General features: G+C 39.2%; 1 long non-coding RNA gene and 9 other non-coding genes across 10 annotated transcripts; all 10 read right to left on the bottom strand.

Moving 5' to 3' along the window:
* Positions 1 to 29,090: 29,090 nt before the first annotated feature.
* LOC124266975 lies at positions 29,091 to 29,196 on the bottom strand. The gene has a single exon (XR_006895912.1). It is a non-coding gene; the product is annotated as a U6 spliceosomal RNA (small nuclear RNA).
* Positions 29,197 to 31,338: 2,142 nt separating this feature from the next.
* On the bottom strand, positions 31,339 to 36,269 carry LOC124266945. Its single transcript, XR_006895903.1, has 2 exons — positions 36,234 to 36,269; positions 31,339 to 31,446 (listed from the first exon to the last, which is right to left on the bottom strand). It is a non-coding gene; the product is annotated as an uncharacterized LOC124266945 (long non-coding RNA).
* On the bottom strand, positions 31,342 to 31,483 carry LOC124266980. Its single transcript, XR_006895917.1, has one exon. It is a non-coding gene; the product is annotated as a U4 spliceosomal RNA (small nuclear RNA).
* Positions 36,270 to 36,914: 645 nt separating the features above from the next.
* Positions 36,915 to 37,020, bottom strand: LOC124266974. The gene has a single exon (XR_006895911.1). It is a non-coding gene; the product is annotated as a U6 spliceosomal RNA (small nuclear RNA).
* A 614-nt stretch (positions 37,021 to 37,634) lies between these two features.
* On the bottom strand, positions 37,635 to 37,774 carry LOC124266979. Its single transcript, XR_006895916.1, has one exon. It is a non-coding gene; the product is annotated as a U4 spliceosomal RNA (small nuclear RNA).
* Positions 37,775 to 38,426: 652 nt separating this feature from the next.
* LOC124266973 lies at positions 38,427 to 38,532 on the bottom strand. The gene has a single exon (XR_006895910.1). It is a non-coding gene; the product is annotated as a U6 spliceosomal RNA (small nuclear RNA).
* A 613-nt stretch (positions 38,533 to 39,145) lies between these two features.
* Positions 39,146 to 39,284, bottom strand: LOC124266978. Its single transcript, XR_006895915.1, has one exon. It is a non-coding gene; the product is annotated as a U4 spliceosomal RNA (small nuclear RNA).
* A 653-nt stretch (positions 39,285 to 39,937) lies between these two features.
* Positions 39,938 to 40,043, bottom strand: LOC124266972. The gene has a single exon (XR_006895909.1). It is a non-coding gene; the product is annotated as a U6 spliceosomal RNA (small nuclear RNA).
* Positions 40,044 to 40,656: 613 nt separating this feature from the next.
* On the bottom strand, positions 40,657 to 40,795 carry LOC124266977. The gene has a single exon (XR_006895914.1). It is a non-coding gene; the product is annotated as a U4 spliceosomal RNA (small nuclear RNA).
* Positions 40,796 to 41,448: 653 nt separating this feature from the next.
* On the bottom strand, positions 41,449 to 41,554 carry LOC124266971. Its single transcript, XR_006895908.1, has one exon. It is a non-coding gene; the product is annotated as a U6 spliceosomal RNA (small nuclear RNA).
* Positions 41,555 to 63,428: the final 21,874 nt, after the last annotated feature.

The raw sequence follows: 63,428 nt of genomic DNA, 5'->3' as shown, positions 1-63,428 counted from the left end.
TAGAATATCTCGTCCAAAATAATCGCAAATCTCATCTTTTGATTTGGGTATTGCGTTGATCACAATTGATCCGAATCTGGGAATCAAACGCAGACAGGCAGGTCTAAAGGTTTGGCTGTTTAACGCCGCACTAATCCAGCTTTATGGCGGCGGCGGTCTGGAGATAATCGAGTCTGGACCAGACAATCCAGTGATCAACAGCATGAGCATAGATAGACCTACACAACTGGGATATGATGACGTGTGTCAACAAGGTTGGCGAGTCTGACCACCCGATCCCGTTAACCGCCTCTTACGACAAGCATGGGTTGCTGAAGACCAACTCGGATTTTAAAGGGTACACATCTAAAGGATGTTCGGCAGAATCAGTTAGGTGATGTGAGGTGAAATTGGGTTTTACGTCGTGCCTGAGAATATTTCGCTCATATGACGACGTGCATGCGTGTGTATGTGTATGTGCGGCTGCTTGTACTAGCCCAGACTGAAGCTGTTTTTATAGTGCTAGCCCACTGAGATACCATGCCGCAGTTAAGCATGAATACCCCACTCAGACACATTAGACTGACTCCGAGCCGACCAGTCCTTGTTGTACCCATTAATGCCGAGCGCCAGGCAGGGACCAACTAGTACCATATTTTAACGTCTTTTGGTATGACGCGGTCGGAGATCGAACCCGCGACCTTCCGCTCTCCGGGCGGACGCTCTAACCACTACACCACGGAGGCGGTCAGAATCAGTTGGGGTACACTGGAGTGAAAACACACAAATGTTTTAAGGCTAGCCGCATTCGGTTCACTGTCAAATCAAAATACGCCGATTCACTCTGGAAGAACGTGAACTTGCAAATAAAGTAATGACACCAGGTGTTACGGTTATCGTGCCCTGTTCTATCAGTAGCTATTTCGCGTGTAATGAGTATGGTTTTACACTACTTTCAACACGACTTGTGACCTCAGAAATGAAAAGGTCAGCGGTAACAAAATTATGACTTAAGGCTATTCAGCGTGTCGATTGACCTTATCTAAATCCAGTGCTGAATCAAATGAAAAATGCTTTAGGCTTTGAAATCACATAGAATCCAGAACAATCGACTTGAGTTAGTCATGGTAACGATGGCGTTTTTGTCCAACTCGATGTGACACATGGGCATAGCATTCAGACAGGAACAAACCAAATATATGAGTACATGTGTATGCTTGTTCTTTAAATCCCATAATTAAGATATATCAGGGATTGATATAATGAACAGAGATTCATGTTCGATGGCACGCCTTCAACCATGTCACGGAGTCTGAGCACAGAACCATTGAATTACCCCGTGCGAACTGCACCGACCCGAACTACAGGTACTTATATAGAGGTTTGTGATTATGTTTATATGTATATATTATTTGCATATGGAGCACACCCGAATTTCAGCTTCTACTTGAAATGGCAAGTCTCATATAGTTCTCACGCCGTATGGACTTTAACTTGTTGTGAATACAACAGCACAATCTCCATTGTGCCTTGTATGTCTTATATGTGTATGCCCAAGTGCCTAATTTCTGTTTTGCACTTTCGTTGTAGTCGCCATTGTATACAGATCTGTTTTTCTTCGCTTAATATGTTTTAGTTTATCACAGATCAGTGCTTGTGTGAGTGGTACATTTATGTGTTTCTGGTGCAGTTGTGTATAAGTGTTTACTCAGGTTCGTATGTGTTATATCATTGCCTCATTTGGTAATTAATTGAATCAATACAAACTCAACCAGCTATTACGGTTAATGTTGTACCTGTATCGCCAGGTTTGCTTTAATCGTTTACATATGTAAACAAATGTATTATAGCTAATTTGTATTGGCTAATTAAATTATAGAACTTTATGTGCAGAAGTGGCTTATCTTGTCATGTAAGTTAATATCGGTGCCATACAAATTGTGTGTTATGAGAATTATGCACTCAAATTGTGTGCCATGGATGGATGTGATTATAATCGCTACATATAATCTGTGAATGTCAGAAAGAATTACAGCAATTCTCTGTTGTGGCATGCTATTAGTTTGTCATGTGAATAGACATCTTTATCACAGCAACTGTGTTATATGGGATTCTGATATTTGTTGATAAGTAATATAAAGTTATATTTCACTTTTATGTTTGTAGCCGTAAGTACTTTTATATTACAGCTGTTATTTCCAAAGGAACATCTGAAGCGTTTCAGAAAATACAAACTGTCATCTTTATGACTTCACCCAGGGTTTGTGATTCTTCAACAAACCACACAGGATACACTTCAAAGCTGGAATCGATATGAAGATCATAAGTGAATTCGACGAAACGTCGAAAAAGAATTTGTCACACTACGGCTGGTTATTGGTTGGAAGCAGTTTATAGTTGCACTCCGTCATGTCACTCAATATAAAGATGGACTGTATACAATCGAGTCTGACACAACCATATCTGTACTGGATGTGTACTATTTGCATAGAGCCATGCCACTTGCAACGATATGAGGCACCCCGTAGTGCTTCTCCATTGGTTGTGTTGTAAAGCGAACTTTCTCAAGACAAGCGTAACATTTTACGTCCGCTTCGATGGATTTCGAGGACGCGCAGGCGTTTGGTGGAACTGTTGATGTGAACGACAGCATACGTGATAGAGATGTATTTTATACAGCATTGAACAGTATTTCAGTTCTCAGCTCACAATGGGAACTCCAAATGATGCATGTCAAAGTAGTGGGCCTCTTTTATAGAACTAGAGTCATTTTGCATTACTAGTGAGTTAGAATTTTATGTGACATCGGCAATATTTCAGCAATATCGTGACAACAGAAAGTCACATATAAATAATAAAAATAAATTATTTCTTCATTAAAGAAAACTGCCATGGGAGGGCTGTATAGCAACTAGAATATCACAGATAAAATCTAAAACAAGTTCGAGACCATATTGAAATAATGGCTCTTTATTCCACAACACCGTATAAAATTAGGCTTTAGATCGCCAGCAACTTAAGTATGCCTACCATAATTTGGGACCTTGGGGACCTAAAATACTTCTGCTTCCTGCATGGTTCCGAAGCCGGATTTACACCCTCATTTCATTAGGGAACTGATGGATCAAATGGTAAGGGTCGGCGACTTATTTGATTTTGGGTCATCATATTCCGAAAACGCTGTTTCCTCCGTTAGCGGTTGGCTAACAGTATACAGCTGCAAACTTGGAATGTGTAAGAAATTCTCCAATATTTCTTTCCTCGCTTAAGTGAGTGAGTTTAGTTTTACGCTGCAATATTCCAGCTACATGGCGGTCCTGGCTTCAAGGTCCTTCACACTTATTTCGAATTGACAGGAATCAAGGAGAATCAGCCAGAAAAAAAATATTTCCAAAATTCGAACCGCATTCGTGAGAGAATGTCAAAATATACATTTTCTTCAAGCTTTGTAAGAATGCTGTTGGAATACATAGAATTCACTTCGAACCCGCTTCGAATGATTCTTGCTCAATCCGAGTGTAATTGATCTCGAATGCAGCTCGAATGAATTGGAATACAGTAGGAATATGCAGAATACCGCAAGAATACACTGAGAATACTTAGAATGCATTTCGACTGCCGTCTGGTTTGATTGCTGCGAGAACAGCACGCGAATTTCAGTTGGAAAGTACTTCGAATGCTGTACGAATTTACATAGAATGTATTCCGAACCCTCTTGGAATGACCCCGAGTATGGATCGAATGTTAAACAATTCAAACAGAATGCTGCTCAAATATTTCAAATGCATTTCAAATGCACTTAGAATGTAACACGAATGTCAGGAATGCATGACGAGTGTTGCAGGAATGTTCTACGATGGGGTATAAAAACATGTTCAATCGAGACTATTCATCAGTCTCTTCCCAACTCCCATAGAGTATGGACCCCCTGACAATGTTGCATTGCTCCAGATTGCTATCCCCCAGCAAGACCTGATTGAAATACATGGTGAGGAGGCCAGGACAAGACATAGGAGAAGACCCTGGAGATTCCAGACCAGACCATGGCTGACACAGGAGAGGAAGAGCCTGTATGGACATTACGCTAGTCTGATGGAGGAGCTCAGAGTTGAGGATCCGCAATCTTTCTTCAACTACCTTAGGATGGACCCTGCCATGTTTGATGGCAATAATTCAATAGCAATATTCCAGCAATATCACGGCGGGGGGACACCAGAAATGGGCTTCACACATTGTACCCATGTGGGGAATCGAACCCAGATCTTCGGCGTGACGAGCGAACGCTTTGACCTACTAGGCTACCCCACCGCCCCGCCATGTTTGATGAGTTGGTGCAGAGTGGGGCAAATAGTACAGAAGCAGGATACATATATGAGAAAGGTGCTACCCCTATAGTTTGGCATGAAATGCATGTGGACCCGTTTTTTTGTAAATATCTCTTCATCCAATGACCCAATCGATCTCAAACTGTGCAAGTGGATGTTTTGTCAGACAACCTAATCACATTGTAAATCACCGATTTTATGCATTTGTATTAAAGAATCTGTCTATGTAACTGTCAACAAAATAAACAGCAGACCGCAGACTGCTTGCAGAGGGAGGGAGCCAATGACCTGTAACAGCGGCAGTGTTTGGTCATAAAGGTAAATGCACGTGCAGTTCATGATAGTTACCTGTGCACTGTACAGTGATAGACTGTTTGGATCATTCACATTGACTACTTCTAGCTGTCATCATGAAAGCTTATTCAGATGATGCTAAACGTTTAATTAGAAATGTGTTGAATTTTTTTTAAAAAGAGAGCAAACGTAGCAAACCGATATATAAGGTGTCGGATTACATGAAACGTACAACTTTTGCTCTTGGCATGAAAAAGAACATCGTGCTATAAATTGTGAAAAATAAACCAACAACCAATAAACAAAACCTTGTACAAAAAGGTAGGCATCCAAAGTTAGATTCTTTTGACATCAGGGTCATCAGAGATGTCATTCGCCGGCTATTTGCTAGAAATGAACACCTCTTCATACCTGTCACGTGCATAGCTGACCTACATTGACGAACGTTGACCTTTATGACCCAACACTGCCGCTGTTACAGGTCATTGGCTCCCTCCCTCTGCAAGCAGTTTGCTTTCTGCTGTTTATTTCGTTGACAGTTACATAGACAGATTATTTAATACAAATGCATAAAATCGGTGATTTACAATGTGTTTAGGTTGTCTGACAAAACATCCACTTGCACAGTTTGAGATCGATTGGGTCATTGGATGAAGAGATATTTAAAAAACCCGGGTCCACTTTCATTTCATGCCAAACTATAGGCTAGAATCTATAGCTAGCCATCACATTGAGGTTCCTGGCTTCAGATGATGGGTACTCCAGCACCATGCACAGCTTCCGCGTGGCAAGGAACTCAATCAGCCTAATCAGCCTAATCTCAGACGTATGTAAGGCCACTGTGGAGGAATACAAGGATGGGGTTATCACTTGCCCTACTACTCAAGGAGAATGAGCACCCATTGAAGCGGTCTTCAGAAACGGGTGGAATATTCCTCATGCCGTTGGAGCTTTAGTTGGCAAACATGTGGTCATAAGGAAACCTGCCAAGAGCGGCTCATTGTACCACACAACTACAATGGCCTCTGTGGTCATCGTGACCCTTGTGGATGGACATTAAAAGTTCCTGTGCGTATACCTCGGTGCTAACGGAAGTATGTTTCATGCTCAAATATTCAACCAGTGCGAGTTCAAGGACTCTCTTGAAGACGGGAGCATAAGATTTCCTGATCCGTCCCCCTTACCCCAACATGACGAAGATATGCCATGCTTTATTCTGGGAGATGATGCCTTTGGCATAAGCACCTTCTTGATGAAACCTTATAGTCATAGGACTCTCCAGAGAGACGAAAGAAACCTACAACTACAGGATCTCCAGGGGCCGATTGATAGTGGAGAATGCATTTGGAATGATGGCTCAGAGATGGCAAATTTTCCTCACCATCATACTGCCAAGGCCTTCCGTAGTGAAGGACATCGTTGAATGCTGTGTCTGTCTGCACAAACTGATGAGGATCCGTTATCCTAATCTCCACAATGGTATGGTGCATGAGGAAGATGAGCAGCACAGCATGGGACCAGGAGCCTGGAGACAACTTGAAGATGTGCAGCATGTTGTAGGAGCAAACAGAGACACCCAGGCTGGGAAGAAGTAGCGAGAGTTCCTCAAGCATTACTTCAACAACCCAGTAGGAGCCGTGCCCTGGCTGAACAGGATGCTTGATGGATATGGACATTCGATTTGCTGACTTTTTATCATTGATAAGGGTTTTATTCCATCTTGTGTAATTATTATCCAATATGACACCAACATATTAATGTGTTATCATGGCGACTACTAAATGCTATCTGATGTTTAGTGACAGGTGGCCACGTTTTTATGCGATTAGGCGGTGTTCTGATGACTTCAGGGCACATTTGAAGAGCTTTCGGGACGTTCTGGCTGTATACGATGTGTTTTCGAGGTACATTCGAGCTGTATTCTAACTGCAATCGAAATATTCCAATATATTTGAAGAATGTTCAACCTGAATTCAAGCAGCAATCGAGATACATGTTGACTCATTCGATGCGCATTCGGGACATTATGACAGGATTTTAAGTGGCTTGCCTTTTCGATTCCCCCTCGAGTACGTTCAGAATAATTAGAATGCAGTTAGAATGTGGTAAGAATACTTAGAATGCAGTTAGAATGCACTTGAAATGCCGTTCGGTATTTTTCAACTTCGAATGTACATCGAACGTTTTGAACATGTTCAAAACCTTCGGGCATGTTTCAGGAATTGACCCGAATAGTTGGAATGCATGCGGAATGCAGTAAGAACTTTTAGAATGCAGTTCGAATTTCCAGAAATCTTCAGGAATTTTTATTTCGACAGCATTCCGGCCCATTCCGTCTTAAGTGTGAAGGGGGTATTACGGGGGCGGTAGGGTAGCCTAGTGGTTCGTTCGTCACGCCGAAGACTCGGGTTCGAGTTCCCACGTGGGTGCTATGTGTGTAGCCCATTTCTGGTGTCCCCCGCCGTGATATTGCTTGTATGTTGCCAAACTAAAACTAAACTCACCCACTCACTCCTAGCCTACGATATGTCGCACACTCAGCAACTTGTATTAATGATTAACTCGGTTGTTTTCAAGTACAGTAACCTGAAGAGACGTCTTTCATAAAAAGAAGCAAATAATACCTGAAAACCTTCATCATAGATAACTTCCGCATGGTGACATTTAGCAAAGCAATAGTCATTCTCATCGTCTCAAATTGTGCTCCTCTGAAGTCGATCTGTTTTCTCATCCATGCATCGTCAAAATGTCTTCTGGAGTTGGCGAAATCAGAACAATGGAAACTGGCCACAGAGTGAAGAACTTCAGCATTTTCAGATATTTTATGTCAGTATGATCAAGGCCCCAAGCCCACGTACAAACAATTCATTGACCATTTGATGCGTGCATAAAGACATATATATTATAGTAATTACAGTTGTTACAAGAGAAAACGCCTTGATAAACATTGCTAAATTATTCTGGACAGTTACAGTAGTTGACTTTGGAGTGTGTTTGTACATTATGAAAGGTGAGTGAGTTTAGTTTTACGCCGCTTTTAGCAATATTCCAGCAATATCACGACGGGGAACACCAGAAATGGGCTTCACACATTGTACACATGTCGGGAATCGAACCAGGGTATTTGGCGTGACGAGCGAACATTTTAACCACTACCCAGCTAACATCACGTAGCTGCCCAGTAAAGTCAGAAAATCAGGCCCATTGAAGGCATTCCGGAACTGGGCCTGTACTATTTTGCACATTGGCGTTGAACTGGACCAATACAGGCAAAGAAGTATGGCCCAGTACACATCCGTAACGGTTGCAAATTGGTCCTTTACAGTTTGGCCGGCACTGACCCGGTTAAGTTTAATACAGTTTCTGCTATTTAAAGCAAGCTGATGCAAAAACAAACTCTGAAAATAAATAAAAAAGAAAACACAAGTTTATCCATATGAGTTTAATTCATGAAACAAAATGAAAACATGATGCATCATTCTTAGATTGATTCAGAGTCCATTGTTCAACTCACCTGATACAGTATATTTTCATTTAATTTGATTAAATCTTGTCGACGTTCTGTCCATATGACATGATTATCAAACAATACTATAATCTAGGCCATATATTGAATTTATGTTTCTGAATGAGGCATGTCAACAGGTTTTTCCATGATCTAACAACATGACATACATAGTGAATGCCCATGTCCCAGCGAAATTTAAGACTGCATGTTATTGTTCAAAAGTTAGCTCAACACTTAACCTTAGTTGAAAAATTAGTCTCCATAAGTGGTTCACAACAACTACCGTTTCTTTTTAGTTTCACATTAAGTCAATTTACATTCAGAAATGTGGAAAATGCCACAATCTACATTTTGGCCACCTCTCTTGAGCAGAGGACATGCTCCTGAGATAATCTCCCACAAATGATCACACAGGAAGTGCACTGCCTGCACTGGGCCAGTACTCGGCCGGTACACTATTGCGGTGCAGTATTTACATTAACCAATATGTGGCCCAGTACAGTTTTGCCTGTAACGAGCCACTAACGGGAAACAGCATTGGTCCAGTACTGGCTCTATACTGTCGTACATTATGCCAGTACCAACGTTCGGTACTGGCCCAGTTACGTGATGTTAGCTGGTTAGGCGCCGCGATTTTATGAATGGTAAAGTAGCAAGTACATGTGGGAGAAACTTTAAACATCTATATTGGACAAACGAATACAAACTGAATTTCATTTTCGACCTGCTTGGACTTACATAATGAACAAATATGTAAACACCAGTTCTTCCTGTACAATAAACAATTTCTAATTCGTCAACTCTTATTAAATGAAGCTTTCTATTTCCTTTTGATACCAAATTCGACATATATACGTCAACATGAAATGATATGGCACAATAGCCGTCAAATAACCGACTCCCTTATCTTCCACAATGCCCCACCTGAACTTGATATAAACGACGTCAGTCTGTCTTCCACATGCACTAGTTTATTGTGTTTGGGCGTCTGAAGCAAACATTGTGCTCGTGTGTTTCAGCACCCTTATTTTTTGCTGTTTTTGACATGGTTTCATTTTACTCAAACTCAACGAATATTGAATCAGTTTCTTCACTGCACGTTCCAACATGTCGTTTAAAGTGCCCATTAAGCACACAAAAAGTTGCATTTACCTTAGAGTATAAATGACATCATCACGTTTAAGTTTATATATGACTATCAAAATATAGGGTGTTCCCATACTTTTTGTTTGTAGTATAGATCGACTGACCCTGAACTCATTGTCCATCACTCTTTGGTCAATGCCGAAAACGCCATGTCTATATTTTCGGATTCAAAATATATTCGTCTCTGAATGTGGTACGGCCGTACACCGTCCAAGCGGGCTATAAATCTTTGCGAGGGAGAATAAATCAACCAAACACTGCAATCTCGATCCGGTTTCCCCTTCAACCATCTTACACCTCTCTCTCCCATAGTCAAGGCCAATCACCCAAACTTCTTCACCCACCCAACCAAGCCAACTTGCCCTCTCTGCTCCTACCCCCACCCCTCCCCCATGCTTAAAGCCTTTTTGTTTATTTTATAGGCCCCCTTATTACTACTTCAATACAGCATAACTGTATTATCTACATATAAGCCAACCGCTGCTTTACTTATTTCTTCTCCGGAGGCTCGGTGGATAAAGAGACGAGGGACGCGTAAAACCCCTCACCACAATGCTACAACGTATAATGTAACATCTGACATATATAGTTTTTACAACACATATCTGAACTCATTAGTTGCTCCCTGTGCGACGACCATTTAGCAAATCCAATGCACATGTAATCCCCATATTCATGTATCACTCAAGGTAATAGTGTGTGGTATGTTGTGGTGTGTTGTCCACTTACTGTGACTAAAAACACATCGAGCAATTACAAATATTTCTTTTTTTCAAATCCTACTAAGCGGCCCTGACTCACTACTGAATTCTGTACCCACATTCCACATTCGTTTAGGAACAGAATGTCAAGTGAGGGTGACGTGTGCTCTCTCTAAGAGGATGGTGTCGTCGTCAGTTGGAACAATACCTGAAGTGTCAGGTGTATTGGTCCAGTGGTGTCTGAACAGATGCATACATTTACATTACATTTTGGCCAGATTTAGTGGTTTGGTGCAAAAGTCAAAATATCGCGGAGCACAGAATATATTTGCAGAACCCCCACTGTCAGCTACGGGCCGGAAGAGGCAGCCAAATAAATCAGGTGAACATGCCCGATGCCTTGGTTCATAGTGTCGTTGTTAACGATATCAATCACTGGATTTTCTGGTCCACACTCGATCGTTACAGACCACCGCCATGTAGCTGGAATATTTACGAGAGCGATGTTACAAAATATTAAATATGTGTAGGAAGAGACCTTTTAAACAATTGTCTAAATTACGTACAACTGTTCCTATCGACGAGTGTAAACAGGTTGACTAACAAGCCATATGATGAACGATCAGGTAAGATAGAAACTCAGAAAAAATACCTATGAGATATAATTTATTATGTTCGTAAACAGCAATATAGCACATTTCTTACTAATGCTTTTTGCGTCATACAAGTTGTCTTCACATTTATAGGTAGGAAATCTAAAATTATATACTACATGGTGTTGTTGTTTTTACATGAATCGTTCCAGTAGCCATATAGGGCCAGTTCAGGACGACTTCAGTCTTCTGACTTTCACACAGAAAACTGGAAAGGATATGACACGAGGCAGGAAAGAAATAGTTTGTTTTCAAACTGCATTGGGGCACACACCAACAGACATCATCTGCGGAGGTTACTTGGATGCATCAAATCTCTTCGTGGGTACGAGAAGGCCGCGGTTGTAGGCAAGGCGTCTCAGCGAGAAGAATATCTGACTGTTGTTCGAAATACAGAGGCGTCTCAGTCTGATCCTTCGCTTGTGTCACTAATTGCGCTTGCGGGTTTCTTTTCAAAATAAATGGAAAAATATTTATCAAAAGTATTATCAGAAATAGGGCGAACAAGTCCATTGTTTATAGAAAGAGGAGAGAATTCTCTAGGTTTGTTATCTCATTCAAGAATCGGAAGGGAAGTCATTCGCAGTAATCTGATGATGTGGATGTTCGTAGTGACGCATATAGACAGAAGATGCGATTGTTTGACAAAATCAATAACACTGTTTTGATGACGTGATTTTCTCCAGAATAATAATGTCGCGCTTGTGATTCACATAATAGAACAGTGAACTCGATCGCTGGTTTTGCGATCCCACTGTCTACTTTTTAGCTGGATATTTCCAAATTCAAACAATGAAGTTAACGCTGAAATCCAGTCTGTTGCTGTAAATATCAGTGATAGAATACAGGCTAGAAGTTGTTCTCATACTGTTTTAAACTCAAACATTTTGGGTTTTTTTTACATGAGGCGCCTGTAAGGTCAGGAACGGCTACGTGTAATTGACATGGTAGAACAAAGCATTATGGCATGAACTCTTTAACGTTAGTCAGCATTTAGCTTGTTTCAATCACAATGTCGACAGACAAATAACGTTGATGACAGATGTCGATCTGGTCGAAGGGTGACAACTGGCGCACAAGACCGTTTTATCGGAACGGCAGTATTACGAAACTGGTGAAAGTGTCTCTCATACTTGGGATACGTTTGGCAGAGCTGCAGATGTTAGAGAGTGGACAGACGGTTCGTAATCGATTACATAGATGGAGTATGCATGCCCGACGTCCACGTGTTTTCCCACGATTGACGGACAGTTACATGACTGCAAAAGTCATCGTCGTTTGGCAAACATTATGCTTTCGAACAGAACGACCCGTGTGGAGGGTGGCTCAGTAATGGTGTGGTGTGGTGTGGTGTGGTGTGGTATGATGTGGTGTGGTGTGGGATGGGATCACTGTGACAGAACGCCTTTACATGTTATGCACTGACGTGGCACAAGGCAGTACTACCACAACAACGTCCTGGAGACACACGAGGTGATATTTGCGAGCCGACTTGGACGTTTTGTGATGACATCCCCAGCGCTCTCAGATTTGCTTCTGTTAATTGCTAGCTAGTTAGTAAAATGCCCGGGCATAAAATGTCAACCACCCGACAAATGGACTTGTTTAATGACTACAAAAGTGACAAAACCGTTTCCATATTCATAACACATTCTGCCAAAAGCAGGGTCGACTGTACTATTTTGATGAGCATGTGTTTAGAAACGCCATTAGTGCTGTTGCAGCACTATACCATCTGGAAAACGCCCCGTACCTGCATCTGTTTGGGTTTTCTTCTACGTCTTTATGACAAAACCTGATATGACTTATATATTCAAATTACATTTGTTTGGTTCGTTTCCCCTCAGCGATGTTTAAAGCTATACGACGGCGGTCAACACAACCTACACATTCATGAAATTTTGATGCTGATATCTTCCCACGTATTTTTTATGATTACCGAGCGCGAGTCACCACATCACGAAATGCACTCGTGTTGTGTTTGGGTTTTTGGGTGTCCAAGAAGATTATATATAGATACACCTATAGACATGACAATTGAGGAAAATATTTATCAAAATATTATTTTTCACGGTTTAATGAAATAGATTTTGCTATATCCCAAATGAAACATCCTCAAGGGCAAACGTTCGTGCAACAGACAAGCAACAAATTAAATCAGTGTTAAACATTTCCTGCGGCGAATGAAATGTTTATATATAGAAAAACACAAGTTTCAAGGAATAGAAACGATCAACAGTTCATTACAACTGCGCACCTGGCATATGCAGCAGGGTCACAACATGAGAGGTGATTCACAAGCAAGTCGGGTCGTGTGGGAAGCCACTAAAGTCCTATCCACCACCAACAACTGGCGCCAAAGGAAACTACAAGCGGTTATTGACAATCAGGGGATCCCAACCGGCAATCGACCCTGATCAGGGATTATATCACAGGATATTTATATAGCGCACATATCCACGCAACTAGTGCATGCTCAAGGCGCTGATTATACCTGCCTGACGCTTGGGACTTTTTCATATATTTATATTGGCATCTATGACCTTGTGCTTATCACTCATTAGTGAGTGAGTGAGTGAGTTTAATGTTAAGCCCCTTTCAGCTATATCACGGCGGCGGACACCAGAAATGGGCTTCACATATTGCACCCATTTGGGGAATCGAACCCGGGTCTTTGGCGTGACGAGCGAACGCTTTAACCACTAGGCTACCCAACCTCCCCTAGTCATTCATTAGGCCTTGATTAATTCCTGGCTTCTTTTCGTTTCTATTTGTTTTATTGACATTTTCCTTGTTGAATGCCGCCTTTGTTATCTCATCATTCATGCCAGGATCAATAATCCCTGGTTTCCATTCGCTCACACACACACACACCCCTTCCCCTTATCAACTCAGCGCTAATTAACTACCGGCTTCCCTCGTTGTTATCTGATCATTGTTGTTTTTTCACATATACGTGTATATCTATCCGTTTTCTAGTTTTTTTCATTCACCTGATGAATGAGTAAGACTATACTCAGAAACGTCGTGTTCCAGAAACAAAGAAGTTGACATCCATACATTCTCACTTTTATTTGGCACACTTCCAAATGTTGTTGACCGCCTCCGTGGTGTAGTGGTAGAGCGTCCGTCAGGAGAGCGGAAGGTCGCGGGTTCGATTCCCGACCGCGTCATACCAAAAGACGTTAAAATATCGTACTTGTTGGTCCCTGGCTCATGTCGGCATTAATGGGTACAACATGGACTGGTCGGCTCGGAGTCAGTATAATGTGTCTGAGTGGGGTATTCATGCTTCACTGCGGCAGGGCAGTGAATGAGAGAAATATCAACTATTTACAGTGTCAAGAAGCTTAAATACGGGTGTTGACCGTGACAATAAAGTCACTTGTCCATTAGATACCAGTTTTGAGCGCCTCCAACCCTTAAATCAAGTGTTCTGAAAAGAGGTTAACTCACACGAAGCGAGGAGTGGACTCTACATAACACGCAAGAGACAGTCACTCACATTCTCGTCCACTGTCGGTGCACCGAATGAGCTTTCTTTGATGGAGGTTGGTCACCCTCATTAGTCATTGCGTGCTGACCAAACACATTTGGTAAAAGGCAAATGTTCATATTGGCATTTATTGTGTTGTTTGCCAAGATACTTGAAAGAAAACTTGATGTATGCGTCCAGAAGTGATGTTAAAAGATGTAGCTGTACCGGATGTTGACATCTCTCCCGATGAGGCAGCCTACGAGGCCGAATGTTTTCCGCTGTAGAGCAAGCGTGACCCTCTTCTGTGCTTTTTAGGCTTGGCATATGAATAGTTTCCTATCGAGTTGCTATGCTTGTGACCAGAAGTCAGTTTATATTTTGTTGTCTTTTTTGTTTTCTTTATTTTAAATATTTAAACGATGTATTGATATAACAATTACTCAAAAAAAATATTTGAATTTTCTCTCAGCCTTACAGTGATGAAACACAAATTAAAAGAACAATACTTCGGTATTTGGTTCAAAATCAATATTTGTATAATCTAGAGCTTGTAATTTTGTTAGTCAATTAATATTCATAATCAGTCTGTTAACACGTATTCTCTAATGGTAAACTGAAGCACTAAACGTGATAACACTTATAGGGGTAAACGAATACAGTGAAGAAATAACTAAATATGTAAACTTTTGTTTTATGAATATCTAATAATTTAACTAATTTTACCAACCCCTATTATCTAAATTTTAACTCTTTTAATGTTCAAAAGGCGACTAATTCTAAACTAAGCTAACCCCGAATGTCTAACATCTAACTTTCTTCACTTTCTAAACCCGACTGATTATCTAAAGTAACCGCTGAATATCTAACGACTGACTTTCTAATCTAACTCTATTCTAAATTTCTAACGTCTAACAGGTTCGGTACATCCCTCGAACGGGTACTTGAGCCCGTTCGGGAACTAACACCCCGATCGGGATAATAAAATCGCCCTCAAAGCGCATAAATCCATGTTTTTCTTCATCCAAGCGTCAATTCACATCGGCGCATTATGGCGAGTTGTTGTAAATGTCAACGAAACTTCCAACTAGGCTATGGTTACACGCAAGTTCCCAAATGATGCCGCATTTTGGGCGCTACCCCCTCGAAACAGAGGACACTTTGCAGAACTTACACACATTATGGTCTCAAACTATATCAATTATGTCATTTTATGCCGTAATTTTAGCTCCAAAGCACTTGTCAATCACCATACTTTCAATCTTATCCGGAAGTAACTGCCAAGCGCCCTCTGGTTGCCTACAAAAAACTATGGAGGCGCAGTTGCGACAGAATGATTTCGTGCTTCATCTGAACCCAGAATTAAGATTCAAATAATAAAAGGATCATGAATAGAATTTTTTGTTATGAATCCATACATGTCATTAAACATGCCACTGTACAGTGCACTTGAAAGGTTAGTAATGCAAGGGGACTAAAATATGTTTGCTTTGTAAACGAAAATATCATGATAGTTTATAGACATGTAAATGATGAAGCGATTATACTTATGTTAATTAATTACATGCGAAGTCAAATAGCATAATGATATTACACATATAGAGTTTTGACCTCATGGTAGCGACAATTCCGCCTACGTTCACCTGAAATTAAAGTACCTTGAAAACACGATTTATTGCTGAAGTACGTTTCCATACTTTCAAGCAGATGAACCGCTGCTGGTGTTGTTTCCCCCTTTTGTCGCTAACTAGAGGGCATTTACTTCCGACCGACAAAGAAAGTGTGGTGAGAGAAAATTGCATTTGTGTTCAAATATCAAAAGAATGACTTTAATGATGCATTTATAGGCCTAAATGTGTAACATTAACCACACGGGTCCTCTGTTTCGAGGGGGTAGCGCCAAAAATGCGGCATCGTTTGGGAACTTGCGTGTAACAATAGCCTAGTTTGAGGTTTCGTTGACAAATATTTACAACACCTCACCATAATGCACCGATGTGAATTGACGCTTGGATGAAGAAAAACATGTTTTTTTGCGCTTTGAGGGCGATTTTATTATCCCATTCGGGGTGTTAGTTCCCGAACGGGCTCAAGTACCCGTTCGAGGGATGTACCGAACCTGTGTAACTATCAGCGATGTCCGAAACCGACTTCTTTCTAACACCCGACTCTTGGTGCATGTGTCATTCACTCGCAGGCAATTCTCGTGCAGTCAGTGTCCATGGAATTTTAACTGCGTTTCGATGAATGTTTTACATTCTAAAACACTAACCGAACGATGTGCGTTTGAGCGAACACAGGCACTCCCGAACACAGGCACTCTGAAGTATCAAGGCCAACTGAGCACTTCGCCACATACGGGTCGTAGCAACACCTGTGGCTCACCGTTTTCTTCCAAATGCTACGCACATTCTCAAGCTTTGTATAGGGCCTCACCAAAGCATGCAGCAAAAATCTACAGGGCAACTGTACATATGGGTCGTTAAACCACCTGTAGCTTCTCTCCTTCTCCCAAATGCCACGAACATTCTCATGCTTTGTATAGGGCCTTGTCAAAGGAAACCGCGAGAATCTATCTACCTTAGTTCCTGCACTCTAAGGTATCCAGGGCAACTGTACACAGCGCCACATATGGGCCGTAGTACTGTGGGTCAGTCTTTTTTCCAGGAACAGCATTGGCTAAAGTCATCACCGATAGTCGGTACAGCAAATGAGGGAGTCCGAAGACAGGAGCCAAAACCTTACCCACCTGCATACCTGAAAAGTATATTTGAAAATCAATTTGTTCAGAAAAAGCAAAACCTCATATGAATCACTTTTTATGGTTCATTTAAATTTGCATTGTCTTCATATTAACACACATTTACAGGGAACTTGTACAGTAAAATATAAAAACATACATACGATTCAAGGGATTTACTATTTACAGAATGTTATATGAGAAAACAATGTTTAAACTTTTAACACGACCTAACTGTCAAAGAAAAATTGTACCATGCCCTGTCGGCGGTCCCTTTCATCTTACCCGTGGTCTATCTAACAGTTACACCAGGATTGAAATAACCTTAGACCGCGGCTATCTGATTGGCTCATTACAGGTTAGCAAGCCACGCCTACTGTTCCTACCCACATAAAACAGTTTCAGCTTGCCCGTCTCAAGCGAATGTAAACTTTCTAAAAATACACCATAACAAAATGACAGTTATAAACTTTTAATTACAAGGACATTTTACCTATTCAAACGAGTTAATCTGGCACAAATAGTGATACATTTTCACCCAAATTCGAAACTCAATACAGTTACAGAAAATCCACCTCAGGAACATAATGTGACCTTATTTAAAGATAGTTAGTTTTTGCCTGCTGAATTACTGGTAAATTATCTGCACAAGTAGATAAAGGGTCAACACTCGGAGAACATCTGCAACTCGGTAATGATTGAAAATACAGTTCTGGTAGATAATATTTCCTTGACGAGGGATTTGTTGGTTTGTCGTCGGAAGTGTTGAAGACGGATTGTGAGGCTTGGCCATGTGTTGTATCGGGAAGCCGGTTTCAACAGCACAAACAGAAGGGTCACACTTTTTTCGGTGGGTTCAACTTGTTTGAAATATCTGCCAAGGTATCGACAGACGGTCGTTTTTATCTTCTGACTGCGTCGAAAGAACGATGACCTGTAATGCTCATGATCTCCTGTTCTTGAACGCCCGCTTCCTAAAGTCGTGTTGCACAGGTGTGTTTACCCGAGTGATTGGAAAAATTGCCTTCGATACCCCCTGCACTACAAATATCCTTCATCAATGATCTCAGCTTATTTAAACCGAGTACATGAGCACTGTATCTCAAGTCGTCCTCTCTAAGTCCGGATGCGAGAGCTCGCCTGTAGAATGGTCCCTGATTACCAATTTTTATTAAGTACAGTTCAGGTAGTTCGTATCGGAGTGTTTTCGCCTGTACACAGCGATGGTGCAATCCACCGTTGTAGTTTTGTAGCAGTTTTACCTTGAAATTCGATGAAATTGCCTAGTTGATCTCGGCCAACAACAATTTGACTCGCCTCGAGCTGACGGTTGTTATCGGATGCTCTCAAACCAAACAGTTTACCGTTATGGAAAAACACCGCGTTGAGGAGACTTTGTGCAGTTTTCCTACCGAAAACACCTTTCTCCCACAAAATACGCTCACTCCCTTCTGTTAAGCTTGCTTTGTAGTTGTTCAAAGGCCCTCTGACGTTTGGTCATTTGAGTGCTGAGTACTCGACGAAATTGACAGCAGTCGTTGCGTTTGACATCGGGGAAGTTTATGTCATTGCCTTGTTCTCTCATCGCTCTAAGAAGCCTCGTCATGATCAAATACAAGGTATTCGGTTGGTAGCAGTCCCCGTTGACTTTACGCGCCTCAACAACAAATTATGATAACCAGATGTTCACTGTCTTCGCATTAGAGTCTCTCAGATCGGGAATAGTGTCGTCTTTACGTTGTTTTCGCCACTGGTCGAACACACCAACACTCCACTTCGTGTTTTTTCGCGTATTCTTACTTTCTGTTTCAGAAAGTAAATGCTTTGGACATGTTTTGGACTAGCGAATCTTTGTTTCTTGTTTTTGTTTACCACCACTTCAAATTCGTTGTCAAAGACATCAGAATCAAGTTGGCTGCTCATGTCTACATCATCTTTTGTCATGACCTGGGTAAGTGTACTGTTTGAAAGTTCAGGAAATGTTGCACACTTCGTCTGTGTTTGATAATGACAATTTAGTCAACCCATCTAACACGGCCGATTGAGTTTTCATAACCGCAGCAGCTTGCGAAAGAATTGTGTCTTCGATTGTATCATCCCATTCCAGTCTATTACTTTCAACTTCGTCAATTATTTGTGACAATGTAAGGTCATCTATGGTGTCATCCTACTCGTGACTTGACATCGCGGTGGTCTGAAACAGAATGATTTTAAATTCAAACATCCCACGCACATTTTGAAAACATGCAATGTGCACGAGACAAACAAAGGATACAGACAAGTCTTTTTGCTGAACATAATCGATGACATTTCATATTAAATGCAAATTATCATGAATAGACCTACCTTTCACAGCACTTGTCTGATCCGGATGTACAATGTTTGATATAACTAATGACAATCTATTCTGTAAAACTCGAAAAGTGCCTTATAATCAACACATATCCCTGTATCGGCGTTGAAGTTGAAACTGAACATTCTCTTGACATTTACTCTTTTAACACAATAAATAGAATTCTACCATGACTTCAGTAAACACTGGATTGTGATTGGTTAATTAAAGTCATTCAGAGGTATATAATCACGTTATACAGGTCTCTGTTTTCCGTGCGCAATCATACATGGTTTACGGTAATGCACTATTTTTGTCTGCCCACTAACATGGCGGACACCGAACAACCTACCGATGCATCGATAAATTACGGCGATTTTACTGTCGGAAATTACACATATGTCTTTAAAGATGGATTTAGCGATGACGGGCACGACTCACTACTTGCGTAAATCACAGCAATAGGTGTTTATACATACAAAAGTACTTCGAAAGCATGGAAACAAATATTCAGTCGAACAAGATCAAAACATCGTCTGCTTTCCGAATAAAAATTCAGCAAAACAAATATGTTTACGTTGATTCTATGTTATGTCAGAATAGATCCAGCAATAGACTGCTACAAAATTTCCGTGTTAAATTTATTATCAGCTTTCGTCAACGATATCGCCACTGATCTTGATCCGGTAACGGAGGATGCATTAACATCGAACGCCGAAGAAATTTTAGATTCTAATGCCTTCCGTCCACATAAATAAACAGTTGGGTTATCAATTCAAACAAAATGATATTTTGAAATTTGTACTGTTTCAAATTTAGCGGTAGTAAAACACAATTAGATCTACAGAATCTGCAAACCGTTCTGTTTAGCCCAACATATTTTTTTTCTAAATGTATAATATCGTTGAAAAAGTTATTTAGCTTAGTCATGATCCCTCTTATCCATTACACAGCTTGATCTAAAGTAGTCTATTAAAGTATAATTAATTACCTTACCGTGTTTATGCCAGAGGTACACCCTCTTGTCCTGATCCATCCTTTCGGAAATATCACCACAAATCTGGCTCTTTGTCAACAGACTCGCGAACATGCCAGCCAATCCGATTCAATTTGAATTCACTACACTTTGAAGCAACTAGGTCACAAAACACTTTCCAAAATGTAGAAAATAATATCCGTAGAATCGAATTTGAGCACAAAGTACACACATGAGTGTGTAAGAGTCACCACAGCTGTCGCACGCAGACGTAGAGGTGCGTGAAATCGTCAAGTTGACAGGGCGCAAAATTCAACAGTATCTAAATTCGGTACAACACGGACTTCTCGTTACAGCAAAAGCGCCCCTACTCTCAAATTTTGTACCAGTACCAGTAATTAGATATCAAAGACTATCTCAGTCATACAATCAGGTTAACCTTGCGCAAACTGTCAGTGGCTCTCCTGTCGCATCTTTCCAAATGTAAACAATGACTTCGAGAAAAGGTCAAGGCCATGAGGTTGCTGCCACTATTCTGGTGGGGAAAGGGTCTACGGTGGAATTTTCAAATGTGAACCAAGCTTTTTAAACTTATTTGATATATGTTTTCCAACTTATCAGTTAATGATTGGTGATTGATGCATTGAAAAACAAAACGTGATTTGTTATTACTGAATCTGGAGTTTGTTAGTCATTGACGGTTTGCCACCAAACACCCGTTTCGGGCGATACCACTTGAGATTGGAATGCGAGGCCGCTTCACGTATTGACTCGTAACCAAAGAAAGAGCTCCACCTGAAATTGTTCATAAAATTGTCATGGTAGAATGGAGATAAACCTACTGTGTTGGAAAATCAGAGGTATATAACGAAATTATAATAGCTCTAAATTGTTCATTTAAAACCTCACGCTACGCGTTCGGTTTTAAATGAAATTTAGAAACTATTATAATTTCGTTTATACTCTGATTTTCCCTAACAATAGGTTTATCTCCTAAATATACCTTTTTAATTTCAACCTTGAGATCCTCCCACTCAGAATGTGACATAGTGTTACTGACATCTAAACCATTCCAAAAAATTTCGATAATATATAATATAGAGTTATTTATCTTCCAGTACCCTGGACCAACTGAGATTGAATCCAACAGGATAAAATTGAAAGAAAAATAATCATGATCGGAGAAGGAACATGGTACGGTATTAATCTACAATTACGAACATTATCCAACACACAAGAAGATATATAGAACCTGTCTAGTCTAGTCAAGATGTATATCTAGGGTATTAAGAAACTGTCTTCTGTCAGTGTCATCATTTGGACAATAGACATTAATAAATCTCAATGATTTATCACACATATCAACATCCAACACTAATAAGCGACCATCAAAGTCATAATGAAATTTAACTATTTTAAAGCTTAACTTATTTGATAATAGAATACCCACCCCACAAGAAGCCCCTGTACCAAAACTCAAAATCGCCTTGCACCAGAGTTCTCTTTCAACACTCTGACCTTCTTTTACACAAGCAACATGTGTCTCTTGCAAAAATAAAACACCTGCATTCATTTCATTCCATTCATACTTCAACATTCTCCTTCTAACCCCTCCTCTTAAACCAGAATAATTTAATGTACAAACGGAAACAGTTTAATGTTAATTTCTTGATTCGTGGTCATCATATCACAAAACAAACATATATGAATAAGCATACTCACTTAAAAGAGATATCCCATTATAGAAGGTAATCCTTGACGAATATCTCCAAGGTGAAACATATGAATCTAACACAATGAATCCAGTAAGCTCTCTCTCACTCAAGAGAAAATAAAAGTACACATATATCACTCCCAGATGGGAGAGTCCAGCACGTCTGTGTTTAAGTTCATTTTCTGTCTCATTGTCCATAGGCGTTGTCGTGTCTGTTTCCATCAAAGTCAATCCACTCAATGACATCCGGTGGATCAGTTCTCTGCTTCTTCTGGGTTTCAGAGGAAGATGTTCCCACACGAACCACACCACTTGGTTGTAGAGTTACCAAAGTTGCTGCCAGGACACCAGATGGCATACCTGACAGGACATGGGTAGAAGGAGAGTTCTTTTGCGAGGAAACCTTCTTCACTATATCCGAATGTGTCCCAGATTTTGGCAGTGTTTCGGGATGTTCCTCATCTGTAGTGAAGAGCTCTTTACCAGATTCAGCACAATCTGAAACAGGTCCCTTGTGATCAGAGTTAACAAGTTCACTATCTGGTTGACCTTCTGATACATCAGCTTCTTCCACGTCATTCTGGTCACACATTAAATCCACAGTCTTTCAAATCAAACAGTGCCCACTTGCAAGAAGAATTATTGATAAACGTATCCAAATGAAATAAATTGAGACCACTTAACACAAATCAACTGTCAAAGAGAAATTCTATCTGTTGGGAGACAGTTTACAAAACACACGTGCATCAACAAAATATTTCATGAATACATCATATGGAAATCGCAACTCATCACAAAAAATTCTAAAACGCAGTCTGTTCTGTCTCAAGCGCATTAATGTCCTCCAGAACCTTGTGTCACACATCTGATAAGGAGATTTCATCATCCGGCTTTCTCGAGCTTCTGCTTGATAAAATCCCACGTGGAAAGAGAGATCCCGGCGCGTCATCGTCATCTGTGGCTACATTTCTGGAATTCTTTGAACTTGAATTAGGACACACTGCTCTTACATGACCTAGTCTTCTGCACTTGAAACAGAGTGAAATGCGTCCAGGAGCAGTAATCATCATAGTCTCCCCATCCTCAAAACGGACTATATATGGAATTGCATTCCTGCTCTCGTCACTCACTTCCAGCTTAACAATGGCCAAACCACTGTTACACGTGAGGTCGCCTGAGACAATAATGCTGTCCCATGCAACATCAAGTACCTTCCCAAACTGGGAAAAATACTTGACTAAAAAACTTAGCCTCAAGTTCAGAGGGAGCCAGTGGCATCTCAGTTTCACTGTCTGTTTCTCATAAGGGCAGATAAGGATCCGAATCCCCTGGCTTGTCACTAGGACACCAACTTTACATAGTTTATCTGCTGCAGCTCTGCTTTTCAAGGTGATGAACCATCTGTGTCTCTTCTCCTTCTTCCAGATCCCACGAACATCCTCAGGCTTAGTATACGGCCTCACCAAAGAAAACAGTGAACTTCGGTCAATGTTCCGGCAGTCTGACTTGTACAGGGCAACAGTGCACTTCGCTACGTATGGGTCATAGTACTGTAGGTCAATCTTTTTTAATTTTCATAAATTTATTCTGGTACTGGAAATTTAACAAGCGCAGACAGTGCAGATTGCTATCTCCTCATTTTAAAAAAGTCTATCACAGTGTAGAGGAGATAACATTAACAATCAGATTTTATCAGAAGAAAGAAGAAAATGTTTCATTTAGTACTGCAAGATTTAAGACCATTTATGCATTATTACACTCCGAGGTCTCTCAACTGTCCCATTCACCATTGCTTCCTCAGTCACTGTTAAGGAATAACCAACATAGGGTCTGCCTGCAATCAATGTAAAGGATTCCTCAAACATCTCTATTGTTCCCACTAAGACTTCTCTGGTGTTTCGTCTCACTTCATCCTGCAGAAGCATTGGGAATCCATTCACATATCTCAGTATGTCCGTTTTGTCAAATTCCACTTTTAGTCTGGTACTGTCTTTCTTCCTGTACAACTTGAAGTTGAATATCCAGTATGGCGACTTAGGGGAATGAGATCCGAGTCGTGGAATCACTGTCTTCTTCACATCTGTCTAATCCTTGTCAGGCACACTGTCACTTTCTGACTCTATGTCTCTCCTCTTTGTCTGAATCTCACTGTCCTCTGCTTCCTCTTGGTCCTGTTTTCTCTTCTGTGACACATCCACATTAGCCTCTCCATCCACATTAGCCTCTCCCTCCTCCATCTCTTCCTCCTCTGAATCCACTGAACTTTCCTCATCCTCCTTTCGTGTAACTGGCTCTTCTGCAAGTGTCTCTATAACTTGTTTCGTCCTGTTCTCACACATGGATCTAACATGTCCATAAGTGTGACACCTGAGGCACAGCGGTAGTCGTCCTGGTGCCATGATAAGGATACTCTGTTTCTTGCCAAACTTGACAACATGTGGAATCCTCTGTAAGCTGTCTCCTTCAAGTTCGATCCTGACATATCTAATCTCAGTCTGAATTCGTTCTCCATCAAGCATCTTGGTCTCAAAGTACACATCCATTACCTTCCCAAACTGGGAAAAGTAATTCCTCAAGAATGAATGTTTCACTGTTGCGTGCAACCAGTGTATCCTCAACAGAATCACTTGAGCACCATAACTTGAGAACATTAGGGCATTGTTTCCGTATCTCACTTCCTGTGATTTCTTCAATAGTTCCACATGGTCCTTGGTCTTAAAAGTCACATAGTACTTGCCTGGCTTTTCCGTATTCCAAACACTGGTACAATCCCTGGTCTTCAATGAAGGAAAGCTAGCAACAATAACCTTCAATACACCCTCCTTGGAAATATTCCTCTGAAGCGAATCCACACACAATGTACGTGAAACACAATCCTGATCAATATACTCCTCTGGTATATCCCCTGCATCGACAGCAGTTACTAAAGCCAGAGTGAAAAGGGGGGAAGACCACTAAATGCCACACACTTGAACATGCAAGTGATGCCCAACCGTAGACCTGTAATCAAGGAAGCGTCAGTCAATCACAAAAAGCAAAAAAACACAAAAAGTCACACATAAACCTCCATAAACTGGAACAACATCCCCTGGAAGAACAGAGTCTTTGATCGTAGCAAAAAGGCCGAGAAGCTGCAAACCAAAGCAAGTTTGGGCACTATTGGTCAATCTTTTTTCGTTTGAATAAAATATTTATTAATACAGGTACTTACATTTGCAGACAGTGCTCATTATTATCATCCCTTAAAATAAAAGTTATCACAGAGTTTTGGGATGACAATTTTAACAATAAAAGAACTACAGAGGAAAGAGGGAAAGTGGGGCCATAAATCGGGACCTAATATTCTATTATGGACATTTTTCCCGGTTATTATTAATCTAATTATAACAAAGATAGTAGATATCAATATTTATACCATGCATTTATCAATTTATACAGTCATATAACAGTTGAAAACATGCGAAACAGGGACATAAAAGCAGAACCTATACATTTAGAATGGACAAGGTTGTTTGATTAATGAAGCATTACATTTGTAACTTTATAGCATAATATTACATGCTTTACATTTATAACAGGCACAGAAGACAAAACGACGGCCTATTTGCCAAAAATGAACATCATGGAAAGAAAAACATATATTACAATAGTGGTATTATTATAATACATGTAGTTAACAATGAAGGCATATTGCAAGAGATAATCCGTTAGAATTGTCATATATATCTAATATGTTATACCACTATACAACATCAGTGATGCTATGTTCAAACTTTACATATTATATGTACTATATGATCAATATAAAGTCCAGGATGACAAGATTCTGCGTGACATAGATTACGATACTTTGCTTCCAAATTTTTACGGAGGGACAGACGGTCAGATTTTCTTGTAATTTGTATCAAATTTAGAAATTTTCTAATTTTGATTTTAAAATTGTCCCACCATATGAAATCAATTTTATCCAAAGTAGGTATATGTGTTTTACAAAATCCACCAAACAAAATTTTAAAAGATTCATCAAAAATATTATTATTACATTTCCAATAAGAGTTACCAAAATCTATGCCTTCAATATCTTTAATTCTTACCGTCACATATTCATGGTCTGAGAATGCGCATGGGGAGATTCTCGTAGATTCGACAGCGGACAGGAGGGAAGAAGTTACATAGAATCTATCAAGTCGGGAACCAACACCAGTAGAATTTCGCCAAGATACCGCCGCCAAGTCTGGAAAAGAAGAACGAAATGTGTCAGATATAGAAAAATCAGAGACCCATTTTTTAATAATACTACTTCCTGCTTGATCAGTTTTTTTATTTCCACCAATTTTATCTAATTTAACATTAAGGACACAGTTAAAATCTCCCCCTATTACTAAAATTCTATTTGGTAACTAAATATTTACTTAATGAATTGTAAAACGCCACTCTATCAGCTGGAATGTTTGGTGCATAAACGTTGAAAAAACGTATTTTTTCCCTTGTATTGTTAAATCCAATATGATATATCGACCATCAACGTCTAAACGAAACTGATCAACAGCATAAATAACACAATTATTTACTATTATTCCCACCCCTCTGCTAACATAAGATCCAAAAGCCCAGAATCCCTTCCCATTAAATTTTGATTCATAAAACTTTGCTAATTTTAAATTATACACATGGGTCTCTTGTAGAAATAGAACATCAATGCTCGAATTAAATTTGTGTGATAAAATATTAATTTTTGACGAATCATCCAGCAAACCATTACAGTTGATTGTTGTTACATTATACATTTTATATGAAATGCATGAAACAATTGTACATAACAGAAATAATGTAATATACCTCCTCTTTTGAGGATATGTTTTATCCGTCTGTGTTACATCCATTCTTCTGTCTCATAGTCGATGGGCATTGCTTAGGTTATTATCAAGAAGACAGGATCACTCTGAACTCTGACCCCTCCTGAATCACACACCACATCCGAGTAAGATTTACCAGTGGACCTACTGTCTTTGGCCTGCCTGGGAGTACATGGACTGTTACTCGACTCTCGCCTCGTCTTTCCCCTACCTTTTCCCCTACTTTTGGACCTACTCTTTCTCTTAGCTGTCTCTGTAGGCACAGTAAAAGCATCGTCACTCGTATCCATAAGGTTATGAATTTCTTTAAGGCACTGCGAATCAGAACCAGAAAGACTTGCAGCTACTGCTGCAATGACATCCACTGTAGAAGAGGTACTGGGCTTTGGTTCAGCCACGTTCACATTCTCACCTTCTGTCTCCTTCTCCCTTTCCCCATCTACCTTCTCCATTTCCTCATCTACCTGCTTGCACATGTCATCATTACATACTGGTTCATTTTCTTTGTGCCCAATATTCTCTGAGTCATCACCTTCACCTACACCTACACCTTCTCCTTCTTCACCATTCTCACTCACCTCCTCTGACACATTGTCTCCTTCAGACATCCTCTTTTTCTCCTCTCTGATACTCCGCTGCATTACACGGTTAAAGAACTCGTATGGCTGTGCCTGACAATTGTTCCTCATGTGACCTTTAAAGCCACATCGAAGACACATGGGAGATCTTCCCAAAATGGCAAACAACATGGTCATTCCATCTCCTAATCTCACTATGTGAGGAACATCATCAATCACACCTTGATTCAGGACCATGCGAACAGTTCTCACTCCAGTCCTAACCGTTGCCTTTCCAGAAAGTGTCACAGTGTCTCTGGTGATATCCAATATCTCACCATATCCTTTCAAAAAGTTTCTAATGAAGGATTCTTTTACATCATCGTGCAACCAGTGGATTTTTATTTCATGAATCTTTTTTTATACGAGGTAATAAGGATGTCTATTCCCTTGTAATAGATTCTCCCGGCCTCAATCAAAAGTTTTGCCCTCCTTTTGTCCTTAAAGGTAACATAAAATGCTCCCCCTTGATTGGTATTCCAGATGGAAATAACATCTTTTCAAGAAATATTTTGTAACGTAGCAACAATAGCATCAAACAACAGTTCTCTCGTGAATGGTCTCACCTTGCACTCTGCCGTGATGGTGCATGCATAACTTGACTCGTCTCTGTACATCCGATGAACAGGTGTCAAAACTGGCGCCGCAGCCAAGGCCATGGTGATGAAGGAGCAAGTGGGGGGGTGACCACTAAAGGTCCACTGAGTACTAAAGAGTACTCAGTACTAAAGAGTACTCAGTGCCCGCCCATAGACCTGGATAAGAGAAGTGTCCGTAAAATGTCAAAGATCACACAGCAGAAATTACACAATATTCACCTAGTGATCCTTCTGTAATCCACTTGCCGATGTAAGAAGACGTCTCTCGGAATTGCATTAGAGCTCCGCCAGAGCCATCATGAAACAGCAAATGGGGAATTATTGTAACATGTTTTTGGAACAGCATAATCGACACCGACGCAGAATGCACAGGATTACATCACATCCGTCTACACCCACTTATGGAAACAACGCAAACGACATTAACGTGCTACTTTGTCGTCGGATTCCAAGGGCAATCAACTCTTCAAGGACCATGTACATAGCAACGCCCAGTCTCAACTAATTTGCATACGTTTAATAAAAACAACAAGCCGATTTAATTAGCCACAAACCGTGACACTGATCCCGTAGGGAGCAATAGCCAGGGCGTCAGCCATTTAAGTGCAATAAACGCCTCTCTAGTAACCATCTGGGGATTACTACAGTTTAGACCTACAGCCTAGTCTCAACTAACTTTAAAGTCGATTTAATTCGTGACACTGATTGGCAATCAAACAGTGTTATCTGGGGATTCATTTAACGACACCGACAATCAAACAATGATGATGAGAGAAGTGAAGGCTTAAAGTCATCGTAGTACATGCGTTCAAGTCAAGAGCAAGGCGCATGCGCACGATAGCAGTACTCGGCGGGAATAATCATCCATTCAAACATAATTATAACGCGGAGGCTGTGATAATATGAGAATGAATAAAGAATGACATAAGTTTTTAAACGAATGAAATAGACATGGTTTATTTCTGGATGCCTATGCAAACTATGCCACGTGGGCATGTTCAAGGCATGTCGGGTGAAAGAAAAAAGAGAAATTATAAAAGTTATAATGCAGTCTGTTCACTTCATCTGTAAACAATCGTGTAAATCTGAAGTCATTTGCCAACATCAAGTTTGCCCCCTGTTGCCAAATGAATGACATATTTAGCTGGAAGTGTTATTTAGGGGATGGAAAGATTAAAAATATGGAACGCTTCACGAATTTGCGTGTCATCCTTGCGCAGGGGCCATGCTAATCTTCTCTGTATCGTTCCAATTTTAGTATATGTACTGCGTTAGCAATACACTTCTAGATTGGCATTACGTCCTTTTATAGGGAGGGGGTCTCACATGATTTTCAAACTGATGGAATATATATACATGTTATTCTTCAGTGCTGCTACTTAATTCATACACAATGATAACATGAATTTCAGTATTGTGGATGCCTTTAACCGTTTTCTTATTGTATTGTGGTAGTACTCTCAGTAGCTTTTATACATATTATAACATGTTTTGGACGCGGTTTTCATCATTCATAATCGACACCGACGCAGAATGCACAGGATTACATCACATCCGTCTACACCCATGCATATGGTATGTACAACGTTTTCCAAACGACATATACGTGCTACTTGTCGTCGGAGCTGTCCAAGGGCAATCAACTCTAAATAAACACACTGTGAAATCACTCACATGTACATAGCTATGTATAGCAATACCACAGAGAAGTAGCTTTTCAAAAGACTGGGTATTCTTTTACACTGACGTTATATATATGTTTAATAAAAAGCCATTTATAACAAAATGATGCTGGAGTGACCAGATTATAATGTTAGGGAAGTACGGGAGGCGAATGAAAACCACAAGGTTTCATGTGTACATCTGAGGTTCTATTCTTTGATTATATATGAGGCTCCCGTAGGAGCTAGCAAAAATTGCGCATGCCACCCAGTGAAGGGCGTCAGCACGGGGTATAGGGCCCGTAAGTCTCGCGAGGCGCTACTTCCGCTACTAGATTTCCGGTGACAAGCGAATGCGCAAGAACCAGTTGTGGTGCCAAATTGCGCGACCGCCTAATATGACCTTACTAGACCGGACCAAGTGTACTACCATGCTTGGCTGTCACAGCTGGTGACAGTCGTAATAATTGGATAATTTGGGGACGATAAGATCGAAAAATTATTATTCCTTCAAGGATTATCTGTTCCTTACTGACAACCGACAACCACGAGTCAATTCGAAAACATATGAGTACCTTTCTTTAGCTATAATATATTTTTGACAACCAGTGCAGTTCTATCGCTAAACGTGTTTCTTTTCAGTATCGCGGACTGTGTTTGTCACAAAACATATTTTGGGAATCAATGACATGGTTAACGTAAAATGCATTTGAGTAATCTGTATTGATATTGAATTAATAAAACTATTAATTAATATACTGCTATTCATAAAACAGCCATGTGTTACCAACTTTATCAAGTTGATGTTCTTTTCATATTTGGCCACATTGACTCTGTCATTTCCCTTTTCAATTAAAGTATGTAATTCCAAATTAGAATATTTTTGTTTGTTTAATGTGTTATTTATTTTCTAAATACATTTGTTATGCTGCAGCAATATTCCATAACTATTCCAAATTAAAAACTATTTTTTACATATTCGATATATTTATATTTGTTAGAAACTATTTGAGATCAAATAGTTCCTAACAAATATCAATATTGATATGTAAAAAATAGTTTTTTAATTTGGAATAGTTACAAAATATTCAATAGAGACAATTGGCTTTATGCAATGTAAAATGCATGTGCATAAATACTTGAGGTACTAATATAAATACTTTGTAAACTAGTTGGTAGGCTTAATAATTTTACTCTCTTCCAAGTCCAAGGGATGATTGTATGCAAGTTCAGGTGACAGAATGACTCAAAGATACAAGAAATAATGATAACATGAATTTCAGTATTGTGGATGCCTTTAACCGTTTTCTTATTGTATTGTGGTAGTACTCTCAGTAGCTTTTATACATATTATAACATGTTTTGGACGCGGTTTTCATCATTCATAATCGACACCGACGCAGAATGCACAGGATTACATCACATCCGTCTACACCCATGCATATGGTATGTACAACGTTTTCCAAACGACATATACGTGCTACTTGTCGTCGGAGCTGTCCAAGGGCAATCAACTCTAAATAAACACACTGTGAAATCACTCACATGTACATAGCTATGTATAGCAATACCACAGAGAAGTAGCTTTTCAAAAGACTGGGTATTCTTTTACACTGACGTTATATATATGTTTAATAAAAAGCCATTTATAACAAAATGATGCTGGAGTGACCAGATGATAATGTTAGGGAAGTACGGGAGGCGAATGAAAACCACAAGGTTTCATGTGTACATCTGAGGTTCTATTCTTTGATTATATATGAGGCTCCCGTAGGAGCTAGCAAAAATTGCGCATGCCGCCCAGTGAAGGGCGTCAGCGCGGGGTATTGGGATTAGTTTTCAACTAGCAATAACCACGCCTCGGATGAACCTCTTTTTTTTTTTTTTTTTTTATTTCATATAAAGTTGCGTCTTCTATGGAGACTACATATGTACATGTATATACACATATTTACATGGAAATTGTACAAACATATTTAAAAGCATATTTACAATTGAAAGAATTTACTATTTACAAATTGTTACATGTAAATATACTGTTTTACCATTTAACACAACTCAACTGTCAAAGAGAAATTCTATCTGATTGTTGGGAGTCAGTTTACAAAACACACGTACATCAACCCAATATTTCCTGAATACATCATATGGAAATCGCAACTTATCACATAAAATTCTTAAACGCAGTTTTTCAACAAATCCAGCAAACATGTTTGTTGATGAAGTTGGTTTATGCCAAAATTTAACCTTTGACCTCACTTGCCAAATATGATATTTCGCAAGACACACAAGATATAATATGACTGAATGCCTGTATTTACATTTAACACGAGGAAGGTTATGAAACCTGATCATTTCAAAATCTAAATCCACCACACCACAAGATATATCAAAATCCAACTATGTACAATATTCCACAAATCCTTAACTACTTCACATTGAAAAACAGGTGTTTTAAAGTCTCTGTTTCTGAACAAAATGTACACTTTTGTTGAATGTAAAATTGCGACAATACCAAGTGTAATTAGTTGAAACAATACAGTGCATCATACGCCATGCAAAACTCTTGCACATAGGATCCAGAAATGGATTACATAGTGACTGAAAACTAACTGAAAAGTTAATGCATGGAAACAATGTTGTCACTCTGGGTTTCATTACAACAGCATTAATTATTAAGTGATAAAAGTCTTTCGTGTGCATTGGAGTATTCCAATCAAAATGTGGGTAAAGCATCATAAAATACCTAAAGGATATCAAACATTTTTCATAATAACTGGGAATGACAGGAGAGTGTGGAATTAAGTTCGATGCAAAACTAGGATTGACCTTCCTAAGAGCAATACCAACCCAGTAGAGAGCAAACTGTGCCCACTTGCAAGAAGAATTATTGATAAACATATACAAATGAAATAAATTGAGAGCATGGAGACGTGAAATAAGATGAACAAAATTTACACCACCATTTAAAACGCTATTATATAATATGTTACGGTTCAGTGGTTCTAATTTGTGAGAATCCCAAAAGAAACTGAAAGCCATCCTTTGTATGAGCTTACAAAAATGACTTGGCATCTGTGTAACTCCTGCAGTATACCAAACCTTAGACATAGCCATACTCTTGATAATCGTGGACTTTCCAAACACTGACAACTGTCTATCTTTGAAACCAATAAATAGTACACCATGAAACTTTACCAATATTTCATTCCAGATGTCATCATCAGTAATGTTTCTGCCAAATTTAACTCCCAAAATTTTACATGAATCTGGCCACGATATTCCAAACGGATGATCTGCTGAAAATTTCCACTTTCCAAATGTAAGTCCCTTTGTTTTATTAACATTCAGTTTGGCACCAGATGCCTTTCCATACAACACACTCAAATCTAGCAAACGTTTTACGCTCCGGCCATTCATACAAATTCCAGTACCATCATCTGCATATGCTGAAAACTTGGCTTCCTCACTGGAACCTGGAAGTTTTATGCCCGAAATTGAACTATCATTTCGTACTTTTATGGCAAACGGTTCAAATACCAGTACATATAACAAAGGAGATAAACTGCAACCTTGACGTACACTCCTAGTAACCGGAAAGGAAGGAGAAAGGTGACCATTAACAAGCACTGAACTTGATATATCAGTGTATAAAAGCTTAACCCAACGAATAAATTGAGGCCCAAACCCATATTTATGTAAAGCTTTGAACATAAAATCATGGTTTACACGATCAAACGCTTTCTCCTGATCGAGACAAACAAAGGATACTGACAAGTCTTTCTGCTGAACATAATCGATGACATTTCGTATCAAATGCAAATTATCATGAATAGATCTACCCTTCACAGCGCATGTCTGATCCGGATGTACAATGCTTGATATAACTAATGACAATCTATTCTGTAAAACTCGAGAAAGCGCCTTATAATCAACACATAGCAAACTAATAGGTCTCCAATTCTTTAATAAGTACGGATGTTTACTGTCCTTACATAAAAGTGATATACAACCATGTTTTTGACTGGCACACATATGACCCAGATTAAAGGAGGAATTGTATAAATTAGGTAAAATATCACCAAACAAATCCCAAAATGCCAGATAAAATTCTTTAGACAAACCATCCAAACCAGGAGACTTATTAGACTCCATACTTTTAAGGGCTGCAAACACTTCATCATTGGTAATCATACCTTCACATATATCAGACCGATTCCCTAGAGATGGCAAATTATCTATAAATTCATCACAGTAGAAGTCATCAATATCCTCTTCAGTAAATAAATCAGCAAAGAAGTTTCTACAGTGATTAGAAATGTCATTCTGTGAAGTGTAAACGTTTTGATCATCAATGAGTTTATGAATAACTTTAGCACCAGAATGTTTAAACTCAGTTTGTAAAAAGAATTTAGAAGGCTTTTCATTATTGTCTAATAGTTTGCTCGTGAATGAATCATAGCACCTTGAGCAGTATCAAATATAAAATTGTACAACTGTTTCTTAACTGCAGTAAGTTGATCTGTAAAAGCACCAGGAGACTTGCTTTCAGCTTCTAATAGATCCCTGTATCGGCGTTGAAGTTGAAACTGAACATTTCTCTTGACATTTACTCTTTTAACACAATAACTAGAAATATACCTTTTAATTTCAACCTTGAGATCCTCCCACTCAGAATGTGACAGAGTGGTACTGACATCTAAACCATTCCAAAAATTTCGAAAAGACATCTGAAAGGCTCTGTCTTCTAATATAGAGTTATTTATTTTCCAGTACCCTGGACCAACTGAGATCGAATCCAATAGGATAAAATCAAATGAAAAATAATCATGATCGGAAAAGGAACATGGCATTAATCTACAATTACGAACATTATCCAACACACAAGAAGATGTATAGAACCTGTCTAGTCTACATGAAATGTTTCCTTGACGCCAAGTAGTAAGAATGCACTTAGGATTCTGAAACCGGAATGGATCAGTCAAATGGTAATTATTCTGAATATTTTGAAGAATTTTAGAACCATCACTTCCTGCAAGAGGATTACCACCAACTTTGTCCAATGAAGTATCCATTACAAAATTAAAGTCCCCTCCAAGTATTATGAAACGCCTTGTAACCAGATGAATATCTAGGGTAGTAAGAAACTCTCTTCTATCAGTGGCATCATTTGGACAATAGACATTAATAAATCGGAAAGATTTATCACATACATCAACATCCAATACTAATAAGCGACCATCAAAGTCATAATGAAATTTAACTATTTTAAAGCTTAACTTATTTGATAAGAGAATACCCACCCCACAAGAAGCCCCTGTACCAAAACTCCAAATCGCCTTGCACCCGAGTTCTCTCTCAACACTCTGACCCTCTTTTACACAAGCAACATGTGTCTCTTGCAAAAATAAAACATCTGCATTCATTTCATTCCATTCATACTTCAACATTCTCCTTCTAACCCCTCCCCTTAAACCAGAACAATTTAATGTACAAACGGAAAACAGTTTAGTGTTAATTCCTTGATTCGTGGCCATTATATCACAAAACAAACATATGTGAATAAGCATACTCACTTAAAAGAGATATCCCATTATAGAAGGTAATCCTTGACGAATATCTCCAAGGTGAAACATATGAATCCAACACAATGAATCCAGTGAGCTCTCTCTCATTCAAGAGAAAGTAAAAGTACACATATATCACTCCCACATGGGAGAAGCCAGTGCGTCTGTGTTTAAGTCCATTTTCTGTCTCATTGTCCATATGCGTTGTCTTGTCTGTTTCCATCAAAGTCAATTCACTCAATGTCATCCGGTGGATCAGTTCTCTGCTTCTTCTTCTGGGTTTCAGAGGCAGATGTTCCCACACGAACCACACCCCTTGGCTGTAGAGTTACCAAAGCCGCTGCCAGGACACCAGATGGCATACCTGACAGGACATGGGTAGAAGGAGGGTTCTTTTGGGGGGAAACCTTCTTCACTATATCCGAATATGTCCCAGATTTTGGCAGTGTTTCGACATGTTCCTCATCTGTAGTAAAGAGCTCTTTACCAGATTCGGCACAATCTGAAACAGGTCCGCTGTGATCAGAGTTAACAAGTTCACTATCTGGTTGACCTTCTGATACATCAGCTTCTTCCACGTCATTCTGGTCACTCATTAAATCCACAGTCTGTTCTGTCTCAAGCGCATTAATGTCCTCTAGAACCTTGTCCGACACATCCGATAAGGAGATTTCATCATCTGGCTTTCTGGGGGTTCTGCTTGATAAAATTCCACGTGGAAAGAGAGATCCTGGCGCATCATCGTCATCTGCGGCTACATTTCTGAAATTCCTTGAACTTGAATTAGGACACACTGCTCTTACATGACCTAGTCTTCTGCACTTGAAACAGAGTGACATGCGTCCAGGAGCAGTAATCATCATAGTCTCCCCATCCTCAAAACGGACTATATATGGAATTGCATTCCTGCTCTCGTCACTCACTTCCAGCTTAACAATGGCCAAACCACTGTTACACGTGAGGTCGCCTGAGACAATAGTGTTGTCCCATGCAACATCAAGTACATTCCCAAACTGGGAAAAATACTTGGCTAAAAACTTAGCCTCAAGTTCAGAGGGAGCCAGTGGCATCTCAGTTTCACCGGATGAACCTCATTGGCTATGGTACCGCCACTGCGCAAAGCTAATGTTATAAGATATCCATAACTAAATTGTTGTTTCAAGGACCTACCAACGCCTAGTCTCAACTAATTTGCATACTTTAACAAAAACAACAAGTCGATTTAATTAGCCACAAACCGTGACACTGATTGGCAATAGCCACCCATTTAAGTGCGACTCTAGTAACTATCTGGGGATTACTACAGTTTAGACAGACACCTTAAATCTCAATCAAACAGTGTTAGATTCATTTAACGCCGACCCCAATGATGAGAGAAGTGAAGGCTTAAAGTCATCGTAGTACATGCGTTCAAGTCAAGAGCAAGGCGCATGCGCACGATAGCAGTACTCGGCGGGAATAATCATCCATTCAAACATAATTATAACGCGGGGGCTGTGATAATATGAGAATGAATAAAGAATGACATAAGTTTTTAAACGAATGAAATAGACATGGTTTATTTCTGGATGCCTATGCAAACTATGCCACGTGGGCATGTTCAAGGCATGTCGGGTGAAAGAAAAAATTATAAGAGTTATAATGCAGTCTGTTCACTTCATCTGTAAACAATCGTGTAAATCTCAAGTCATTTGCCAACATCAAGTTTGCCCCCTGTTGCCAAATGAATGACATATTTAGCTGGAAGTGTTATTTAGGGGATGGAAAGATTAAAAATATGGAACGCTTCACGAATTTGCGTGTCATCCTTGCGCAGGGGCCATGCTAATCTTCTCTGTATCGTTCCAATTTTAGTATATGTACTGCGTTAGCAATACACTTCTAGATTGGCATTACGTCCTTTTATAGGGAGGGGGGTCTCACATGATTTTCAAACTGATGGAATATATATACATGTTATTCTTCAGTGCTGCTACTTAATTCATACACAATGATAACATGAATTTCAGTATTGTGGATGCCTTTAAACGTTTTCTTATTGTATTGTGGTAGTACTCTCAGTAGCTTTTATACTTATTATAACATGTTTTGGACGCGGTTTTCATCATTCATAATCGACACCGACGCAGAATGCACAGGATTACATCACATCCGTCTACACCCATGCATATGGTATGTACAACGTTTTCCAAACGACATATACGTGCTACTTGTCGTCGGAGCTGTCCAAGGGCAATCAACTCTAAATAAACACACTGTGAAATCACTCACATGTACATAGCTATGTATAGCAATACCACAGAGAAGTAGCTTTTCAAAAGACTGGGTATTCTTTTACACTGACGTTATATATATGTTTAATAAAAAGCCATTTATAACAAAATGATGCTGGAGTGACCAGATGATAATGTTAGGGAAGTACGGGAGGCGAATGAAAACCACAAGGTTTCATGTGTACATCTGAGGTTCTATTCTTTGATTATATATGAGGCTCCCGTAGGAGCTAGCAAAAAATTGCGCATGCCGCCCAGTGAAGGGCGTCAGCGCGGGGTATTGGGATTAGTTTTCAACTAGCAATAACCACGCCTCGGATGAACCTCATTGGCTATGGTACCGCCACTGCGCAAAGCTAATGTTATAAGATATCCATAACTAAATTGTTGTTTCAAGGACCTACCAACGCCTAGTCTCAACTAATTTGCATACTTTAACAAAAACAACAAGTCGATTTAATTAGCCACAAACCGTGACACTGATTGGCAATAGCCACCCATTTAAGTGCGACTCTAGTAACTATCTGGGGATTACTACAGTTTAGACAGACACCTTAAATCTCAATCAAACAGTGTTAGATTCATTTAACACCGACCCCAATGATGAGAGAAGTGAAGGCTTAAAGTCATCGTAGTACATGCGTTCAAGTCAAGAGCAAGGCGCATGCGCACGATAGCAGTACTCGGCGGGAATAATCATCCATTCAAACATAATTATAACGCGGGGGCTGTGATAATATGAGAATGAATAAAGAATGACATAAGTTTTTAAACGAATGAAAAAGACATGGTTTATTTCTGGATGCCTATGCAAACTATGCCACGTGGGCATGTTCAAGGCATGTCGGGTGAAAGAAAAAAAAAAAAATTATAAGAGTTATAATGCAGTCTGTTCACTTCATCTGTAAACAATCGTGTAAATCTCAAGTCATTTGCCAACATCAAGTTTGCCCCTGTTGCCAAATGAATGACATATTTAGCTGGAAGTGTTATTTAGGGATGGAAAGATTAAAAATATGGAACGCTTCACGAATTTGCGTGTCATCCTTGCGCAGGGGCCATGCTAATCTTCTCTGTATCGTTCCAATTTTAGTATATGTACTGCGTTAGCAATACACTTCTAGATTGGCATTACGTCCTTTTATAGGGAGGGGGTCTCACATGATTTTCAAACTGATGGAATATATATACATGTTATTCTTCAGTGCTGCTACTTAATTCATACACAATGATAACATGAATTTCAGTATTGTGGATGCCTTTAACCGTTTTCTTATTGTATTGTGGTAGTACTCTCAGTAGCTTTTATACATATTATAACATGTTTTGGACGCGGTTTTCATCATTCATAATCGACACCGACGCAGAATGCACAGGATTACATCACATCCGTCTACACCCATGCATATGGTATGTACAACGTTTTCCAAACGACATATACGTGCTACTTGTCGTCGGAGCTGTCCAAGGGCAATCAACTCTAAATAAACACACTGTGAAATCACTCACATGTACATAGCTATGTATAGCAATACCACAGAGAAGTAGCTTTTCAAAAGACTGGGTATTCTTTTACACTGACGTTATATATATGTTTAATAAAAAGCCATTTATAACAAAATGATGCTGGAGTGACCAGATGATAATGTTAGGGAAGTACGGGAGGCGAATGAAAACCACAAGGTTTCATGTGTACATCTGAGGTTCTATTCTTTGATTATATATGAGGCTCCCGTAGGAGCTAGCAAAAATTGCGCATGCCGCCCAGTGAAGGGCGTCAGCGCGGGGTATTGGGATTAGTTTTCAACTAGCAATAACCACGCCTCGGATGAACCTCATTGGCTATGGTACCGCCACTGCGCAAAGCTAATGTTATAAGATATCCATAACTAAATTGTTGTTTCAAGGACCTACCAACGCCTAGTCTCAACTAATTTGCATACTTTAACAAAAACAACAAGTCGATTTAATTAGCCACAAACCGTGACACTGATTGGCAATAGCCACCCATTTAAGTGCGACTCTAGTAACTATCTGGGGATTACTACAGTTTAGACAGACACCTTAAATCTCAATCAAACAGTGTTAGATTCATTTAACGCCGACCCCAATGATGAGAGAAGTGAAGGCTTAAAGTCATCGTAGTACATGCGTTCAAGTCAAGAGCAAGGCGCATGCGCACGATAGCAGTACTCGGCGGGAATAATCATCCATTCAAACATAATTATAACGCGGGGGCTGTGATAATATGAGAATGAATAAAGAATGACATAAGTTTTTAAACGAATGAAATAGACATGGTTTATTTCTGGATGCCTATGCAAACTATGCCACGTGGGCATGTTCAAGGCATGTCGGGTGAAAGAAAAAGAAAAAATTATAAGAGTTATAATGCAGTCTGTTCACTTCATCTGTAAACAATCGTGTAAATCTCAAGTCATTTGCCAACATCAAGTTTGCCCCCTGTTGCCAAATGAATGACATATTTAGCTGGAAGTGTTATTTAGGGGATGGAAAGATTAAAAATATGGAACGCTTCACGAATTTGCGTGTCATCCTTGCGCAGGGGCCATGCTAATCTTCTCTGTATCGTTCCAATTTTAGTATATGTACTGCGTTAGCAATACACTTCTAGATTGGCATTACGTCCTTTTATAGGGAGGGGGTCTCACATGATTTTCAAACTGATGGAATATATATACATGTTATTCTTCAGTGCTGCTACTTAATTCATACACAATGATAACATGAATTTCAGTATTGTGGATGCCTTTAACCGTTTTCTTATTGTATTGTGGTAGTACTCTCAGTAGCTTTTATACATATTATAACATGTTTTGGACGCGGTTTTCATCATTCATAATCGACACCGACGCAGAATGCACAGGATTACATCACATCCGTCTACACCCATGCATATGGTATGTACAACGTTTTCCAAACGACATATACGTGCTACTTGTCGTCGGAGCTGTCCAAGGGCAATCAACTCTAAATAAACACACTGTGAAATCACTCACATGTACATAGCTATGTATAGCAATACCACAGAGAAGTAGCTTTTCAAAAGACTGGGTATTCTTTTACACTGACGTTATATATATGTTTAATAAAAAGCCATTTATAACAAAATGATGCTGGAGTGACCAGATGATAATGTTAGGGAAGTACGGGAGGCGAATGAAAACCACAAGGTTTCATGTGTACATCTGAGGTTCTATTCTTTGATTATATATGAGGCTCCCGTAGGAGCTAGCAAAAATTGCGCATGCCGCCCAGTGAAGGGCGTCAGCGCGGGGTATTGGGATTAGTTTTCAACTAGCAATAACCACGCCTCGGATGAACCTCATTGGCTATGGTACCGCCACTGCGCAAAGCTAATGTTATAAGATATCCATAACTAAATTGTTGTTTCAAGGACCTACCAACGCCTAGTCTCAACTAATTTGCATACTTTAACAAAAACAACAAGTCGATTTAATTAGCCACAAACCGTGACACTGATTGGCAATAGCCACCCATTTAAGTGCGACTCTAGTAACTATCTGGGGATTACTACAGTTTAGACAGACACCTTAAATCTCAATCAAACAGTGTTAGATTCATTTAACGCCGACCCCAATGATGAGAGAAGTGAAGGCTTAAAGTCATCGTAGTACATGCGTTCAAGTCAAGAGCAAGGCGCATGCGCACGATAGCAGTACTCGGCGGGAATAATCATCCATTCAAACATAATTATAACGCGGGGGCTGTGATAATATGAGAATGAATAAAGAATGACATAAGTTTTTAAACGAATGAAATAGACATGGTTTATTTCTGGATGCCTATGCAAACTATGCCACGTGGGCATGTTCAAGGCATGTCGGGTGAAAGAAAAAGAAAAAATTATAAGAGTTATAATGCAGTCTGTTCACTTCATCTGTAAACAATCGTGTAAATCTCAAGTCATTTGCCAACATCAAGTTTGCCCCCTGTTGCCAAATGAATGACATATTTAGCTGGAAGTGTTATTTAGGGGATGGAAAGATTAAAAATATGGAACGCTTCACGAATTTGCGTGTCATCCTTGCGCAGGGGCCATGCTAATCTTCTCTGTATCGTTCCAATTTTAGTATATGTACTGCGTTAGCAATACACTTCTAGCTTGGCATTACGTCCTTTTATAGGGAGGGGGGTCTCACATGATTTTCAAACTGATGGAATATATATACATGTTATTCTTCAGTGCTGCTACTTAATTCATACACAATGATAACATGAATTTCAGTATTGTGGATGCCTTTATCCTTTTATTCTCGTGGTTGTGATTATGAAGTTTTTAACCTTTGTGCATGTTTTGTGTATCTTTTTCGAACTTTGTGATTTTTCTTAGAACTACTTTTTATCACCGACGGCTCAAGGATACAAGGTTATCAAAACATAGGTCGTTTTGTTTAACATGTGTTTGTTCAGATGTTTCATTTGCACGCTTGTTAGTAACTGAGATTTACATTTGGACGAAACGTATGATTGAAATAGTGTTTTGTGAGTTTGTTTTGATATTTGTTTGAGTGTTCTATTTTACTTGCAACCTTCGAAGTCATTTCTGTTGTGTATTGTTTGTCTTTGATCTTTATCTTGTTTGATAGGCTTTAGGCTTTGTACTGACTACCTTTTAGTTGTCCGCATACAGTCATATGCTTTATTCAAATTTTACTGTAAATCACCTGGAATTGCAGTAAACTACATACTTGTTACTTCCAGCAGTGCTGGGCAGTCACTTGAAAGGGCATGTCGGTCAAAGGGAGGTAATCCAGCTTCAGTTTCATTGTACTTTATCTCACAACGAGTTTTGAGCCTGTGTCGTTAATTTTGCTTATTTCGTGTTCTTTTACCAGTTGTGCTATTTGACGTTTAGAACAACTATTCGAGTTGTCTGAGTTTTCTGTATGGAAAACACATTACACTGTTGACTAATCTGTCTGTCAGTCCCATACCACATTATTGTCCCTTCTGCCCAGCCCGTTCTGCAATGCTGAAGCCCTTAATGAAGCAGGTCTAGATTTCCTGAGGTACTGAATCTCCCACCTCACTGGGGCTCGTTTTTAATTTAAACGGAGTATGTGTTTCTATTAACCTTATTTTTACTCAGACACTAGCTAAGCACTAGTCTAACTGCCGAGCAAAGACATACATTATACCTGGACATGGAAAGTGAGCCAGGAGCTTAGACATTTGTAATAAAGATGGATTAAGGGATTCTGAACTGTATACCTGCACAGACCGTCTGTTTCAAAGGAGCGGCGGGGTAACCTAGTGGTTAAAGCGTTCACTCGTCACGCGGAAGACCCGGGTTCGATTCCCCACATGGGTACAATGTGTGAAGCCCATTTCAGGTGTCCCCCGCCGTGATATTGTTGGAATATTGCTAAAAGCGGCGTAAAACCATACTTACTCACTCACTCAGTCACTCACTCACACTCTTTTCAAACCTACTGCACAAATCGTTTTCGTATAGCATCGTATAGACATACATATTTTATGTACACTTCATTTTTATCTCTCACTGTTTCAAAGGGAGACAACTTCAACGCGATTGACGATTTTAACATTTGAGAATGATTTTACGTCCCTTTGAGAAATATTCCTGCTATGTCATACCTATTGACGCACCACATTCACACACTGTATCAATATTTTAACATACCCATGGTTCAGTCATGTATTAGATGATACTTAATTGGTGGACTTCATGTCATGGCTTCCTAGTTTGTGTGGCTCGACGCTCTCGATGTCAGTTATTTACAGACTGCTTTCATCTGGTGGAATAATGCCGTTTGCGGCGTTGAACAACCAATTACCACGGCTACTACTCCTCTTCTACTACTGCTGCTCCAAAATGAAACATACAACTTTATGGATGACAACTTCTTATTTATTGCATAGAACGTCGTTTCGATGTAGATTCTTACATCAAGCTAAAAGTGACTTTTATAGTCATCAATAAAGTTTTATGTTTCATTTTTGAGTCACCAACTTCTAGAATTTGGAACAATTACTACTGCTGCTGCTGCTGCTACTGCTACTGCTACTGCTACTGCTACTGCTATTGCTGCTTCTGCTGCTGCTGCTACTGCTACTGCTACTGCTACTACTGTTACTGCTGCTACAACTGCTACAAGAAGTGTCGTGATAAAGCGGCGAATTACCAAATGTACTGGTGCTTGCTTGAGGACTAAAGCGCCGATCAACAGTTCCAGAACCTGGTGACTGGTTCGAATCCAACATTCATTAAGACCCATGGTTTGTAAGATCCATAAAACTGAAGTAGTATCTAGCCCTCATCGATTGCATTGGCCACTGCTTCAGATGTCGAAATGAACATGTTACTTAACTGATCACACTTTGTACATACAATGTAATGCGTGTTATGGATTATTGTCTATTGCCCAGTTATAAAGGAGAAAGAAGAAGAACATTATTTTATTTAAGTGTCGCATGCTGTAGTACAACATTTATAGACCTGTTATAATACATAAGAAACAGCACCCGGGTAATTGGCCTACGATTCACTAGATTACTTGAAGATATACATGTATATAAACTATAGAAGTGAATAAAACAGATAAAACTTTGTTTACGTACATACATACAATCGGGCACATACATACATGCACATACATACATACATACATACATACATACATACACACATACACACACACACACACACATACATACATACATACATACATACATACATACATACATACATACATACATACATACATACATACATACATACATACAAACGGACACATACATACATACATACATACAAACGGACACATACATACATACATACAAACGGACACATACATACATACATACATACATACATACATACATACATACATACATACATACATACATACATACATACATACATACATACATACATACATACATACATACATACATACATACATACATACATACATACATACATACATACATACATACATACATACATACATACATACATACATCAGGCAAGCACATTATGGATCATTGTCTCGAGTCTAGGTGTGCGCATGGACAGAACATAATGCGGGAGCAACAGCGTCTGTTACTAAGGTTAGAAGCTGGATGACCGTGGATGATGTGTCCGGAGTTTTATTGGTGACATGAATTGGAGACAGATATTATATGCCATGTTGAGAGTGTGAGGTTCACCAGAATTGCCTGAGACGATGAGTCGTGAGGATGAAAGGGCGGACACTGTATTGGAAACAGAAGTGAGTGAATGTGACATGGAGAGGAAGGGTGATTGGATGCAGGATAAGAGAAGCCTAATGGGACCGAAAGGTAATGGCATAGTCTGATCAAAGGAAGGGGAAGTGCAGCTGTCTTAATAGCGGTAGAGAAAAGCATCTGGACATAGGCAATTTTGAATGAAAACAGATATCTACAGTGTACGAAGATGCAAGTTTCTGCGCTGTGAATGACACACAAAAGTAATATGCAGTTATGTTGTGTTGGTTGTTTATTGTTTTGTGTTAAATAATGAGTATATAACGACAGATCAAAAGAAAATGCTGCAAAGGAGTTCGGTGATACTGCTATGGTTAAGCTGGTTTGATTCCCCATCAGCTCGGGGTCCCTAACACGCAGCCCCGACAGAAATTGCGTCCCAGGACACACTGCCTAGACGAACCCCATGATAACTTTTCGGGGATTTCCAGACTCCCCAACACTGCAGCCTTCTGCATTATCCAGAGTGAAAGCAGGGCGGTGTCCCTGGCATCAAACTCGGGTACTCTCCTGAACCTGTAACAATTGTGTCACCAAGAACAGACCATTCAATGATATAAAGGAATTCACTGATTTTCTGAAAAAAGACAAGGACAGGTTTAATGGCTTGGTCACATCTGCGGATGAATATGGGCCTATTCCAAAGAAAATTATAATTATCATTTTTCATGAAGCCTCTACATATTCCGGGTTGTGCCATTGAAGGACCTCTGAATCACACTCTATATGTTTTAGTTATTTACATGTTTTATTCAATTGTGAAGCGACCGGTCCTGCTAATATATTCGGAAATGATGTTTTACGCCACAAACTTGAATATGGGTTGCAAATAGTAATAGAACCTTGGCAGGTAACCAGTGGTTTATTCCCAAAACAACGACCCAAGTCGTCGGGGCACACCGGCACACAATCAGCCAGATCAAACATAGAGTCCAGGGCCCTTATTCTCGAAACGTTCGTAGCTCTAAGAATTCTTAACTTTGATCGCAGCCAATGTGTTAAGAATGGGCTTAGGAAGTTCGTAGGGCTACGAACGTTTCGAGAATAGCTAGCCAGGTCACAAAGCTATCGTAGCGCTAAGACTGTCGTAAGTCTATGTTACAGTACAGGATTTACGACAGTCGTAGCACTACGGTAGCTTTGTGAAACGGGGCCCAGATACTGGCGGACAGGCTCTTGTTGATAAGCAGGACTTGCTAGAGGTCTTTTGTGCAGAGGAACCCCATGAAAGTGGAATTCCCGTGAATTCAAGATAGACATTGGACTAATAGTGACATTTGCTACATATATTTGGCATTTAGCCACATTTATGAATAAACACTTTATCCTTGGACAAGAACAGAGTACTGCACATTGTCCAATGTCCCTAAATAATCCTCGATGACGGATCGTCGACTATATGAGATTGTTGCTGTTAAAAGCCTAAATGGAGGAAAACATATCAGTCAATAATAGAACTTTCTTTTCCATATTATCAAGACATTTTCCACAAACCATAGGTAAACTTTGTTTGATTAAGCCAGAGACTCTTTTTATACTATACGCAATTTGTTCTTTGTATTTTAAGATTAATTCTGAAAACACTAAAACATCATGTGCATTGGAACGTGCAGTTTCAGTGACGGTACCTCAATTTGCAAAAGAATTTGGAAGAAAGATCTCCCAGCCACCATGGACATTTTCTACCACAAGCTATTGCTGTCTTTTACACCTTTAGTAGGCAAGACTTAGTTTAAACAACAAGAGCATTGCATTAACTCAGTTGACTCTCAATCTGATTCAACAATAGTCTCAATGATTTTTGTAACAAATCACAGACGTTCAATATTGGATTTCTTCACCAAAACCGATTTGATTTGCACTATGTCATGTTGAAATCAGATCCTTACGTGCGAGGTTTGTTTGCTATCTGCATAGACGTTTACGCACTAAACATGAGTGATGAATGCAACATCCCAAGAGAGGTATTGTGAAGCCAGACTGAAGTCATTACACACCACATATAACATGAAGTATCTGATGTAGACAGTGTACGTGATGTAAGACTGACATTGAAGAAGGTTGATATCTTTACAAATTTTCACAATGTCTAGAACATCTTCACTTGAGACAGAGCTTTACTCTGAGTAGATCCATTTACATGTTTTAAGTCGGCAATGGCTTTACGCCGTCGAAGTGGACATTGTGTGAGCATTTGATACAAAGTCAACATTCCTCCTTAGCACTTCATCTGAAAAGAATATCAATTTTATGTTTGTTAAAAATATTTAATCAAATTGTGGGCGATGTAACGAAACATTGATATATTGATCATATCATGGCTTCTGGACTCGCAGGCGTGAAATATACAAAACGTAGAAATTTCAGCTAATAAACCACCTCAACTTTCAAATCACATATTATGTCTTGTGATTAAAGATGTATCCTTATATGTGTTTTTATTGATGGATATCCTATGGGGTCATAGCATTCTAGTTACATGTATTAAGGGCTGTCGCGAATTGCCATATACATATAATAACAATTGATATATATATATACTATCCCCAAAAAGAAACGCATAGGCGTTTTGTATTTTTTAAAATCCAACAATTACCTTTTGTGTTCAAACAATCGTCAAAATATGCAACAAAGTGTTGATAACATGATTTTAGACAATTGCACAAGTAAAAAATCGGCTTTACCGGAAAATGTTGATTTTCATGAGATTTCTTATAAGGATTAAAAAGGCATCGCCACAAGGCAACCGAAATCACCTTTCAGTTGAAATTGTGCAAAGAGCATGCACTGTCTGGCTATAAAAATCCAGATTACTTTCGGAAATCGGCATTCGTTTTGAAGGAGTTTCAAGGTCAAATCACTGCGCCACGTCTTGACTCTGCGACACGGAACATCGCCATTGAAAGAATGGACGCTGGAGATTACCAATCTTCTGTTGCCAGGCTTCTGAATGTTAGTCTGAGCAAGATATCACGGCTTGCAGCTCGTTACTACCAAACAGGTATAGCCAGAAGAGGTGAGTAACCTGTTGAATGCCTTTTGAAGTTAGATGAATAGGTGCATGATGTTCTCAGTGGAAGAAAATATCTAATATGGAAACATTACTGTCCCAGGCAGCTGTCTTCCAAAAAGAGACTTGAAACGTTTGTAGATGACATAAGATATTAAATCATTTTATCACAATATCAATTATTTTATTTTAAAATACTTGGTGTAAGAGACATATGGAATAATGTCAAGCATAAAAGATATGTTATCTTCGTAAGACATCTGCCAACATCATGCATTTAAGCTGTATATCTATGATCGGGCGTCATTCAGTGATGGTTAATTTGCCGACTCCTTTCCCCTGATTAACCCACTAGAACTAAAAATAAAGGAAACCCGTGCATATTTGCTGCTACCGCCAAGATCTGCACCCGAGGCGGCTCCTCTCATGCTCACGCCCTGAGCCTATCCGTTCACCTCGGCGACCCTTGTACTCGTGACTGTTATTCATTTTTGGATCCATGCAGAGTACCTAAAGTATCCACAAGACTGTAAGACATTAACATGTCAATTTTTATATCGAGCAATATCCCAGCAACTCCAGATATCAAGGCTTAAATAAAATTTTCAAAAAGTTTTATTCTGATCATGTGGAGGGTCAATGCTGAAATTCTCGCTTATACTTCGGTACATATAGCAGGGGTTTACGCGACGCGCAATGTGAGTCAAGTGCGCACAAATGTAGAGAATGGATGCAGAAAAAACTTCACTGTGTCCACAGAGACGCACGCTATTATTGATTGTACCCACAATATATCTCTGACTTTGCTCAAACTTAGTGTTTGTTTTTTTCTTTCATAGCAGTCATGTGTATTATTTCATCCATCAGTCCACACGATCAATTATTCATTCCAGTCTCAGAAAATACCATCAAAATGTACAGTTCTCCACACCTTTACTTCACAGGACCCTGCAAGGACCCGTTAAAGTAATATTTGGAGATCCCCGGGACACTAATGTTTGTGAGTCGAGGTAAAACCCTGAATTATAGATTAAAAATGTCTGCGTCTCGATTATGTGCCAAAGCAGATTTTATAGTGTATAAACATAGTTATGTGGATGATAGAAATAGATCACTGAAAATAACAGGATTCTATAGCAGAGAAATGTACACATGCCTGTATCTAATGAAGTTACAATTATAACGGTAAGCTAATAGACTGATATGTCCGTCCCTCAATTATCACAAAGCAGTTATTTTTAAAAACACAAGAACTGGCCAACTGCAAAATGATATACTCTGTAAAACGCCGTCTATTGTTGATCGTTGTGAGGCTTTTAGCATTGACAGATTGTTTAGCTGTTTGTTACTGAGTGCCTCATAGCATACTGCATAACTACAAACGGCAGTAATGCATTTGGAAGATATATGTTTCGCATTGAAATTCGCACAGTTATTGATTTGATTAAAATGCAAGTTACTTTTGTGTATATATTTCAAGAGCTGTGACAACTAGTGAACTTGGTCGTTCATGTCCGCCTCTGTTAAAAGGAATGATATGTATGATCGTGTTACTGTCTGTAGATAGAAAAGCAAATATAGTTACAAATACTTGTTGTAGTTTTTTTAATTCTAAATAATTATCATCATTGGACATTCAATCATTTTAACAAATTATAATCATACAAACAAGTTTAATCAGTTGTATATATGTATTTTGCAAGTATAAGATTGCAAACATATTTAAGTGCATACTGTTTGACCATGACTGTCATCATTACAGAGATAAATGTGAAGTAGTATTCATTTCAAAAAGTCAAAAAAGCTAAGAGCTCCAACAACCCATTACACGTTACGCTCTAAAAACATACCAATCAATCTGCAAACTGCCACTAACATGCATTTGCAAATGCCTTAATATTCCTGTTTAGGTTTATAATCCGATTCAGGAAATAAAGATATAAACGACATAATCCAAAGCTATGGAGAGCTGCGTGTTTTTGCACGTGGTTTTGTGCTAAACCATGCTATATTTTAACCGATTTGTCAAACGATCTGGGCTAATACTCTCTTTTGATCCCCATTGAAATCAAAATCTGACGGGCGAATTTGGTTTCGCCTGAACTACCTTGACTGTCAAGTTTCCACTCATTTCCTCGAAATCGCTGGAGTTACTATAAACATGTCATGTCCAGTGGACCGGATACCAGCGTAAATGCTTAAATGTTCTGAAACATTAAAGCACCGAAGACTTACATACATGAACTTCACACAGAGCGGTATGCCAGTAAGGCTTCATAAGTCCACCCATTTCGCAACCATTTTTTGTTACCGTCACTGCATGACAGCGTGGATCATGTCAATTTATTAAGCTTCCCTTTCGATGTACTCTCTTACATGTGGCATATATGGGTTCGAGTTTCATCACGTTATGTGTGTTTGAATATAGGTACTTAGCCCCGGATACAGGACTTAATTCCAATGCCATTTATATGGAAGATTTCAGGACATCAAGTGTAAGGATACATGTATTCATTTACGACATTTCCTCGTCGCTGAATCCACCTACAAAATTGACCTTAGATAAAATCAATACCTTCAAGCCTTTCTCTGCAGTACAGGATGGACTGGGTCTGCAGATTTTACAGATTTTCATATGGGCATTCATTTATAAACATACATGGGCACATAAAAAGAAATGTCCAGAGTGTGGGGCAAGCATATGCCTATTAACGGTGCAAACCCAGCGAGACGCCGTCACACATTTAGAAAAAGAGCCATGCGTTAGCAACCTTTCAGACAAACCTTCAGCCAGACATTGATGTTGATGTTGTGCTGGACATGCATAGAAATAGCTAGGCGTGAGTTTGAAATGCACTGAAATTACATGTCAAATATGTTCCAATCCTGTCAACGGCTTGGCGAGGCTTTTGTGAGGACATGACCACAAACTGTAGTATACGTGAATAAACTCGGTATAGTCAGATGTCAAGAGTTTAAGAAATAAGATAAACTTTCCGTGATGGTATGAGACGCTACGTAAAGTGGCTTAGAACTCCAGAGAAGAATTTGAAGTGAAGGCTGTAGGTAAGTAATAAGGGGCAGAGACTCTTAACTATATCCATTGTTGGTGTCAATATCTGGGGACACCTATCCTGGCATTTAGATGTCTGATGCCACCATTTAATGGGATTCTTGACTATATCCCTTGTTGGTGTCAATATCTGGGGAAACCTACCCTGGCATTCAGATGTCTGATGTCACCATTTAATGGGATTCTTAACTACATCGATTGTTGGTGTAAATATATGGGGACACATACCCTGGCATTCAGATGTCTAATGTCACCATTCAATGGGATTCCTGACTACATTCATTGTTGGTATCAATATCTGGGGAAACATACTCTGGCATTCAGATGTTTACAACACATCTTCGTGTGGGTCAGTAACAGATCACTAAACAAATCGACGAAATGACATAAGTTTCTGAGTTACTTTGATCATTAGATGAAGAAGATTTGTTGAAATATTTGCACCATTGATTAATCTTACGAACAAGCGCTGGCATTCGATCATTGTAAATGTCAGCGTTAAATCATGTTCTCAGGTTAACGATAATGTAAAAACAAAAACAAAACTTGAACAAGTTGCTGTTTGACAATGACAAAAAGTGGTTCATAAACCTTTGTTGCCAGTTACTGGAACCTTAGTTCAAAACGATGGCCTTTTTCTGCGTGGCCGTCTTGGGAGCTACTCATTACATTTGGATATTTTGCTGGTGTACTTTTAAAAATCATTCTTAAAGTATTCTTTTCAATTTTTCAATACATTGTGAAGAATCCTCTACTATTAAGTTTGGTCTTTGTCATACATTTATTTATTTATTTATTTATTTATTTATTTATTTATTTATTTATTTATTTATTTATTTATTTATTTATTTATTTATTTATTTATTTATTTATTTATTTATTTATTTATTTATTTATTTATTTATTTATTTATTTATTTATTTATTTATTTATTTATTTATTTATTTATTTATTTATTTATTAGCATTTCACAGTGAGTCAATTGTGTGTCTTATGATTAACCTGAACCTCGCTATCTCAGAATATTTGAAGTTGTTATCTCCTTGAGTTGGCTTCGAAGCACGTGACACTAGACACTTTGTCTAGGCTATAATTAAAGGTCATACGTATCTACAAGGAAAAGACAGGTAAAACTTTAAAATGATCCCCGGGAGCAGATATTTCAACCCTGTAAGTACATTGGCGTCATTTGGTTGAGGTATTCAAAACATACAGGAATAGAGCAGACTATTCAGGGACTGATTCATAAATAACGACAAAGTACGTTACGTTTGACAGTCCGCAGAACCGTTGGGGGCATGAGAGGAAGGAGTGCTAATACCAGAAATGGTCATAATGTTTTGTAGCCACGATGCTCATATTAATCATGTGTTGAGGAACAGTTCTCCCACTTCAGGTGTTTCGTTACATACAGAGGTTTATTGGTGAAATAACTCACTTGCGATATAATACATACGTGTCTCTCGTTTAGTGATAGACATTGGGTTATGTGGCAGCGTTATTCCTAACCGTACAACAGGGTTGATATAAAAGTCTTTAGAAGTGACACACATAAAGGCGCGAATGTATGGATGTCATAATCGATCTGAAGGCCAACCAAGATTTATAGATAGTCGGTGTAGATACTAATACCGTAATCAAGCAAGTGATACAAAGAGTTGAAACAAGGAGAATATATACATAGCTGCATAGTGAATATATACAATTGACAAGGTTGATGTACATTGAATTGCTAATTGGTGATTTGAGCAGAGTAGGTTGATGTACAGAGTGATTGGTCGTGATGACAGATTGAGATACATATGCAGAGTGAGGTTCTACAATTGATGAGGTTGATGTACACTGAGATGGTAATTAGTAAGTTGAAGAGAGTAGGTTGATGTACACAGTGATTGGTTGTGATTACAATACACAAACGGATGCGTGGAAGCCAGATGGACAAGTGAGGTGTTGGTGGATTACTGGCGATTATTTCTAATTAGGTGGTGATAGGCCGAGGAGATGAAATAATCTGATCACGATTCATGGTGGTGTTGAAACGTTGGATTTTTATGGCTTCAAGAAGTTTCCTAATTATAACAGTCGTAAGGTGGATTTCATAATATAACGCATGCAATCACAGTTATCTCTTAAATATTACGTATACGTGAAGCCCAACGGTTAAACTCTCCTGAAACGCGATGTCTTTTATGATCCAGTGTATCTGTGAACATTTAACGTTAGTTATTACGATAGCGTTTCCACAAAAAACATCCATATGTCTTGAAAAAAACGTTTCTTTGCTGCTTTGAAGTGTATGTTGAAGCAAAACAATGGCTTTCCTTCACAAACCCGTTGTTCCTTTGTCATGGATGTGGCAGTCGTTGAATTGTGTTTCTGTGTCGCTACATTTAGTCTCCGAACCCGAGGCTCTACTTTGACAAACCAATCATATCATACGTTGCACTGATCCCAAACGAGATAACGTTCCTTTAAAGAAAATTATACTCAGTTGAGTTCGTACCACTAGTTATGGACGCGATGACTGTAGTTTTGCTCTGAAGTGCTTGCGTATCATCTCAAGCATCTATTATGTTCCGTAACGAGAAGCTTGTGTCATCGACCTGAAGGATAATAAAGACGATGGCAGTTCCAGGGTGCATAATTTTACCGTAATACATTAGGTAAGCTCTTCACAACATACAGGCATAGTGCGAGTGTGTGAACAAGCAGCTGCAATACAGACCAAAGAGTGTTTTAAATTTGAATCACTAGAGATGTTTTTGTCGTCATCGATCAATACATTCATTACTCTGTATCAAAACTCTGTCACGAACGCCTCTTCAAAGAAAACGTTGAACACGATTGTGAATAATGCTTTTCGAACAAAACAAAATTTCAGATAAATGCGGCTAGAAACTGGGCAAACTGGCAGTTCCAGCACAGTTTAATACAAGTCGTAAAATTACCAAAAATGTATGCAATTAGTGCCATTATTATATTATTTATGTTACTTATTCGCGAGGAAATCACACGTTTTGTTGAAGAACACCGTAAGGAAACAGTGTTTAATAATGACACTATTTTGGTCATTTTCACACTTTCGCAACCACAATGAACATGTAACCATGCACTTGCTGTATCACTGATATATCTTACCTGGATTTGTTCAGTCGGGTTCTCCAAATAGTTACAATGTGTGAAGCCCAATTTATGTCATCCTTCCAGATATCACTGGGATATTACTAAAAGCGGCGTAAAACCATACCCATTCACAAGTAATGCAAATACCGTAGCATTATACAATGTTTCAGAACATTCCTAATTAACAAAACTTTATGTCGAAGCCTTATCACAACATTCACCAGTGCAATCTACTTACGACCTTTACCTTCCTGATGCAGTGGGGTAGCCTAGTGGTTAAAGCGTTCGCCCGTCACGCCGAAGACCCGGGTTCGATTCCCCACATGGGTACAATGTCTGAAGCCCATTTCTGGTGTCCCCGCCGTGACATTGCTGGAGTATTGCTAAAAGCGGCGTGCAACTAAACTCACACACTCACCTGACGCAGTTAAGCGTAACCCACCACTCCCAAAGACCGTTAACCTTACACACGGTCCTGCTGTCCTCATGCAGTCATCCAGTGACAGTCCGCGTCATGACAACAATTCTAAAACATAATCAACTGCTGACTCCTATAGCTTCACATAGCCATGCAACATGGCATGATTCGACGAGACGCTCAGGCTAAACTCGCCTACACTGAACAGCGTTTTTTTAAATTGTGAATGCAGTTATTTCTAACTTAATGATATTTTAGGCTTGGCTATTATGAACATGTTATCCGCATCTTGTCTTTTCAAAAAATCGATTTTTGAGAAAACTGAACCCAAGGCTTTATCATCAGATCGCAATAGAGAGAATAGTCGATGGTAACATTGTTGCTGTGTAAGTAGGAGATGCATTACCTGATGGATTGGTATGTACTATACAATGTAAGATAGCAAATACAAAGTCTTTTATAGCTTTAGAGCACGTCGTTACTTATTTTAAGGCTGCTTTGATGTTTTTACAAAGAAAGATTACGCCATTCTGTTTCGTCAAAACTGAATTTTGTATAAATTGATATTTTGCATTAAAATGATACGGCTGATGGGATGTAATAGAACAATGTCATCTTATGTTTTACTTTAATACATCTCTTACACACAGACATGTTATTTCCGTCCCACACTCGCCGAGAATAGCCGTAAAAAACCATTCATTTAGTCAGTCAGTCAGTCAGTCAGCCAGTCAGTCTTGCACGTTCGGGTAAGCGACGCAATACTCCAGCTACATTACGGTTGTCTCTAAATAACAGAGACTGGAACACACAATCCAGTGATAAACATCATGAGCATCGATCTGTGCAATTGGGATACGATGACATGTGTCAACCAAGTCAGCGAGCCTGACCTCTCGAACCCATTAGTCACCTCTGAAGACAAGCACGGGTTGCTGACGACCGATTCTAACTGGGATCTTTAAGAGTATGCAATGCTTTGAGAATGCGATATGGACCGGTTTGCCATCGTTGTATCTGAAGTGGATGATATTGTCCCTTGAAATTGGATACGAAGGGATTCCATTAACAAAGTGGAGTCCATAGCATTGGAAATGTATCTTCTTGAGGTTTACAAATATGTCATTCTCTTCTGGCATGTTTCCTTTCATTGTAGACATATGCTGTAAGGATAGTCAGGGTTCACTTTTCTTTGATACAAGAAACTGATTTCAAGAGTTGGCTGCAAATTGGCTGCAAGAGTTGTATACTCCCCAGGGAGTTGAGATTGATAATGCGATGTGCCGTTGAGATTGACATCCAAAGATCGAGGGAAAAAATATCAGCGCCTTGAGCATGCACTAGTGCGTGGATATGTGCGCTATATAAATATCCTATAATAAATACATAAATAATTAACAAAGTTGCAACGAATGAGTATTGTTCTAATTTCGTACTCATATGAGAAGCATTTTGTCACTGTCGGTGTTTATGATTTACGCCGGCTCGAAATTCACTGAAGATTAATAATCAGCCAAAAATAGGGTGTTTTTTAGATTACATATGATATCTCATTCAATATGCTGTAAAAATAATAGATTATTCAGTGACCGTCCTTAAACGTATTGACGTTTTGTTCACATGGTGTAAATCGCCTCACACATGGCAATCCATTTTGATCAAAAGTGTATCGAGCCTACCGTTAATATCCTCACTTAAACAACAAACTCCCGTGGAACGAGAGACGCTAGCCTTTAACATTATTACAAATTTAAGAGGTTCCGGGGACCTTCAAAGGAGTTGGTATTGAACAGCCAATAAATAACCCTACTGACTGAAACTGTTCAATTTACAGACATTAGGTGTCGTCGATCTCAGCGTGTAGGTACTCATTCTATAGAACCGCATGGCATGTAAAGGATGTACGATATAGGGTGACAAATCATCATGGAATAACTATATTTATTCAATACCGTCATTCAATATCTGACTACAAATAATTTGCACCTATGCAAAAACTTCCCTTTTGCCTGTCAACGAGTTCCCGTTCTTCCATTATGAATCCACCAGGGCGTGAGGGACATCCGATAAAAATTGATGTTTATTTCATTGCCATTCGCTACGCCTCTACACTGGAATCATTTGAGCCTAATAGCCACAGTGTCTTATTGCAGCTCTAGTAGGATGCCATGCATGGTGACGATCGGTAAATACATGGCTGGGGCTGTCAATAGTCTGTCTTCTCGGAGGTCCGCGCGCTGTCACTGGTCAACGGCTGAAACAGCTGTCACAGCGCGGAGAGGTACGGCACGAGTCGGTCTCTACAGCAACTAAACTCTGGTTAAACTTCGTCACGAATCACCGTGCGTTGGCCGGCTTGGTCAGTGCAATCATGACTGTACTGGACAGTGGTCCGACTAGTCCCAGCGGATTACCCGAAGTTGATCTGGAATTTCTTTATGAAGGAGATTTAGACAAGTTACGAAAACCATGGGTCCGCGAACCACATTTCATTCCTATGGTTGCAGTGTACTCTGTTATATTTCTTCTAGGCGTGGTAGGGAATTCTTTGGTTATCTGTGTTCTATGTTGCAGTCGGACTCGTCAGTGTGTGACTTTCCCAGGACTTCTTAGCATGGCTTGGGCGGACGTGCTATTTCTCATGATATGTTTACCTTATGAAATAATAAGGTTTTTCCTCAGTCACTGGGGACTGAGTACTTTTCTTTGCAAGTTTTCTGGCTTTATTGAGATGGTTTCTGCAACCGCAACAACGCTCAACTTAATACTCATCAGCGTAGAAAGGTAAGTAAAGGCTTTATGTATATTTCATATCACATGAAACATTTCTTAATGTGTCTCATTCAAATTTTGCGCACATACCCGTGTAATGGTTAGTCAAAGGCACAATGTTTTCGTAGTATCGTGTATAAAACTAAACACACTGCACCTTGTTTATTATATTTGTTAACAACTCTATTTGATACTAATCTATCATTATCGCCATCTCAATATTTGATACAAAGGTAGGATGAATAAATGTCATTGCTAACGCCTTTATCGTGTCGTTTACGAAAAAAGAACATTCGACAGATTCCGGTTTTTTAACCTTGTCTTCAAAACGGAAATCCATATTTTTTTGTCTTAAACATTTTTAATCAAAGGGCAAATGAGACTAATTTTAGTTGTAAATGATCTTCTGCATTTTTTGTTGGAGAATCAGTGGCGCTTTCATAAGAAATAACGGAAGATGAACGTTGCAACAATTGCGGGACTTGTGAAAAGCTGATGACACTACGCGACACATCTCTTCAGTTAACAAGAAAATCTCTTAAGTGGAATACATTACAGAGAGTGTCCAGGTGGAATAGCTATATCAATGTTCCAATCTAATGATGAACTTTTAAGGCAGCTTGTTTGGAAATGGAGAGCTGAGCTATGATGTTCTTCATTAATTGGTCTGACATTGGATCAATGTTTTCCATCATCTTATTTCAAACGTCTTGTAAAGAGCTAAACATAGAATACGCTGGTTCTGAAAAAGAATAAGTCGTCGTTCAGAATCAAATGACATTCCCCTTTCGTTTTTCAGTAACTGACTATAAAACGTATTTTAACATTTGCTGGAAATGTTCTTAAGCCATCTAATCAGAATTCAATTCAGAAATTGTCAAAAATCACACTGTTTCTAAATATGCAGGAACAAATTAATTTCTCAAGCACATACTTGTAAAAGACGCGGATGTAGATGTATGTAAGATTCTTCAGCAGCTTGTTTCTTATCCAGACAGTATTGGGTTTGTGTGAAGATTAGGAAATGTTGTAGGTGAAAATCTTAATTTGTTAAATCAAAAAGCAACAACATTACCACTATCGTTTAAAGTCAATACACCTAAATTTGTATGCATGTTGCACATGTGATGTTCTGCGACCAAAGCCAAACATGCATATTTTGAAACTTGGATAACACAACTGAAAGATTAATTTGTATTGTCACGTTGCCTTGTAGTTGGCTTAACGAGGACAGCAGTGAGTGCGAGAATGAGTGAGTGAGTTGAGTTTAACCTCTCCTTTAACAGTGTCCAAGTTACATCACGGCCATGCCTGTTTTGTATGGGAGGAAACTCCGGAGTGATGCAGTTTTCAGATCCTGATAAACCCATGAACAGAGGCATGGTTGCCCACAAACGCAGAAACATATCCATGTCGAAGCGGCATTCGCATCCACAATCATAGGTTTCGGGCGTGACCAAAGGACGCGACTCTTCACAGGTAATTGCGGCGCCTTTTATCACAGGGCCACCCATGATCACCCATGAAGGAGAGAAGTAATATCCTGTCCAAAGTGCAATTGCATTGAGGGATGCATTATCTAATTTGAATTGCGTGGTGGAGCCACAAAAGTGAGCATTGCCATGATAAAGCACATCTGTGGACCTCTTGTTATAGTTATTCTACTAGTTCAGTCTACTTCATGCCCACATACAGCCTTTATCGCAACGGATTAAGCAAATGCTTTCGAATAACTGAATAAGAACTCAGACAAAAAAGCGCCCTAATATTACGCTTACATTGGCTGCCCACGAAACAGAGAATAGAATATAAAATCCTCACTCTCGCTTTCAAGTGCCTCCATGACAAAGCTCCAATCTATCTGAAAGATCTCCTCAGTGAATATGTCCCACCACGGCTTTTAAGATCAAGTTCTAATTGTCAGTTGAATGTCCCCAAGGTCAGATTAAAGTCATATGGACATAGACAGTTCTCTTACACAGCTCCCCTTTTCTGGAACTCACTGCCTCTTCACATCCGACAAGCCGCGTCCGTGGAATCTTTCCAGTCCCAACTGAAAACTTTCCTTTTTAAACAAGCTTATGAACTTTAATCCTTTCTTCAGATCACTCTATGTTTTAGCGCCTAGAGAAATTGCCTTGCAGTTTGATTTGTGCGCTATACAAGAACACTTATTATTATTATTATTATTAATATCTTTTTGCAGTAGATCAGTGCATTAGTGATATTTCATATGGATTAAACACGGCTGATCTGTATTCCTGTACGAGCGTACTTTACTTCAAAGTGGTATGCTTTGCTCTCATGGCATGTGGAGATATTGAACCCAGAACGTTAGGCTGTTTTCAGCAGTTGTCCAGTTATGTGGGCAAGATGGAATGCAAGTCCACTAGATATAACAGAGTGGTATTAATATATTTTTTTAATGATGTATGTTTCGACAGCCTGTAAACTATCAAAAACACGTTTTGTTATTTCCTTTAGTTTAGATTCGAAATCATAGCGGTCGTGTGTCTCTGTCGTGAAATCCCTTAAACACATTCACGTCTGGGCTTCCTCCAACGGAACTGTAGCTGTGAGTGGGCGAACTTAACCGACGGCGCCGGAAGACTGGATAACTACCAATGTAACCCCACGGTGCCAAAGATCCTCCCGGCGTCGCTACAAAGCGGATCTTGTTCGAGAATTGCTTCTGGCTGCCAAGGAAATATCGCGTCCAATTGATTACGTTCATATAAGTGTTCATGTCAGAACTTAAGGAATGGGACACGAACACTTTTTTACACCATTTGCACGTTAAAAGGGGAGTCATCTTGACAAACTAAACCGCAGTGTCTTGACGTTAATTAACATACTACGAAGAGATGAGATGGGTTCTTAAAAGATAACTTTATAAGTCAATTCATGGAGGACCCCTCTGCTCGATTTGTCTCTCAATAATGGATGTTTACGTAGACATGTTTAACGCCTGACCTATTTGCCATTTTCATCCGCCCATAATGGATGTCTACGTCCGATGTCAAGTTAATTATAGAAATATAATAGCAATTACTTAACCGTTTCTGCAGAAGAATATATCGTAGACGAGTCAAGTTTGCAAGCTCCAATAAGTCCATGCTATTAATAGTGATCACGTATTGATCAAGTGCTCAGATTAGCATTGACCTGGCCGAAATACTCTACAGCTTAGTCTATATACATGGTGGTACGGACAATCAGCTTAGAGAAGGCACATACAATGTGAGAAAGTATCATGTGAAACTGTTGATATCAGAAATGGCATCTGATGTTAAAAAATATGATTGTGTAGGTAATCCTAAGTGGCCGCCTTCAAAATGGTTCACCTTTAGATGGTACGCTTATAATGTATGATATCATTTAACGTTATCCGTTTTTGTTTTTTTCTTTTGTTAAAACATTTATTTTTTTTGGGGGGGGGATATTCGTTTTGAAAATTTTTCCTTACGTATGAAATCCGTGCAATGGCAAAATCATTGAGCAGTATATGTATTTACTGGTATCATTTTCAGAGTATTTGAGCATATAGGTTTTGATAGTACTTTAAACATGGACTACAAAGCTTAAAGGTAACGTTATCTGTAGCCTATAGTTAGTGTTTAGGATTGACAAAACAATGTGATTATTCGAGTTCCAAACCCACGACTAGAGGATCCTCACACGCCCAAGGAACACAACTCTGCACAGAGCCTCTAAAAAATAATGACACTATTTAAGTACACTATCTTCGGGAAAATATATTTGTTTATTACTGCTTGAAGAAACATGCTGTTTGATAACCACGACGCCAGAGGTCATGAGACTGATTTCTTAACACACACAGTTGGTTGAATGCTACTATATGGTTTCCATGCTTTTTACATCATGTTACATTTGACACTTTTTTTATATGGAATACCTGATACCTGTGAATTCGCCTTGAGTGCCTTGACTGAACGCCTCCTTCCTCTGAGGCACCTACCAATGTGTTTGGTTGGTACTTTAACATTTCAACTATTCATAGTGAAATGATATTTCTGTCCCTCTCAGATTGGAGTAATTGGTTCCGATCAAATATCGATGATTCTATATGTATACGAATGTCCTAATTCAAATGGGTCATATTTCCTGTGGGCAATGTCTTCAACGAGTTCATAGTCGACACAAAGTGCTCAAATGGTCGACATATATGTCAAGGATTTTGATCGTGTGTGTTTTTGATTACATTACAACGCATGCGTTGATTCTTTATGCTTAAATGCTGGACAGCAATCTGGGCAATGAGAAGAGAAAAGGAACCATTGTGCCATTCCTTTAAGGGCTTGGATTTCTTCATTACTGTCAAAGGAATACATGTATAATCATTAAAATCACAACAAAAATTCTACATAAAATGGAAATAGAACTTGAATTCCAAATGTGATCCCCTCAATCACAAGGTGCTGCCACTTTTTAGGAATCATTTATCTCAATTATCTCTCCCAATTTCCTTTTTCCGTTGGGATAAAACAAAGACAAACAGCCAATAGAGACAGAAAAATGCTATAAAAACATTAAGGCTTGATCGAGCTTGACAGGTTCAAATAACATCACTGTGGTCGTTGATTTCTGTTGTCCAGGATGTCAAGAGGGCTTAAGTGACGAGACGATTTGATTGTGGCCATTTTCTCAACAGGCTGGCCAGTGAACCGTATGATGTAGAGTAGAAGCCATCAACGAGTATGGGCAAGGTCATGCCGGTATTTTCAAAGCTCTACTACGTAAATCACAAAATGAGTTGTTTTCATAATTTGTGTGCATCTCTATGTTGCATGTGTCAGCTTATTTACGTTCACTTGTATATTTTACAACATGCAAAAAGGTTACGTCATGATTATGTGGGTTTTTTAAGTCGTGAATAGAAAGCTTTATTTTTTTGCCGTATTTAGCCATTTTTTGCAACCCGTAAAGATCCAGTTTGGAATTGGTCTTAAACGGCCCGTACATGTCGTAAGAGGCGACTAACGGGATCAGGTGGTCAGGCTCGCTAACCTGGTAATCGTATCGCAATTGCGCAGATTGATGTCAAATGTGATTGGTTTGCACGATGTAATCTCAGATACTTCTTCGTTTAACTTTAAGTAATAAGATTATGATAAATCAAAAATAAATCTCTCAAAGAGAGAAAGAGTTCTCAAATACACGAGATAAATCCGTTCATGTTACAAGGAAACTAACTGGTAATATATCTCAGAAGGCACATTCATCAGTTTGTCAAAGAAGCATATATAAACGTATATAAGCCTTCTGAAATTTCTGATTGACTTGGAAAGCATTTAACCATAGAACACATTTTCTTCGATCAGAGAATTGAGATCTACTTTGGCTTCTTTCTACAGGATACCCATCCATCGAGCATTTGACATCCCAACCCTCTAACCTATGTATCGCTCTCTGAGGAGAAAAGCTAAAAGGATCTGAACAAGTATCGATTTTGTGCAATTTACTCAAGAGCAGAAACTGAAACATTTTTATATATACTTTCTTTCACCAAAGAAAACCTCAGTATCGCATTATCACTTTCACATTACGCCGAGTCAACTACAAAAGACATGTTTGGGCCGAGACCTAACCTGCCCAGGTCTCATACCGGGCGGTATGGTAGTCTATTGGTTAAAGCGTCCGTTCGTCACGCCAAAGCCCGGGTTCGATTTCCCACAGGTGCAATGTGTGAAACCCATTCATGTTGTCCCTGCAGTGATATTGCTGAAATATTGCTAAAATCAGCGTACATCCCAACTCACTCACTCACCCCATCCTAGAAAAAAGTACTAGCTATACTTGTAAAACAAATGTATAAATTCTGAATACTCCCTGACAATGAAATCCGAATTTCTATTAGGTCTATAACATACACCAAAACAAGGTCTTCAAGAAAACAAAGTCCACAGAATGCCAACACATCGGATTTCCCAGACTCATTATTGATTGTTCTGTTTATTTGTGCCATGCCATGGCGTGTCTTTCAGCCTTGGGCGTGGCAAGAAAGTGGTAGTGTGACAACTAGTAATTAGTAAACGACGGCTTGCCAAATCAACTTTAAAGTTTTGCACTACAGTGACAGAAGAAGTATTGAGACAAAACCATGTGACGCCATCTTGAGGCGTTCTTGCCTTGGAGGCAATGATCAAAGTGACTGGTTGTTGAAATTTCTTTGTTTAACGTACACTGTTTTGAGAGTGTGCCAGAATCTTAGAGGAAGATGGTTCTATTCAAAGCAAAACATCCAGTGTCTTTACCAATCAGCTTATCGGTTATTTGTAGAACTAATTGGAGACAAATGC

The sequence above is a fragment of the Haliotis rubra genome, unplaced genomic scaffold, assembly GCF_003918875.1.
Source record: "Haliotis rubra isolate DU_JTF1 unplaced genomic scaffold, ASM391887v1 Scf129, whole genome shotgun sequence".
NCBI lineage: Eukaryota > Metazoa > Mollusca > Gastropoda > Lepetellida > Haliotidae > Haliotis > Haliotis rubra.
Note: the sequence above shows the minus strand (reverse complement) of the source record. Positions and strands in the feature narration are given on the sequence as shown.